The 70,614-nt window shown below is 49.4% G+C and overlaps 1 protein-coding gene across 1 annotated transcript; it reads left to right on the plus strand.

Annotated features, from left to right (window-relative positions):
* Positions 1-13,954: 13,954 nt before the first annotated feature.
* TBX5 (T-box transcription factor 5) lies at positions 13,955-50,123 on the plus strand. Its single transcript, XM_035556849.2, has 9 exons — positions 13,955-13,973; positions 16,481-16,656; positions 17,661-17,755; positions 20,316-20,435; positions 21,034-21,181; positions 23,327-23,479; positions 30,995-31,086; positions 41,350-41,576; positions 49,540-50,123. The coding sequence occupies exons 1-9, from the start codon at positions 13,955-13,957 to the stop codon at positions 50,121-50,123; spliced, it is 1,614 nt and encodes a 537-aa protein (XP_035412742.2).
* Positions 50,124-70,614: the final 20,491 nt, after the last annotated feature.

A 70,614-nucleotide genomic window follows, 5' to 3' on the forward strand; every position in this document is an offset into this window, starting at 1 on the left:
TAATTGCAGCAAGAGCTATCTAGGCCGCAGTTTAACCACGTCTGTAGAAGCATACAGATTTTAGAGCATTTCCTAGGAAGGCTTACCCAAATTAAAGGGCTACTGAGTATCCAGTATTACTAATATAGCCAGCTATATGCTCTAGATAGAGTTCCCGGTGCTGGGAAGGCACAGGCAGATGCTCCCTTAATCTCTTAGCTCCTAAGCCACCATTTTATGAATGGGACCACCATTCTTCAAAGCATGGCCCAAAATTGGACAGAGCCATTGGCCTTGGACTTTCCGAGCTCCTGACTGGTGTCTTAGGCACAACTGCCCTTACCAGATGTGGGGATCAGTGCTGACATGACCAGCCTGTGCCCAGAGCTCACCAGGGAACCGCTCTGGGACCACCTGCGAGCATGGGACGTGTGCTGGCCCCGGGTGTAATAAGGACACTTATGCACTAGGGACTGCACAGACACCACCAAAACCAACTCAGGAGCTACACAACGGGACAAGCCACAGCTCTTATGCTCGGGGTTATGGAAAGCCATCAGGGCTGTAGGTATTTGCAACCCACTGGTGTTGAAGTGGACACCTAACTATTGATTGTATTGTGATGTTGGCAATGTGTGCAGGGGGCTGATATTTCCAGTGCCTCTGGTGCTGTGAGCACTCCCTGGCGCAGCCATGGGTCAAGAAGCTGGGGCAGGGGGACCCCAGCTGGGGACTCCCATAGGGTGAGGATGCAACCCCAGTGAACATCTTCCTTGCTTCGTCCTTCTGTTTCGGCTTTGCCCTCAGGATGGTGGCTCGCAGGCAGCCTGGGCAGGGCTGTGGTTTGTGGTCCAGCAGCATGCGTCTCTTCCAAAATCTGCTGGCAGAGGCAGTGCTGTGAGCAGCGGTAGTGTTTTCAATGTGCCTGGCTGCCTGGTGGTGATTCTCTGAGACAGGAGATGAGTTCAAGAGGAGACACAACTTCACGGCTCCTCCTTGGCCCCAAGTCTGCTCTCGGTTGGCATCCGGGGCCAGTTTCCCTCTGAATTCACTGTCAGGATGCTCAGGCTGGCTGCTGAGCAGGCTGAGCTTCCTGGCAGCTTGGCTTAGATGGGAGCCTTGCTACAGGCTCCCTTTTCATGCCTGCTGAGAACCAGGAGCAGCACCATTCTGCTTGGAGCTGCAGCAGGAGAAGGTGTGCCAGCCCTCCCAGTCCACATTGTCCTGCCCAGATCCCACCAGCTCTTCCCTTGCCCAGCCAGTTTTCATGGCAAAGCCAAAAATGACAAGATTTAATGACAGCTAAGCCATTACAGTCAAAGAGACAAGTGTTGCTGAGTGTTGACATCAATATTTTTAATAGGAGGATTATATATATATATATGTTGTGTGCGTGTGTATTTGGAAAGAAGAGGCTAAAAGCAAAAGTCAGTGTTAAGTACAAGCAAGCATGAAAGAAATAAAAATAGCCCGGGTTGGACTGGGTGAGGAGAAGAGGAGGTCGCACTATTTCCATTAAACGTGACATTTACATGGAGGGTGAACTTGAAACTTTGACAGGATTGTGCACATCCCCTCCAGAGCCTGCTCCTGCAGAGCAGCGGCCACACAGTTTCCCTGCTGGTGACCTCTTGTTAATTAGTGTGCTCCTCTTGGGTGTGGGGAAAATTGAGGGATCACGGGCTATTTTCTGAAATTGTCACATCAGAATCAAACTGCTCTGCTGCTGGGGACTTGATTTTGGAAGTGATGCACTCTTCATTCCTCTCTGTGAAAAAAAGTGTTAAAGGACATGCTCAAATGCCACCCATTTTTATGAAGACCAATGAAAGCTGGTTTGGCTTAGGGGTATTTGTCTGGACTTTAGAAGGGTTCAGTTCCTCCATGTTCAGCACCTGCTGAGCCTCAAGGCTGGATCTGGATCTCGTTGTGGGTCCCCAGTCCCTGGGGCCAGACCTTTACCTGTTTCCATGGGGTTTGTATTGCCAAAGAGTGGCCAAGGGGAACCTGAGCATCATCATCTTCTTCCAAACCACTGCAGGGAAAGCACACATGGGAAATGGAGTGACAAAAAGAGTGAACGTACAGTTCTCTGTACTTCCTGATGAAAAAAAATAGAAACCAAGAAACCCCCAAACCCACCCAATTTCCACTTCTCTGTGATTCCAAGAGGACAATTTGATGCGGTGAGATGTGTTCGGGCTCCGCCGAGTGGGGTCATCCTGCTGGTGTTGCTGGAGTTGGTCTATCCAGGGCAGCCCCCGGTGCTTCCCCACACCCTGTGTGGCTGTAACCCCAACCCAGCCGGCCGGGCAGAGACCTTGGCAGGCATTAATAACCCAGGGAAGGTTCCTGCTGCTGCGGCCAGAGCAGGCCTCGCTGTGCTCTGAGTCCCGCGCCAGTCATAGGGGTCAAGCTAATGTTGACACTGGGCCCTTTGATTGTGCTTGATTCATGTGCGTACACCACTGGTAGGTCAGATGGGCCGTTAATTCCCCATCCCTTCCCCCTTCCCCAGAAAAAAAAAAAAAAAAAAAAAAGGAAGGAAAATGAGAAATAAGTTTAGTGGGTGACTTCCTGGCTCGCTTTGAGGCTTGTGATGTGAGTTGGCTGCAAGGTCTGGGTGTTTAGGATTGAGGGTGTTTTCTCTGCACTTTGGGTTTTTTGCTAGCCTGGTGATTCAAAAGCATGGGAGGAGAAAAGGGGAGCTGATGTGAGCAGGGGAGCCGGGTCTGGCAATGCCTCTCAGGGCTGGGTAGTGGCTGCCAAGCCGTATGGCGGGCCTGGGGATGCCCTGGCATATGCAAATGGAGATTCAATTCATATTTACATTTATATTTCTATTTAAATTCATGTTTTTTTTTTTAAATTTCTATTTAAATTCTGCACCCGGTGGGCCAGAGGCAGCAGAGTCGTGCAAAACAGCACATCCCCACCCATTGCCTGTACACAAGAGAGCTTTAGCCCATTCATTTCCTTTCTTCGTGATTTTTTAATTAATTTATTTAGTGTTACAGCTGATGAAACAAATCAGGTGTCACGGGGAGCCCCTGTAGGCAGTTTACAGGCTCCCTCTGCCAGGACACAGGGGGCTGGGGCAGCCCCGAGGTGGGATTTCTGCGGGGGTCGTCGGGCTGGGAAACTCCGAGATGGGGCTGGAAATGGGGGGGCTGGGGCCCTGAGACCCCCTTCGAGGGCTGAAAATAGCCGAGCCCCGGGCTGGGGAAGCTGGTGTGGGCAAATGCCTAATTAGGGAATCTTTGTCAGATTCGGGCAAGCCGAGATAAGTCTCTTTTATCAGCCTATAAAAATACCACTTTCACTTATCTGGAGCTACCTACGCCGCGCAGCTGCGGGAGGGTGGGGAGAGGAGCGGTTACGGATGGGCTTGGGGGGGTTGCAAAACCATTTTGTGCTCCACAGCGAGCCTTCTTCCCCTCCTCTTCCTCCCCTCGTAGAGGTGCCCGGGCACGCGTGGGCTCGGGTCCTGGCACGGAGGGCATCCCCCATCCTTTTCTCTTTTATTTTTCCATTCCCCCTCAAGCATCACGCTCCGGCTGAGCCCGCGCGTGCTTAGGGCAAGGCTCCGGGGATCCCGTGGGGCACCCATGGGTGGGCGTGAGCCCACTGGGAGGGGGGCACCCATGAATGCGGGTCCGTACCAAGAACCCCTCTTCAGGTGTGTAGCTGTTGGCTGGGTGCCCAACCATGAAAGCATTTTTTTTTTTTCTTTCCCTTTTTTCTGTTTCCATACAAATTCTCAGCTCCCTGCAGCTGGCACCCCGAGGCCAAGGGGCTCTCAGCCGTCCGTCTGTCCGACCGCTGGCTGGCTGGAGGCACGGGGAGGGGGGGGGAGGTTTAAAAAAAAAAAAAAAAGGCATCGTGCATCTGGGCGAGATCCGCCCTGCACGCATCTCCCCAGGAATACCCACACGCAAACAGAGGATCAAGACGTGGAGAGAGTGCTAACATGCATTCCTACTGCGGGAAAACATGCTGCACTTTGATTATTTTCTCTGTGGTTTCCAGTCTATTTGGGCTGGAGGAAAACGATCAGATACAGCGTGGAGGGGGGAAAAAAAGGTCAGGCGTCTAAAGCCAAATGACTGCTTTCGAGGCTTTTTAGGGGAGAGTGTCGGTGGAGGGAAAAGATGATGGAAAAGGCGGGCAAAAGTTCGGTTTTGGGTTAAAATCCCCCAGTCGGGTCTGCCCAGGTGGGGCGTCTTCCTCACCCCTTATCCCCTCGAGGTCGGGGTGGGGGGGGACGAAAATAGCCTCCTGCTATTTTTTTTTAAGGCAGAACAAGCAAAGCCGGCTGGCATAGGCAAGCTCAGAGCCGCCCCACGGAGGTCCCCACTGTCGCGGGGGGAGGGGGGGGGGTGTTTTGCTAAATTTTGGCCATCGGGGCTGGAGGGTTACACCGGGGAGAAGCGCTTCTTTTCGGATTTGGGCAGGCAAAATTTTGCACGGGATTTTTTCCTACCTTCTTTCGAGGAATAAACGCCGTCCCCGCCGCGGGTGGGACGCGGAGGCTGGCAGCGGGGGGACACGGGGAAGGGGCAGCCCCCGGGGCAGCCTGTCCCATCGGGCCCGTACCTTTCGCACAGATTTGCTGGAAGGGCTTGGAAATACTTTTCCAAATATAGCCCCGAAGCGCCCGTCCCCCCCGCCCCGGCCTCCCCCCATTGCCCTTCACCAGCGCAGCCCCCCCGGGCCGTGCCCGGTAGCCGGGGGGGAAAGCCGCGTAGCCGCAGGGGTCGAGCCTCCCACGCAAAACACGCGTGGAAAGTCGCCGAGCCCAGCTGCTCTTCGCTTTCCCTGGGAAGTGGGTTATTTTATTTATTTATTTATTTATTTTGGAGGAGGAGAAGGGGATGCTGCGGTCCCCACGTTTGACTTTTCGGGTCCTCTCCCCCCCCCCCCGCTGTCACCTCCTGTCCCTTCCTTCCCAAAGCAGGGCTCCTTCCCCGCCTGCCGTGATACCCACTCAGCGGAGGGCCAAGAATTTCCTCTCGTAACCACGCGGCCTAACCAAAACCTGGGAAATTCCACCCAAAATTCCTTGGAGAAAAAAGGGGTGCAGTGCTGGTGTGGGGGGAACGCCCGAAGGAAGCGCTCAGCTCCGGGGCTGGGGGGAGGACAGAATTTTGGGGAGAGAGCCCCCCCCAGCACTGTTCCTGTCCCCGAGGGGGATTTTGACGGATTCCTCCGATTTTTGGACCACTGATGCCCGTGTGGTGCGGGACAGCGAGGGGACAAGGAGGGGACTGCGCTTCTCACCTCTGCCAGGGGAACCGTGGGGGCTGAACCCCCTGCTAGCACCTGGGGCGGGGGCACCCCTCCCGGGGAGCCTTCAAAGATCATTTTAGCAGTGTGTTTCGTTGTTATATTTATATATATATATTTTTTCCATTATGAAAGGCTCTGCCTGGGTTGTTTCTCCCCCATCACGCTTTTATAGCGAGATCAAGGACAAGCTTGTTGCGTTGTGGTGGCGGGTCGTTAGGTTCCACCCCCCCCCCCCCTTTTTTTTCTTTTCCTAAACTGTCTTCGGGGTAAAGCTCTAAGAAGTTTGCGGTTCGCCCGGTGCAATTAAGAGGGAGAGGGAGCGAGATCTTGATTGCTTCTGCTCGTTCGGATCGCTTCGGAGGCGGGGGGGGGGTGGAGGGGTGGAGAGGCAGGCGGGAATTGATTTTAGATTTCTCTTTTATGTCGGGTCTGGTTTCTGGTGATTAAATTTCTCTCTTATGTGGACTGAACCTACGGATAACTGATTAATAACATGCCACTTGGCGCCAACACGGGGTCTCGAGGCCTTTAATCGGCAAGATGCACAAGAGAACAGAGAGAAACACAGAGCAGGACAAACTCCACCAACTATTTTAGCCTGCTGTTCTCTGCCTCGGCGGATTTTTTTTTTCATCTATTCAGTATTTCCTGCTAAACTCGTAAACTTTATTTGATTTACAGCTATTTCATGAACCTGCTTAAACTAACATGTGTTCCGTCTTGTCCAACTGAATCATAAAAAACAATCTTGGATCCAAACGAGATTTTTTTTTTTTAAAGAAACGAGTTATTAATGACAGAAAATAGGCATTGTCTCGAACGGCGGCTGCTCCGGCCTCCGGGGGCCGGCAGCCGAGGGGGGAACCGCGCTCGGAGCTGCAGGTAGCGCCCGGGCTCTCGGCTCCAGCGAGGGAGGGCTTTGCGCGGAGATTTGAGCTCTTCTCTTTATTTTTTAAAAATTATTATTATTCCGAAGCATAAAATATTTATTCTTTGGAGATGAACGGTTTTCAAGCGCATGGTACCCAAAAAGTGCCCTCAAGGGCTGCGCTAGCAGCCTGCAGATGCACGGGCGAGCAAGCAAAGGCACCCGGCTGCCTCCAAAAATTAGCTGCCGGGCACAAAAGGAGCTGCTGATATTGTCTCAAATACGGGAAAACGTCCTTTTTTTGGGTGTGTACATCCACCGCTACACCTAGACCAAAACAGACAAGCACGTACCCAGCTTGAACGCTTAATATAGGTAAAACAGGTATAAATATATGGCGATGTACATTCTATATATATAGTATGCACATATAAGTGAGCGCGCACGTGTGTGCATGAAATCGGCTTCACCCAGCCGAGTGCCACCCCGAGCAGCTCTTTGTACCCAATCGCTCAGCCCCGTTCCTCAACTCTGAAGGGAGAAAAACCCCTTGGGGACAGCGACCTGCAGCCACCAGCCCCCAAACCCATTTCGGTGCCGCAGTGCAGGGCCCCGAGATTTACAGATCGCGGCCTCATCCAGCCTTTGCACAAGGGGCAAGGCTATGGATGGGGGAGGATAGGTTCGTTTTGTCCTGCTCTCTTCATTCTGTGAATATTTCACATTATTATTATTATTATTATGCTACTAACGTTAGCTGGAGAGCACCACCACCACCAAACCGTCCCATTTAGGAGCCGTTTGGGTAACACATAGGAGCTGTATTTTCACCGCGAGGACAACGCGGATTTGGGGGATGCCCTCTCCACCCGTCCGAAGCCGGTTCCCAGGCGCTGTCGCCGGGATGGGAGTGGGGTTGGGGACCGCAGCCGCCTTTCTGAGTGCTGGGGAGGGGGTTCGGACCCTAAAACGCGTGGGGGTCCCGTTATTATCAAGGATGCCTTCAGCCAGGCTTGGCTGCACTTTCGCTCTGCGTTATGTAGGGCAGGGGAAAGAAATGGGACGGGGACGGGGAAAATGAGGGGAAACGGGGAAAGGGAGAAAGAAGGCGAGAGGGAATGGAAAGGGGGAGAGGGGGAAAGAAGAAAAAAGTGTTGGGAAGCAAGGGAGGGAGAACTCGTGGTGGGGCGAGGGCGCTGCGCCGTGCCCCGGGTGCTGTCCCCGCTCCCGTCCCTTGTCCCCCCCGGGGGTCGGGGCCGCGCTGGGGCACAGGAGGGGACGGATGAAGCCGGCAGGTGGCCCTGGGGTGGCCTCGGGCCCCTTCTCCCCAGCCCATCCTGGGCCACCCCGCCCCCGGCTCCCCCGCCAAGGTCATTGCAAGATCACTTTCAGCGAAAGGCACGGAGCGCAGAAGACTTTCCCCCTCTTGCCCCCTTTAGCTTTCTTCCCAGGGCGAGAGTGGGGCCTTATCTTCTTTTATTTTTTCCTTCGGCCCGAGATAAAGCCCTGATTGACACCCTGTTTGGCGATGGCAGATTAGCGTTTCTATTCTGGCATCAATAACGCGCCTTGCTCCATCGGGACGCATTGATTGGGGCGGGGAGGGGGATGCTGAGCACCCCGTGCCAAAAGTCACCCCCGGGCTGGCTCCCTGAAAAGGGGGGAAATGAGAAAAAAAAGCCCATTCCCCCTTCCCTGGGCTGCACTGAGCGAGCAGGAAAATCTGGGGAGAGGGCCGAGCCCCGGGCACCCCCCGGGCTGCAGTTAAAATGCCTTTTTGGAGGCAGAGAGGGCTGGGAGAACGGGTGCCTCTTGCTCCGGGGATGCTCCTAGCCTGATTTTGGGACCCCTTCACCCGCTCCCCGGTTGCCAGCTGGAACCTGCAGGTGGGAAAAAGGGGAAAAAAGAGAAGGGATTTCCATCCCACGGGCACGCGTGGGAGGCAGCGCTGGTGCCTGCACAGCGCCGCGTTTTGCAGCCCTGCCTCTGCCCCGCTGGTTATTTTTCATTTTCGTCAGTGTTTTAAAGCCTGGACTTTTCCTGGGAAATTAATGGGCTGGGGGGAGGGGGTGTTTTTTAATTGCAAACTTTTTTTTTTTTTTTAAAGCAGTAAGAAGGGCGGGAAGAAAGACCCGAAACCACAAACTTTTAAAGAAAAATGCTGTTCACCTGTAATAACGAAAAATCAAACAAAAAGCTCGACCCAGGTATCTACGCCGAAGGGTCTTCTAAACGCAGAAATTGTCGACCACCGAATATATGGCTTTGCAGTGGAAATAGTGACACGACGAGAACCGCGTTTGCGTTACTTTGAGACAAACATCTTTCTGACGAACCCTCAAATCAATAGAGCGAGCCACTGCCCAAAAAAAAAAAAAAAAAGGCGGGGGGGGGGAAGTGAATGGACCAAAGTACTTAAGTACTTCCAGAGAAGATGATTATTTTAAATACTTGTTTTCTCCCAGGTGCGTATTTCGCCAAAGAGGGTATGAGGCCAAAAAAAAAAAAAAAGGAGAAATAAAAAGGGGAGAATTGGTCGGAGAGAAGTAAATTACCTAAAAATGGAAAAAATATATTCTTGCTATGGGGGAGCTGGAAAAAAAAAAAAAAAAAAGGAGTTAGAGAGCCAAAAATGCCGCAGTATATAGGTTTTATAAGCTCCGAGGCGGTCAGCGGCGCGCTGCCCCGGCCCTGGCCAGGGGCGCTCCTGGGGAGCTGCGGGCAAAAGGCTCCGGGCTGTGGTGCGGCCCCAAAAAGTGGCCTTAAAGGCAGCGAACAGGGCTGGGGGGGCGAGTCCACGCTCGGCACTATTTCTTACTGCTGACGCCTCGACCCTACTGCAAGCCGGCACCCCGGCCGTGCCCCCCTGCCTCCTCTTCTCCAGGGTAAAACCCGCCAGGAGAAACCTCGAAGGCCCCCCCGCCACCCTCTGAAGGCGGCGAGGAGACAGGGGGGCTCCTCCAGGCTCCAGCCATGCTACCCACAAAAGCGGGGTCTCCCCGCGGTCTGCGACCCTCGGGAGCGGGAAGGCCGGGCCCGGGTTGAGGGGGCCTGATCCTGCGCTGGTGGAGAGGAGCTGAGCGAGCTGGGTGGGGCTGAGAGGGCTCCCCCACTCGGCCACGCACCCCCAGCCCACGCAGGTAAGTGCCCCCGTGAGGGGATGCTCGGGGGTTTCAGCGAGTGCGGGAACCTATAGCGCCTATAGATGAGCATATAGGCGGTGCACGCACATCTGTCCTCTCCCCTGCTTTTTTTTTTGGGTGTGCACGGCTTTGCACGCACTCTGGAGAACGAGCAGCGGGATCCAAGAGGGGGGAGGCGGATTTCTGCTTGTGCTCACCCAAAATGCGTGCGGGAAATATAGGTGGGAATAGAAGGAGTCCCGCGTGGGTAGCGGCTCGGGCAAGGGGGGCTTGCATACGCGTAAATGCTGCTGTGTGCGTGTGCACGGTGGCCTCGTTATTTGCACGTGTGTCTTGGCGATGCGCGTGTCCGAACATCCATACAGCACTTATATTCCCTCTCACCGATGTATTTCTGCACGTGTGTGCGTCCCACGTGCAGCCTCCATGTATAAAATTTGCATCAATTCTTTATCGAGGACACGGCCCCGTGCCAACGTGGTTTATTTTTTTGGCAAACCGCGCATATATATGTATATATATATATGTATATATATATATATATATATGGGCTCCTATATGCTGCTGTTCCGCTCCGACTGCTTGGGTTTGGCCCGTATAGGGCCGCGTTTGCCGGCCCCGAAGCAGCGGGGCAGGCTTTGCAAAGGGCACGATCGTCCCTAGGCTGCCGGGGGGAGGGGGGGTTCGCCCTCCCCACCCCGCTCATTTGTTCGGGTGTCCCCAGCTGAGGGCCGTGCAGGGCAAATCGGGGCCGGGTGGGGGGCTTCTCCTCCCAGACCCCTTTTTTTTTTTTGCCATCCTCTCTGCTGCTTTTTGCCAGGGCCTGCTTCCCGAGGAGCCCCGGGTGTCGGCAGAGCTGGGGGGGCCCTTTTTGGGAACACTTACCCGGCGTCCAGATCCTGCAGCAACTTCTCGCTCTTCCTTAGGTGATGCTCTTTATTTTCTCTCTCCCTATTTCTCCTCCTCCTCCTCTTCCTCCTCCTCTCTCTTTTCTTTTTTTTTTTTTTTTCTGTTGGAGGAAAGAACGTTTTAAGCATCTTTGGCGAAATGTTTGCTGCAAGCTGCCGCGAGTGCATCGCAAAAATCCCCGCAGGTTAATAGGAAAGGCGCTGGGACGCGGGGAGAGCCGCGGCTCCTCTGCAGCCACTGGCTGAGCTGGAGGGATTTGGGGGTTTGGGGCTTTTTTTTTTTTTTTTTTTTCCCCTTCGCTTGTCAATCTCATTTGGCAAATAATCGCCTCGATTTACTACTTTTTTTTTTTTTTTTAATCACAGCAAATAATTGGTTCCCGAAGCACGCTTGAATCTGTGCAAATAACCAGGTTATCATTTACTATATATAGCCCAGAGTGTTTGCTTCCAGAGGCGCCTGAGCATTCACTTGACAAGTTTCCTGCTCACTCTAATAGCTTTTTTTTTTTTTCCTTTAAAAATTAGGCTGAATAATGCTAATACCGTTGGATTAACCGGGCTGCTCCTGATGAAGCGGGAGCTTTGCTACTGGTTTCCCCTTTTTCCGCCCCAAGAAGGAGTGGGTTTTCCTGGAGTTTCCAGAGACTCGATGCCTGCTTGGGTGATACACACACATATATAACACGCACTCCGTCACACCCACATGTATACATGTGCGTGCATTGTGTGTCTTATATATTCATGTCTATACGTGCACTCGCATCTATGTGGGGAGGGTGCACACGCAGAGGAGCACGGCCAGCCTCGGCGTTCTGTGCGTTGCGCCGAATGGTTTCTTGGAAAAAAAAAAAAAAGAAAAAAAAAAAAAGAAAGGAAAAAAAAAAAAAGGAATCTCACTGATAGGGCTTTAAAAGAGGAGAATAATACAAATTAACCTTCCATTACTGCTGCAGTCAACCATGACAGAATAGGCCAGTTGCGTGGTTGGTGACGTCTCCGTGTCCTATAGGAGCAAAGCTCGTGAGATAGCAGCTATCGCCTTGAACTCTCTTTATTTTATTGGAGTATGGCTGGTAATAAACAGTAATATTTAATTTGTCTGAGACCACAAATCGGCTTCTAGCTGGAAGGCTCCTTCGCCTTGACATTACAGTCCTAGAGAGCCTGGACTTGCGGTCCTTTTCCCAGCTTTTTTTTTTTTCCTCCTTCTTCACCCCCCCCCAACCTGCAGACGGAAATAAATTCGATTTATTTGCATCGTTTTCAACTTGTCTTCAAGGTGTTTGAGAGCTAGTGTGGCATTGGAGAGGTGAGTGCTTGCTTTGCGCTAGCAGTGCTTTCAGGCAGCGGGCAGCAGCCGTGCTCCTGCAAACTTCGAGATTTTCACTTTTCCCTTTCTTTCTGGCGAGGGGAGGGAAGGTGGTGTTCTCTCTCGCTCCCAGCTGCGGGCAACCTTTTTCCCTTGCTGCTCGGATTTATTTTTTAAGGAGAAAAAAAAAATAAATCTCGGGCTCGCTGGCTATCTGGGGAACCTTCCCCCAGCAGCCGTTGCTTCCCCCTCGGCCCGGCTTTCCCCCAGCCTGGACGGGAGCTGCTACTTTTCTTGTTTTTCCCCCAATTTGCACCTTTCCGAGGGGCGGCCAGGCAACGGAAGGGCTCCTCCAGCCCTCGCCGTGCCCGCACCCAGGCCGGGGCTTGGGGCTACGGCACCCGCGGAGGAAGACCCGCCCGGTTTGCTCCCTCGTTTGTTTGTGTTTGGAAGGGCTCCACGACTCGTTTCCCTCTAAAAATAATGAAATATGGGACTAGCTTTGTTCTGTTTGTTTAAGTAGCGTTCGCTGGCTAATTCTCTGCGGCTACAAGTGCAGTTATTTTATTATTCTGATTTGCAACCGTTTAGCGTGCGCTGGATCTCCTCGAGTCGCTGTGAAACTGGCGTGCGCCCGGGGAGGGTTTGGGAGATGCCAAATTTACACCTACACACGACACCCCCCCCCCCCCCCCCCCGGAGCCTCTGACCACCGCGGACTTCTCGCCTGGTGCCTTTTTATTTATTTTTTTGCTCACCTCCAACTTTTCGGGGGGCTGCGGCGTTATCGCGCCCTGCGAGGGCTCGGAAAAAGGCTCGGTTTGCTGAAACTTCGGCGAAATGCACGAGAAATGTCCGAGAGGGAGAAAAGAGCGAAGGTTTGGGGGGGGGGGGGGGGGGGGGGGGGGGGCGAGGAGAGGGTGGGGGAAGGAGGAGGAGGGTGGGCAGAGCAGATCTAAACCATGCCATTTATTCCAAGTCTTATCAAAATCCGACTCGCCAATCTGGTTCTCTTCAGGCTGCAGAATGCGACAGGGAGGCTGTTTACCCTGCGCTGACCTATTCAACTTTACCCTCAAAATAATACATTAAAAAAAAAAAAAAAAAAAAAAAAAGAGAGCGAGGAGGGAGAGAAGGAAGATGCAGATAAAGCCACATCCCCGCTCCTCGCTGACGGCTTGATTATTTGAGCACAGCGGAGGCTCCGGGGGCTGCGGCCCTCGGCCGGGCAGCGGGGCGAGGAAGAGGATGGAGAGGGGCTCGAGGGGGTGGAAAGCTCAAGGGGTCCCCCATCGGCTGTGTTTTAGCCCCACTTCTCCGTGTTTCATCCCTTTGGCCAGGTTAGGAGAGTCCACTCGGGGGACATCTCCCCCCCCCCTCCTCCCCCCCAAAATATAATAATAATTAAAAAAAAAAAAAAAGGCCTCTGAGAGCAAAGTTGGAGATGGGCGCAAATCCACACCTCCAGGCTGCCTTTGAGGGCAGGGGGGGCCGGGGGTGGTGTGAGGTTAGCGGAGCCAGCGATTTATTTAAAGGGGTGAGGGAGGAGAAGGGGGGGTGGATGGTTGGGGGGGGGGGGGGTTGAATATTCCCAGGCGCTGAATTTTCTCTTTGGTTGGGAGAGATGGATGGAGGAGGGAGGGAGGGAGAGGAGGTAAGGCAGAGGGGGAGGGCTGCTGGGGAGTTTGGCGATTGTCTTTGTGCCTTGTTCTTGTTTGCCGGCCAGAAAAATAGGCTGGAAAAAAGGAGCTTTGGGGGGGGGAGGGGGGCGGGAGGGAGGGCTTGGGGGGTGGGGGGGGGGAAGAAGAGCGAGTCTCTTCGGAGCAGGATCCCAGCTGGTTGGCCAACGGGGCCCGGCACTTGGCGAGCGGAGCTGGACGAGCCCGCGGCACCTCCGCGCTCCGCGCAGCGCCCTTTAGCCCAGCGCGCCCCGCTCCGCGCAGCCCCTGCCCGCCCACCCGGAACTTTCTGCAAATTGCTTTTTTTTTTAAATTATTATTTATTTTTAAAGGAGGGTGCTCTTTTTCCTCTCTTTCGTCCCCTCCCTCTTTTTTTTTTTTTTCCTTAAATTATTAGTTTTTTTTTTTTAATTATTATTGCTATTTTGAGGAGGGGGAGTAGGAAGAGTGGGGTGGGGAAAACTGTCTTCCAGAGCAGGCTGAGAAAAAGGGTGGGGGTGGGGGCTTTATCTTGGTCTCAGGATCCTTTCTAGTGCGTCTGACAACCTGGAAGTGTTTGGAGAGAGCAGGAGAGAGAGAGAGAGAGAGAGAGAAAGAAGCAGGCAAGCAGCTTGCGTTGGATAGATCTTTTTCTTCCAGGCTGGGTTTTCACATGCTGATCCGCAAATAAATAAATAAAAGGAAATATGCACACGAGAAGCCTGATCCCATTGTAATTTCCATTGCCAAAGGGGAAAATATACACATACATATATATATGGAGATGCATTGATTGCATGGAATTCAACAAGCAAGGTAACAGCTCTTCCATTGCCATGTATGTCCGTCGGTGTCTGTAATAAGTGTGTGTGCGTGCGTGCGTGTGTGACCGGGAGAGAGCGAAAGTGCCTGGCTGGGGTCATTGTTGTACACAAATTGTCTGTGCCGAGCCTGCAAGGCCCCGGGAGCCGCGGGGTGCGGGGGGGGGCCGTTCTCTGCAGCGCTCCCGGGGCTGGCTGGGGGGCCTGGGGGGGCCGCGGCGTACGGGGCGAAGCGAGCACAGGCTGGAACAAAAGGCTTAGGGTGTTTTTTTTTTTCCTTCTTTTTTTTTTTTTTTTTCTTTATTGCAAACCCACTTGGTGCTACTTTAGCAAAGCGAGATGCATTTTTCATACAGCCGCCGCGGCCTGGTTCTGTCAAGCTCCATTTCTTCTCAGAAGCTCTTTAAAGGGGAAAAAATTAGAAGCCGCGGCTCGCCAATTGCTCCGAGTTGGTGGGTTATTTTTTTGACCCCCCCCCTCCCCGATTGTTATTATTATTTTAAAAATCTGTTTAATTATGCCTGGACCCACCGACGTGCGGAGCGCTGCGCAGAGGCTCGCTGGAGCCGGGCTCCCCATAGCTGGGTCCCTCTTTGTTTTAATAAAACATGCTTTTTTTCCATCGCCCTCCCCTGAACTTTGCCGGCTTGGGGGGAGGGAATAAGGGATCAGAGCTGGAGGGAAATCGATTAAAAATGAGTAGCTGGGATTTCCGAAGCTGCACCAGGGGAAAAAAATAAAAAAGGAAAAGAAAAAAGGGGGGGAGGGAAATTGAAAGAAAAAAGAAAAAAAAAACAGCTCGGGAAAAGAGGAGGAGGGGAAGAGAAAAGCCTTACATGGTCTCTGTCTCGGGAGCTTCGGGGCTGCCCCGGAGCCCGTGCGATCTGCCCAGCCCGGGGCCCTGCTCCCGCTGCCGGCCGCGCACTTTCCGCGCACTTTGCGCGGTTTTGCTTTGCCCTGCAGCCCCCGAGCGCAGGCCGCCTGCTTGGGGCGTTGTGGGAAAGGAGCATTGGGAAGGGCGGGAGGGGGGCACGGCCGGTGCTGGGAATGATCTTTAGCTCCAGAGGTGCGGACCCGGAGTCCCTTCGCTTTTTGTCCTTTTAAATTATATATGGTGTATGTATAAATTGCCCACCACTAGCAGGGAAGATCATTTTCTCTCCCGCCCCCCCCCTTCCCACTCCCAATTTTCCTCTACATTTAAAGGAGAATTGCCTTTTTATTTTATTTTTGTTTTAAAGGGTTTTACATATTGTTGCAGGGAGAAGGAGAACTCATTTCAGACCATTCTCGTGTACTTAAAAACAATATTGTCTCCATATGGTTGGCCTTTCAAAATTGAATCCTCTTCTTTGAAACATGCGAGAGATATTTTTTTTTAAGCTGCTAAAACTCTAAACTCCTTAAGAACAAAAAACCTAACAGATAATTCAAACGCTTTTATCTTTTTTTTTCTCCTGCTTTGAAACTTTTGCCATTCCTGATGGAGCCTTTAAAGCTCCATCAAAATACTGCCTTTAAAACCCGCCGTTGTTACTCGCATCGGACGTAAGCCGTATTTTTTAAGCTCGGTTTTCTCTGCTGGTGCAGTTTTACTCACGTTAGGGCTTTGCTCGCTTCAGCCCCGAGCGCAACCCGCGTCCCCAAGCCTGTACGCAGGTTACCTTGTACATTATCTGGGCCGATGAATTTACTCACACTTTTATTTTCCAGTCGTCTCGTCCAGCCGACGCTGCTTGTCTTGCAACTGTTCGGGCCGGGGGTGTTGGGTTTGGGGACGAATAAACGGCTTTTTTTTTTTTTTTTTTTTCCCCAGAAAGGTCGCGCTTCGCAGGGGTGCAGGGAGTTGGGTTTTCTTAGAAAATGGGGTCACACAAACGGCATCACGTTTCGGGGGCATTTGCCTGGTGGCAACCAAGCTTCTTCTCCAGGGGCTTCCACCTCCCTGGGAGGACCGGGGAGGCTTGGAGCCTCCTCGGCCTCAGCGAACCCGGCCTCGGCCCGGGGGCTGGGAGGCTCTCAGGGCCGGGGGGAGGCTCTGCCACCCTCCCCAGGGGGGGGACACCCCATCTCCTCGGCCTCTCGTGCCATGAGTCCCTCGGTCCCCGGCCAGGTGCCCCCACGCAGCCCCCCAGTGCGCTCTGCCATCGGGCTGCGGGAGAGAGGCTGTTTACCTTTTTCCAAAAGATGCATTTAATAATACCGCCTCCCCTCTCTCCCTCCCCCCCCCCCCCCCCCCCCCCCCCCCCCCCCCCCAAATCCTATCATCCCTTGCGGGCTGCGATAATAAATAAAAGTCTTTATTTCTCCCTCTCCCAAAGTTAAAGGGCCTCGTTCCCTTCCCCGAGCGGCTGGAAGTGAGTTGCGGGTTCGCCCACCAGCCCCGCAAGCGCCGGGCTCCGTGCATGTGAATTTCTATATTTATATATATCTATTTTATTAAACGTCAGCCTTGACTTCTGCGCCTCTTATCTCTGCTCTCTCCCCGATGTGTGCCTGCAGTGGGGGATTCGGCGAAGGAAGCTTGTAACATGGCGGATAGCGAGGAAGGCTTTGGGCTCCCCACCACGCCGGCTGACTCGGAGGCCAAGGAGCTGCAGGCTGACGCCAAGCAGGACACGCAGCTGGGGGCCCCCAGCAAGCCCCCCACCTCTCCCCAGGCAGCCTTCACCCAGCAGGTAAGGACCCGGCCTCAGCCAGCCTCCCCTTTGCTTTTTATTTTTCCCTTTGCTTCGCATTTTTCCCCCCAGCTCTGGGCAGCAAGGAGTCCTTTTAGGCCCCACGGGAGAGAAAACTCCCACCTGGTTGTCAGAATTTTTTTTTTTTTCTCTGGTTTGCCATTATCCGGGGCCGTGGCCAGGCGCTGAATGAATGGTGAACGTGTTCGTGGGGTGCGTGGGGGGGGGGGGGGCACGGGAGGAAAACCCACCAGAAACATGCACCCCCTCCTGCACTGACACTCACGGTCCCACGCGTCCACACCTGGGTGTGCAAATGTCCCCTGAGGCCATGTGCACGGATTTCTACGTGCCCACGGACTCCCGTGCCTCTCAGCGTGACATTTACACGCAGACGAGCTCCCACCCCACGGCCGGGCGCGCACTTACACCGCTCTGCCCGCACCCACGCACCCGAATGGGGGGTCATGCGTGGGCACCCCCGCAGCCACGAGGGGCTAGGCACCCCCGGCAGTCCCCCTCGCACCCCCCCCACAAGCCCTCGCCCCCCCCCCCCCCCGCCCGGGGCTCTGCGTGGTGCTGGGACACGCGTGGACTCCCCCGGGGGCACACCAGCCGCTGCTCCCCTCATTGCCGAGGAGGGGGCTGGGGGCATCGGTGGGGGGGGGTGAAGAGGGGTTTCAGCACCGAGCTCGCTCGCGTGTTCCTCGTGGGTAAATCCTCACCGGGAGACCTCACGCTCAGTGCCTGCTCGGCCTTCGGCCTTCCTTTTTATTTAGGAGGAGGAGATGTGATTGGTTTAGGGTGTGGGGGGGAACAGCTGGGTATTGCTCCCCACTCCCAGCGCACCGAGGATCCTGCCCCGGGGCTCCCCTTGCTCAGCACCACTGGGGTTCCCCTCGGCCTCCCCCCGGCTCTGCAAACCAAACTCCCGCTTCCCCCGGGGTTTGGGGGCTCCGAGGCTCCCCGGCCGGGTAACCCGGCTCTGCCTCCCTCCCTTGCAGGGCATGGAAGGAATCAAAGTGTTTTTGCACGAGCGGGAGCTGTGGCTGAAATTTCACGAAGTGGGGACGGAGATGATCATAACAAAGGCTGGAAGGTAAGCAACGAGCATCCAGCAAGCCCTTCGCCCCCCTTTTTGGGGCCATGGGGCTGGATTCTCCTTGGTTCACGCGTGTTTGCAGGGATGGCTTTGAACCGGGCTGCCCCTCCGGGCCTCCCCACGCGTGTTCGCGTGTTCTGTGGGTGCCTAGCCGCTGCTTCCCCGAGCCCCGGGGATGTTCGTGTCTCCCGTGGGAGAGGCCACGGGTGCGTGTCGCGGTCCCGGGACAGCCCGCACAGCATTGCCCGGGCTGCTCGGCTCTGCCCCGGCACTGCCGGGCCCTCCCTGCGAGGATATATTGAGGAGAAATTGTTTCTTCTGGCTCTTTTCTTAACCAGAACAGTTGGATCGTTAATCCCAATTTCAGGCCTTTGGAAGCTTTCCAGGCAAGCGCGAGTTGCAACCACTTGGCCAAAAGCTAACCTTGTTTAGAGCAGCTCGCGGAGCGATTTCGTTATTATTATTAATTATTATTTTATATATATTTTTTTAATTAAAGGAGCAGCCCCGTCCTTCTGCGATTTTGTAATGCCTTCCGCTGTTTCCCGAGGCTTCTTATTTATTACGTGCTCATTGGGGAGAATATAACCAGAACACCCACGCCACCCCATTTAAAAGTCGATGTGGTCTGAAGCTCCTGTTTATGTACTGATATCGTGGCTGTTTAGATGCAGAGATAGATGTGCCCGCAAATAAATAGCATGCGTATCTAGCTGTGGCCAGATACACATTTCTATACGTGTGTGTTTGTCTGCGTGGGTGTGTAGAAAAATATACAGCCTCGCAAACCCAACTTTATTGGGACTGGGCGTAATCGCTTCCATGAGCGGCTGAGTAAACGTGATCCGCAGATATATTTATATGTGTACGCGAATATATTTGAGGCGATTTAACATTATCCCTAATATTGACGTCCTGGAGGGCTGTTAAACGGATTGCCTAAGGCAGAAACCCAGGAGCAGTTTCTCCGGTCCCATCAGCAAACTCCTGTCGCGGGGCTCTTCTTGTCGCGATGTTAAATTCAGCGACTTACCTGCCACTGCCTCGGCACAGAAATAGATTTAAAAACAGCTTTAGACTGCGAGGGCACAACAAACCACGCGGAGCCAAACTTTCATTTTGCTCTGTCATCTGGTAGTTGTTGTGGTCTTCCAAAATTTGCCTGAAGAGGGAGGAAAAAAAAAAAAAAAAACAGAGCCGGCTGCATAAAGTTTTACAAATAGATTTGTCTCACGGCTCTCCTAGCTTTTGAAGCTCCCTGCAAGCTGAAAATGGCGATTTCTAAAGGAAAAACGGCGGTGCGGGAGCTGGGGACAGCCGGTGGCTCGGCGCCGGCTCTGCTCGGGGGTGCAGGGACTTCGCGAAAAAGCGGTTTATTTTTCCCAAAAAGCAGCTCACGAAGGGAGACAGACACGAACCACCTTGCAGAAATTTCAAACAAATATCTCCACGGCTAGGAACCTCGTCTGGAGAGCAATAAAATAGACATTTACAGCGCGGGGTCTTTAGGGGAGAGCGCACGCTTTACCGGGGTAGATATGGGATAGTTTTACTTATTTATACAATTCCTTCTGTTTATTGTTGGAGAAGCCCGGGATCTTGTTGGTCAGGTGTTTCCGATGAAGTTACAGATCGTCGTTCAGGTGGAGTTTGGTTTCTTCGCCCTCAAAACGTTAAGGCTAAGCCCCAACTTTTTCTGTTACGGCCCTTTTTTCTCCCCCTTCGGCTTTTTACTGTGAATTTAAAAACCAGCCCAGATGCCCTATCGCAGAGATAAGAGCCCAAGGCTTGGAGAGGAGTGCAGTATTTTTAGAGGTGTGGGGTTTTTTGTTTATGCGTGGTTTAAGTCAAGGGATACGTTTTCATCTGCTTTATTTTTAAATATTTGGAAAGCTCAAACTAAAATAACATCGGTGTTTTAAGTCTCTGCCTCGCAGTAATGGAAAATATTTCGAAAAACCCCTGTCCTCAGCGTGTATCTGAATGTTTCCAAGTATTTGTCAGGTGTGTTTGCTGATGTCTTTGTATGCGCACGGATTCGGTGTTACACCTGAGCGCCTGTATTTTTTCCATATCTGAACATAGAACCGTTGATACACACGGAGGCTTGTTGAAATATACGTATTTTAAATACGTACATTTACAGAAATATATATATTTTTACTTTCTTTTTTTGGCAAATCTCCCCTGCTGTTCCAACACTTTAAACAAACAGGAAAGTAACTTGCTTCCAAAAGATCTCACGACCGGATTTGTTTATTTTATTTTAATTTTTTTAAAGGAGTATCGAAGTATTGGCAAAATAGGTGATAATAAAGACAGGAATACACGAGCAGGTAAACAAATAAAGCTGCCAAGCTCGGAACTACGACTCAGCCGGGAGCCCGCCCGGCTCCCACGCCCCAGCCCGGCTGCAGGGGCCACCCCAGAGCACGGCATCGCCCCTTTCTTAAATGCCCCCTCCCCGGGCTCGTCCTCGCAAACACACTCACAAAATCACCTTGAGAAACTTTCCCTTCTCTCCTTTTTATACTGATGTACTTATTTCTTTTTACAGGCGCATGTTCCCCAGTTACAAAGTGAAGGTCACTGGACTTAATCCAAAAACTAAGTACATACTATTGATGGATATTGTACCAGCGGATGACCACAGATATAAATTTGCAGATAATAAATGGTACGCAACCCCGGGGGGAAGGGGACGGAGGGTTGCTTCGTGTCGGGAAACCTGGGCAACACGGGCTGGGAGATGCTCGCGAACCGAAGGCGAGCACCTCTTGTCGGTGCTGGGGCTTCGGGTTGCTGCTCGGGAGAGGAAAGTAAAAATAAATAAATAAATAAATAAATACAAATAAACAAGGAAAAAAAAAAGAAAAAGGAAAAGGAAAAAAAAAGTTGCAATTAGCTAACAATACCTGCAATCCCATTTAACGATGGGGACTATTGGCTATTGTGGAGCGGATGGTTTAATTGTAATTAAATATCTGCGGGCAGGGAAACGGTGAAGGATGGGTACGCCGCGGTTGCTCTGGTCCTGGCTGGGGTGTAGGTAATTAGGAAGGGGGAAGGATGGGGTTAAACGGGGAAACAGCGATCTGGGACGGGAAAAGTGCCAAAGCTCTCAATTAATTCTCCGCGCCGTGCGTGTGTCTGTAAATGTCTTTTCTCCCGAAGACCGCCCGGCTGCCTCTGAAACCCGGGGCCACCTGCGCGGTGCTGGGACACCCAAGGGTGTGGGTGCCTCCGCCGGAGCTCAGTGTCCCTGTCCCACGCAGGTCCGTGACGGGGAAGGCAGAGCCGGCCATGCCCGGCCGCCTCTACGTGCACCCCGACTCCCCCGCCACCGGAGCGCACTGGATGCGGCAGCTGGTGTCCTTCCAGAAGCTCAAACTCACCAACAACCACCTCGATCCCTTCGGACATGTGAGTCCACCCACGGTGGTTTGGGGTCGGGAGATGCGGGTTCCCACGGGGGAGGGCGGCCGGCAACCCACGCGTGCTCCCGTGGGTGTCCCCACGCGCGGCATCCCCCCAGAGCCACGAAGGGCACGGTCCGAACCCTTTGTCTTGGTGGGGTGTTATTTTCTGCCTTTTTAGGGTGGGATGAACCCCAGTGATGGGCACCCCCAGAAATTCCATAAATTATTAAAAAAAAAAAAAAAAGGAGAAAAAAAAAAAGTATTTCGCAGCGCTGCGTGGGAATTGATTACAGACCCCAGGGCCCGGCTTAATTGACTATTTAGCTACCTGGTTTTAACCTCATGGGGAGTCTCCGAGCGGTAAAATCTGCTCGCTGCCTCCGCGAATTTGGCTAACAGGTAAAATCTATCAGGCGTAATTATTCGAGGAAATAGGACCTAAAGCCATGCGGATCCCTCGATCCAAAGGAAAAAAAAAAAAGGCAACAATAATTAAAGACAATAAAAAAGGAGAAAAAAACATCCCACAAGAGCTTCTTGGACATAAAAAGGGCTTTGCTAGACCCAAGGGACCGTGAAAGCTTGTGTGAATTCTGCAGCCAGAAACAGCTCGCCTTCGAAAGTCTCCAAAGATACGTGTTTCTCTGAGCGAATGTATATGTGCATGTATGAGTAATATATATATATATATAATTATATATATAATTACTTAAGCGGGTATCCGAATGCAGATCCCACCACCCCCTTCCAAGAGCGTATTTTTCTCCAGTCTCATTTCAACACTTCAGTTTCATTTTTTTTCCCCAAGCTTTTTTTTTTTTTTTTCCTCTTTTTTCATGTTAAATCTTGTGTTCTTAAACACGCCCACGTGGGGGCTGAGAAGCGGCCGGCGGAGCCCTCAGCCCACCCCAATGCCGAGCATCCTTTGCCTAGCCCCCGTTCCGTCTCCAGGCGGGGGGTGTTTTAATTTATTTTATTTCATTTTATTGTGTTTTATTGCCTTTACCGTGGGACCTGGGGAGAGGCGCTTTGCGAGCGCTGCTTTCCAGGGCCCAGGACGTGCCAGGAAATGGGTGGGGAGCTCGGGGGGCACCTCTCCCACCCCAGGGGCGGTTTTTTCTTTTCGGGGGGGGGGGGGGGGGGGCTTTTTATTTTTTGGGGGTGAATGTGGAGAGGGGGAAGGCATCCCCCCGCTGCGAGCAGGCGGCTCTGGGGAAAAGTCTCTGCAAGCAACGCCAAAGCTCTTGGGGCGGGGGGGGGACACGACAAAAGGGACTTCAGAGGCGGAGCTGCACCGGGAGCCTCTCAATTAGCGTCGCGGTAATGAAATTAAAACCCATTAGATCGTTCACCGTTGATGTCTGCGGCTTTCCCGGATGTCAAAGCAATTTGCTTAAACCCCCGGGACGGGGGAGGCGGCGAGGCCCGGCGTCGGGGCGCGCTGCGTCTCGCTGTCGCCAGTGTCCCCCCCCCTCCCCAACCCCCCCCGCCACCGTCCCCAGAGATTAACCCGGTACCGAGGAGGGGCCGCTTTTTATCTCTGAAACAGCGCTTCCCTCCCCACCACCCTCCTGTCCTCGTCCTGCGGGGGTGGCAGGGTTTGGGGGGGGGGGGGGGGGGCACTAAATCGCCCCCCTGCTTCTCTCCCCATATCTTGTAGGGTTGCTGGGGAGGGGGGCTGAGATACCCGTGCTGTCGTGGTGGGGGCTGTGGGGGTAGGAACAGCCCCCACTGGCTGTGGCAACACATATTAGGGTTCCTGGGGTGGTGGGGGGGGAACACAGCAGCACAACCCAGGGCTTCAGGGCGGGCAGCAGGTAAGGACTCAACTTGCCCTGCAGGCACAAAGGGATGCTGCTTGGGGGGGTGGGGGGTGTGCAAAAAAAAAAAAAAAAAAAAAAAAGCTCCTGATGGGCTCTTTTGGCTGTGGCGAGGCTGCTTTTCTGGGGAGAGATGCCCCCAGCACAAGTAATATCCATGCTTGGGGGGGGGGGGGCTGAAGAGGAGAAGCTTTTGGAGAGGAAAAAAGCTTTCTTGAGAGGGCCTGCTGGTCCCTCTCTTCTCCTCTCCCTGTCTGCGGGCTGGGAGCTGCATGGCGTTGTGCCCCCTCCATTCCCACGGGATGTCCTCTCTTTCTCCCCATGCCCAGATCATCCTCAACTCCATGCACAAGTACCAGCCCCGGCTGCACATTGTGAAGGCCGACGAGAACAATGGCTTCGGCTCCAAGAACACTGCCTTCTGCACCCACGTCTTCCCCGAGACAGCCTTCATCGCCGTCACCTCCTACCAAAACCACAAGGTGAGGGGCTGGGCTGGCCTTCGTGCCGGGCAAACTGTGTCTCCTCTTCTTCTCTGCCTCCTGCCACAACTGCTTTTGAAGTCCTCTGCTCCCCTTCTTCTTTGCTCCCTTCCTTCTCCCTGCACGCCCTCCCCATCCCTCGGGTTTTGTCCCGTCCCCTGTTATTCCTGGCGACGCGCACAAAGCATCCAAAGACTTTAGGGCGAGCCGAGGGGGAATGAGCTCAACAGGATGGTTTGCTCAGAGAGGAGACGACCAACCGAGGAAGTTGGCTTTATCTCCTTTCCCCCCATCGGTCAAAGGCTCTCGTAATCTGGTGCTGGAGAAGGGAGCCGGGCGCTCCCCTCGGCGGCCAGGGGGCCCTGATAACCCGGGCTGGCTGCGCTTCGTCCCTTTGTTCGGGGCCGGCTCCTTCCCTGCCGGCCGAGGGCTGCGGGGTTGGCAGCAAGACCCTGGCAGGAAGGGAGGCTCTGTGCCTGCAGTCGCTTGCTCCTGCCCCAGCAAAACAAAGCAAAATATATGAAGATGTGGCCATTTGGGCTGTCCCAGGGTGCCTCCGCATGGTTTCCCCTAATGGTGTAGAAAGCAGGGCTTTTACTTGTCCTTACAGGCAGGTAGGATAGCTCCCTTATGCTTGACATAGTGAATTATGTGATTATTATTATTATTTTTTTAATGGAGAAAGGTCATTTAACACCCTGGATGCTTTCCTGGAGATGTAACAGGGAAGCTCCTAAACGTGCATGAAATGGTCGCGTTTCCTCCGTCCGCTGGTTGGCCGTGGGGCCGTGGGGAGCAGAGGTAGGCTGGAGAAGAAAGAGTGTTTCACCGTAGCTAGGGAGAAAAGAAAATACTTCCCTGCCCTTTAAAATAGGAGCTGTTGGCACGACCAGGAGAGGCAAACTGAATCCAAGTTGAGCCCTCGCCAAATTATGCCTTAAATTATAACTCCGCTGTGGATGCTATAAAATCAAGTTTAACTTCTGCTTGATGGATTCGGAGAAAGAATATAATATTAATAGAACTGGGAGTTAATAAAACAGGACACACTGCTTGCTTTAAATACATTTCCCTAGGAGAAAACAGACCTGAAGTTAACTGCTTTCCTTTGAAGAAAAATAGGACTCTTTTGTAGAGAAAAAAAAAAAAAAAGAGCATGCAAATAAAACAAAGCGAAGCAAAAACATGTAAGCACAGTAGTTTGGGAAAACTGCCATATTAGGAGGAGCAGGAATATTTGATTGTAAATCAACAACATCTGGTTGATAAGAAATGACATCTGCATATCCGTCTCTGTCAAAACACACACACTGACGAGCGCATGAATCCCTACAGACACACATGCGCTCGCATCCCAGCAGACACATGCACACGCACACACGCAGACACCACTACATATTTTACACACCCCCTACACATTTTACACACACTCGCATCCCTCCATCCCCGACATGTGCATTCCTCCTCTTGCTGCACTGACTTGCTTGGGGGAGCGAGTAAAAGCGAGGCCGTAGCCCCAAGATAAAGCCCCAATTGAGAAAGATAGGGCCATAAAAATAAACCAGGGAATGATCTACCCTAAATGGCATCTCCCTCCAGGGAAAGGAATAAAATTTGCAGCTTGCCCCAGTGTGGGTGAAGCTCAGCACTGGTGCGCAGCTGATGCTGTTGCCGGCACAGTGGCACAGGAGGGGTGATGGCCGTGGGGGGTTGTCCACAGGCAGAAACCCCAGCACAGCTTTCACAGTCGAGATGGGATTTTTTTTGTGCAAAGCACATTTTCAGGTTGCAGTGGGGACTGTGCTTCCCATTGCCATCAGTGGTCGCAGGCTGTCTGTCTGTACAGAGCTCCCCAGGGAGAGTCTGTCCGTCCGTCCATTCCCACATCTCGTCTGTGCACTACCTATTTATTCCCATTTACAGCTCCCACTTCTACCCATCACCTGGAGAACACCCTTCACACACATCCTCCTATCCACACAGTTTTTATACACTGAAGCATTTTATACACGCAGCTTTTATTCACTGACATGTTTTACTCGCATATATACACAATAATCTATACATACCCATGTTTTAGGTTTCAAGAGCTATGCTATATGTGAATTATATCACAGTATTAATTGTATGACTCGCCCATAAGTGTGTTTGAGTCTATGCTAACACAGCTTACAGAAATACCTGCCTGATTTCAGATCAGTCAATTTATTTCAATAGCACAGCTGCAATCCCCATACAGGGCTTGTACTTATTTCCCCTGATATTTTAGGCAGCCTGCAAAGATATTTAAGCCCACTGGGCTCTCCCCCTCCCCAGCCCTGCTCCCCAAAAGGAGGGTTAAGCTGCGAAGAAAGTTTTTGTAAAGTTTTCAGTGTGCTTGTCAGCAGCTCGGTCGGCCACCTTCCCCCTCTCTTCAGCTCTGAGAAAAGACCCCAGAAATATTGAGGTGTTAAAACAGGTCACATGCGCATTTCATTTCCTTGCCGTTTACACAATGGGTGCTTGCAATCAGGTTGATTCCCAAATATTAACTTCCCCCCCCAGTTAAGTACCGTTTCGCTGTAGCTTAAATCATTGTGTTACTAGCTCATATTTATTAGGTACTAGCTCTCTACTTAGGACCAGGAAATGAACCCTAATAGACAGAAATAATTAAGGTTCTGCCCTCTTGAGGTTTCTTTCAAAAGCAAGAATTCACAACAATTATTCTCATTAATTTTTACAACCTACTTTTCCCTGTTAGCTGGACTTGGGCTTTATATTGTTTTTCCCCCCTTAGGATATCCGGTTTTATGCTGATTTTTTTTTTTTAACCCCCTAAGTTATTTAACATTCTTGGTAGCCCAAATTCTTTTCAGGAAACATCACCCCTAGCTGGGATGCTCTGGACACCATAGTGATGCTTAGAGCCTGAAGACAGGTCGGGTGCATTCCCAGGTAGCTGGTGGGCAATGATGACTTTTAGCCTTTCTGCTCCAAGTGCGTGGCCTTTTGTTGCTCCGTTGACAGGACATTGTAGATGTAGGTGCTGCTGGGCACAGGCAGGTCTTCGGGCTCAGGATTTGTTGCTTTGGGAGATGGCTTCTCCTTGGCTTTGGTCGCAGGTGGCCACATCCATCGCTTTGGTCTGTCAGAGGCCATGAACATGGGGGCCTGGCTTGCATCCTGTGGGGTGATGAGCACGTCTCCTCTTTGTCACCAGCATTTTGGGTAGCCCTTGGTGGCTTGGGGACCTTCCTGATGACCTGAGCTCTTCCCCTCTCACTGAGCTCTGTGGGGGCTCTTTGCATCCCTGCTCTCAAAGGTTTGGTGGGAAAATGCTTCCATCAGGAGACCTTGTTGCTTTCACAGCCCCTCTCTGAGCTGCTGCTCTGCCTCTTGGTCCCAGTCTTGTCCCTGTCTGTCCAGCAGCTCCAGGACAGGGTGTTGAGCCCACTCCTGGCCCCTTTGGGTCCCTGAATCCAGGCCCCCTCCCCAGGCTGAACACAGGCACCTTGCCTCTCTCCACTCTGGCCCTTCCCCACCTCCTCCCCGCCAGGCACTGTGCAGGGTCTGTCTCTGCTCGCCCTCCCAGTTCAGCCAACAGCCTCCTCAATGGGCCCCTCTGTCTCACACCAGTAACTCCGACCAGCCACTGGCTCCCAGTCCCTCCCATTTCCTTCGCTGGTTTCTGGGTTCGGCATCCTCCCCCCTGCCAGTAGCCTCCCCCTTCCCCTGGCCTTTCCCTTGGGCTCCGAGCTCCCGTTCCCCGTCCAGCTCCTCCACATGGCCCAGCCAGATGTCCGTAGGCTCAGCAGCCACCTTGTCTTCATCCAGTTCTTTTCCTTCCCGCTGCCCTGGCTTGGCTTCCTCCTCCTCCACGCTGACTTGGTTTCCACCTGGGGTATGTGAGAACGCAGAAGAAAAAGCCTCTGTGCTTTCAAGCTGGAGGCCCGGCCTCCCAGTTGCTCCCAACACAGTGGCTGCAGGGCCATGGTCACCTGCAGGTATTTTCCAAAATGCCCAGCTTTTAGGATAGCTTCGAGATAGCCTCCAGGAGAGCCCCGGGGGGCAGAGCTGTGTGTTTTCCCTTGGCTGTGGTGCTCAGAAAGCAAAGATCAGGTTTGGCTGATAGGAAAATAAGTCCATAAAAAGGAGCCCAGAGCAGACACCTGCTGTGGAACATTTCACTCCTAACAAAGTTTTGCAGAGTTATAAGCAATTGAAAAAAAACTTATCAATATTGATAGTTTTAACCATGGCCATAGCAATATTTATGAGTCTGTAGAGACACATACCTGTATAAATACTTGGATGTGCAAAGAAAAAAAAGTAAAGAAAGCATGTTTCTTCCATCTAACTAGATGCAAGGCTAAATTTTATCATGCTGGAGCAAAAGATGCCGTTGGAAATGTCTCAGCAGACGTGTTTTGTGGTCAGTTAGCCCAGAGAAAGGCGCATGGAGGAGCGGCACTGAGATTTCATTGGGAACTGTCGCTTCCCGTTAAAGTGAAGATGAACCCATGGGTCAGACAAGCACTGAGAAGTGTAAATCAGGAAGGCTTCGCTGGGGAAAGCTCTCTTCTCAGGAGGATCTGCAGCAGCATTAGCAGTCAGTGGTCAGAAACTAACTTTGCCATCACTTTCTTGAAGTAACAAATTAATAAACAAAGCCCTACAGTTTTATTGAATCTATGCTATATAATTTACCCCCGGGTGTTCTGTCTTAATGACCTTGCAGGACGTGGTATTTTTTTTATTTTTAATGATGTAATTGTCATTTGACTTTCTGGCAGCTTTTTGTCCCCAACCCCAGTGAGTTACAGTCAATTAAACAGAGTTTTGCTGTGGCAAAGTTGATCCAGAAGAAGGTAATTTCCACCCATTCGTTTGCTTTTCCACCTCTTGAATAGTTTGTAAGTCAGACAAAAAGAAGCCAAACAAAATACCTTCTGCAGGGCTGTTTTCTAAAGCAGAGATTCACCAGGTTGCTCGTTATTTTCTCTTTGTTGCGTGCATTTTTTTAGAACTGGCTTGGACTTGGTGCTAGAGTTGGTACCCCGAGGTATCACCTAGAGAAGCTGCTCTGAAAGCTCCTGCTGAAATCGATCTGAAGCACACCGAAGAGCTCAGGCCTAATTTAAAGCCTTCTTAGAACCACGGTTTCTGATACCTTCAAGGTAGCAGATCCTGAATTTTAGGCTATTTGAAGTTTGCTGTGCTTCACTTGGGGCTTTCTGCTACCAACACATGTTAATCCCATTGTTTCTAAGAGTGTTCCCAATGAGAGTTAGGGGACTTGTCCTAAAGCAACATGTTCACAAGATCAAGGTCACTTACGATATTTTGTCTGATGTTTGTGGGTGAATAAAGGCTTGATTCGTCAAACAGGCTATTTAACCAAGGTGCTTACATAAAGGGCCAACGTGTTGATGTCTCCTCCTTCAGTTAGCGGAGAGTTTGGGACCCGTGAAGGCGATGCTGCCCACCCCAGGGCCCGCGTGCCCTCTGGCAGTGCCCATCTCCCTCCATCCCTTCCAGCAGGAATGCCGGGAAATGAGGTCCCTAGTGCAGGCGCCTTGATTAAAATGCTTACGGTCAGGTTGGGATGAATCTGGCCCTTTGTACGGTGGTGTGCCCGTGCCAATACTGTAAATCCTCACTCCGTGAAGGACTTCACTTATGCAAGCAAATATTGCCATTGGGTTCAGCAAGTGAGGACAACTTGTACATTTTGTGCGCTTCAGAATGCAGATTAAATAGCACAAGCATTCAACGTTTGAATAATACGTATTATTCATTATAAAAGCCACCACCTTGATGGTGGAAACCGGTAGGCAGTTTCTTTGCAAAATACAAAGCTGGTTGTCTAATTATTCAGGGATTTTAATTATAAAATTTGTCCCGGTTTTACTGCTAGAGAACGTCTCAAATGACGTATTGGTCCGAAAATATTGTTTGTTCACCCTTCTCTTTGAAATCTGGAATACGTGACCAAAAAAAAGCAATGTCTGTTTGTGTACTCAGATTCTGATTTAATGGGAACACCCATGGGGACAAGCACATGTGGGTGACGGGGGCCGTGTGTGCGATTTGGGGCTGAATTAGGCAAAAAGGGCAAGTAAACGAACGGCCTTCGGAAAAAAATATGCTAAAAGATGAGAAAGCAGCAAAATAATCTGGTTGTGCAGACACCTGGCAAGGTCTGCTGTTGACACAAGGCGAGCCAGATTTTTCTCTTTGAATTTTGGTGAAGGGATGGGTCCAGCTGGTGAACACGAGCCTCTCTCTGTTCTCCAGCCATCCACCTCGGGCTCTTTCCTTCCCGTTGGCACCGCCGTCGGTGGGACGGCAGGACCATGATCCCACCAGAGGCGGTGAGAGCATGAAGTCCCTCCAGGGGCAAACACGGGGCTGTCTCCCCTCCCGAGCGCTTGCTGAGGGCTCAGACTGCCGGGCTGTGATGGAGAAAGGGAAGAAGGGGAACTGCTGCCTAAATATTAAAAGTAAGCTGTATGAGATTTTGCACAGAGACCGCTCCTCTCCTCTCATCCTAAGGCTGGGGTCCCTGATTTCTGCCCCCAACTGTGTGTTGTGGACAGATTTGTTTCTTATAGCAGCAAATTTATGGCTGTGTTTCTGCTGGATGAGCCAGAGCTTGAGCTGCCCTTGCTTTGCCATGCCAGCCCTGGCATGAGGCTGGCACTTGGGGCAGTGCAGCTAGGTCACACCTGGTCCGGCCTCATGGGTAAGGTACCTTATCCTGGGTGAGGGTACCTTCTCCTTAGCAGCTGCTTTAAATGTTTAATTTAGATATTGTGAGAGGACCAAAGTTGGGTGCTTGAGGAGGATTCAAGCTAGCAATCTTTAGACACTGAAGGTAGCAAAGTAGTCCCCCTTAAATCCTTCTAAACTGGGAGAGAAATATTCCCCCAAGGGAGATGGTCAGAAATGGAGTTGCCATCCAAGTGCCTCAGGTAGTTAGTCCCTGCAGTGCCTCCAGGTGTGGGAGCTGGGTGGGGAAGAAAATCAGCTGTAGAGCATCTGCAATCCAGGTAACTGCTCTGAAATACAGCAAGGGTGAGCCTGGCAGCCTGAGGGAGGCTCCAAGATCTAAGATACGAGGCTTGGATTGTGCATTGATGAGCCAATACTTGTTGGTGTCCATGAGGTTTGGGCAGTGCTGCCCTCATTGCTGGTCTTCTGGTCAGCACAGCCCTTTCTGTCCCAGCAGCAAAAAGTAAGTAATTTTCCAGCTTTCCTCCAGTGAGAAATATTTGTCTGTGCAGCCCCATGTTAGGTATGGGCCAAGCCTGAAAGAAGTGAGAGGTTGTTGACAGGTGATATTTTTCCAGCAGACAGATCTAGAGGAAAGCCCATCTGGAGTGGTCAGTGCCTGAGCTGAAGGATGATTTGAGTTCCTGAAAGCTGTTTTCTCCCGCATCTCTACCGGCTTGGGTTTAATAAACAATATCCCCCCTCTCTCGGGCCGTGCCTTGGACTTGAGATGAACCCGTTGCATTTCCTCCCTTTCAGATCACCCAGTTAAAGATCGAGAACAACCCCTTTGCCAAAGGTTTCCGTGGCAGCGACGACATGGAACTCCACAGGATGTCCAGGATGCAGAGGTAACGCGCGCTTTCATCGCGGGGACCCCTCGGGTCTGGGACGACTGTTCAGGCTTCGCTTTGCATGTCTCTTGTGGCTTGAGCTAAGCAAGGACTTAGCAGCAGGCCCTTCTCTGGCATCTGCTTGTGCATTTTAGGACATGCTGGTGAAATAGCAGCAGGATGAGAGGCCAAAATCCAGGACTTCCTGCTCCGAGGTTAATGTCTTAACCATGGAGTTGCAGAAGCATGATCTTATGTTGGTTGTCCTTTTGGCCACAGGGACCTTGTATTTCCTTGTCACTTGTCTCCATCTGGAACAATCTCTAGCCTCTCTGTCTGCTGCTGCACATGGGTTTAAACTTGTCTAAAGCAACAGGAGGCTTGGACTAGCTCTGAGAAGCTCTGCTCATCCAGCTATTGCAGGGGAGCTGGTGGATGTTTTTTCCCCAGGTGGCAGTGCTTTGAAGTCAAACCTCCGAGAGCAGGTTTGCTAAGGGTTCTCCTGATGCCTCTGGAGACCTCGGTGCATTGTGCTGGTTGCTGGCTTTCAGAGGGTCTTTGGCAGGAGGGGAAACTTTGCCTGGTTGCTTCTGGATGTGTGGAGCAGGAGCATAGGCACAGTGGTTTCAGGTTGAAAAAGGAAGGTGTTAAAAAATGTTGGATCTCCAGGGCCAGGTGACTAAAGAGGTCTTTTTGGATCTCAGTTTTGGATGTAAGTACTTAAGCTGAGACCTATACCTAAAGCCTGTTTAAAAATCCTGTTTCAGGTCCTTTTCTAAATGTCAGGTCCTGCTGGTAATTAACTTCACATCTTTCACTGAACTTGGAACTCCGTCCATGTGTCAAGTTACTTCCTGGTGCAAATGTTTTGCAGGAACATTGCCATACCCATGATTATACCTAAGACAGATGTAGAGGCTCAATATAGCATTTTCCATCCAGGAGGGCAGGAGTGACTCAGATTCCTTATTCTCTGGGACCAGCAGAGCTGGCTCTCGGTGCGAGGCTGCAGGGACATGCGCTGTCACCTTGTGCTGGCACATGTCCTTCTGTGGCCAGCCCAGGAAGCTGGAGTAGATCTCTCCAGGCTGCAGGTGGTCACTGCTGCCTGGAGTGCTGATATCAGTACAGATGAAGAAATTTCTTCCCTTTGCTGTATTTAGTGACCTGATCGTGGATCTCAGAGCCTCACAAATCCTGCTGGTGGGCAACAAATAATGCCTGTTATCATGCAAATGCTTATACCCCCATCCTCACTCAAATCATCGAATCATTAAGGTTGGAAAAGACCTTCAAGTTCGTCTGGTCCAACCAAATGGGCAAATATATGCCTACATACAAATGTTTTAAGGCTTGGATCCAAAAAAGCCAATAAACAAGCAAATATATATATACACACATATATATAAATAACACTCTTCTCAATCTAAATCATCTCTGTGGTCTTCTGAATGTGCCTGGTGTTCCCTGCTTGCCTGCCCTTTCCAACAACTGCACAGATGCTGGCATTGCAAGTCAATATTTATTTCTTTATTTTCCTGCGCACTGCCACTTGAAATAGCTTCACCCACCCACCCCCCAGTGCCAGCCCCCCCTCTGCTGGAACTCGAGTAACGATGTTCCCAGCACATTTTTGCTGCTAAACTACCCTTTCATTATGGTCGATGGAAAGATTTGAAGGTTTACATTCATCGTGGGGTTTTTGGAGGGAGGAGGAAGAACAGCGAGGACTATTAGAAGGGCTTCATGCCATCTGAAGAGCATGGCACCCAGCCATGCGGAGCTTGTGCTAAAAATTGCTTGGCATTTTTGTGTGTGGCCTGCGGTCAGAGTCAATGATACAGTGAACAGAAGCACTTGGAATATATAAATGCATGTGCTCAGACCTGATGCGGTTGAAAGGGTTAAAATCCCCAGCGTTGACTTTGCAGGGTAATTTTTGATGCTCACTTCCTTAATAACTTATCCTCTGTGCACATAGCAGGGAAATGACTCTGTACCTTTACAAAGATTATTTTTTTTTTTAAGGGAGAGCAGGGTAAGTTGTTGTGTTAAAATAAAGACCCATTCAAGGCTGAAAGCATAGACAAATATAAGCTCACCTTCATGGACTTTTATATATCAGAATTAATACAAAATCTATTAATATATTAAAACAAAAAATATATAAGGAAGAAACATTCAGCATTTGGTATATTGGAAAAGTATGACCTACCTTTGGGCCTTTATGTTTAATATAGAAATATATATATTAAAACATGATTAAATACACTTTAATATATGTGTGTGCACATAGGTAGTGAAGTTGTTTTCTCCATGAACCTGCTCCCTGGCTGGCAGATCCTGCTCCGTTGGCTTTGGGGTAGCGATGGCTGTATACGTCCTTGGAGAACGTGGTGGGACACACTTTTAGAGCAGTTCCTTCATTAAAGAAAAAAGGTAGTTGGAAAAAAACATGCTTTTACAAAACAGTGCACAGCCTTTAGTGCCGGAAACCGGTGACCTGACATTCATCAGGTCACTGGTCTCATTAGGGGGTACAGCCACGGAGGGAATGAATTTTTCATGCTGGGGAAAGCACCTTTGTTTTCTTTACTTGAATCTTAACTGTGCCTTAAGTCCCTGCATAGGACCATCACAGAGGGACATTTCCAAGCTGACAGCAGACCCAGAAGAAGCCAACCCCAGCAGAGAAGTCTGGGAGGCAGTGCTGCCCTGCAGGATGTGCAGGCTGGCTTACAGCATCCTGATTTTGGGGAAAACCCATTTCACTAAAGGCTGTGGTCAAGGCACATCCCCTCCTCAGCACTTGCACACCTCAAAGCAGCTTAGGAGGCACGTGCCCCATGAAGACATGCTCCTAGCACTAATCCTTCAGGTCCTAATGTGCTGCTTGGGGCATGGACCTGGTGGGATCAGGTGTGCACTGACTGAAGGTGCCACCTAGAAGCAATGTCCCCAGGCTGGGCTGTGTTTCTGGGCTCCCTCTGTGCAAAGGGTGCTTTCAGAGAGCAGGACTGCTTATCTGTGAGAAATCAGCTTATCAGATGGGTGCAGGGTGGGCTGAGGAACCTTCTCTCTGCCTGCAGAGTCTGAATGATTTCCTTAGAGCAGACAAGCAGCCCTAGGTGAGGGCGATTCGGCTGTTTAGCACCCAGCCTTGGCAAGTGGCAGGGGCTGCGGGGAAGGAGGACAACGCAGGGAAGAAAGGTGAATTTTGACACCAGGACAGAGGTCTCAGGTACCTTGCTGAGGACTCTCCCCTCTCTCTCTCTGCAAATCTTTGTGTGCTGTGGCCAAGGAAGGGCCACGTGTTGGTGGATGTGTGTGCGAGCACAGCCCTCTCCGTGATCTCCTTTGCAAGGCCTCCGTGTTGGTTTTTCCCCTCTGGTTTCCCAGAAGAGAAGTTAATAAGTCTGTCCAGGTAGAAGACTTCACTGAGGAGCATTATTAAGCCTTTCAGCAGCAGATGATTTCATTCAGAACGAAGAGCCATGAGCTCCAGAGAGACCCAAATTCCAGTGAAGGCAGACTTCTGGTACATGTTCACTTCCCCCTGCCTCCCCTCTCTTTCCTGAGGCATGCAGGACCCCTTCAGCAGTTTCATTGACAGGATGAGTGCTCTGGGACAGCATGCTTTTTAAGTTTCCAAGCATGAGATCAAGTTTGTTGCTTTCTTGATTTTTTTTTTTTCTTAAAAAAAAAAGGGGGGGAAAAAAATAAGGAAGACATGTTAGAGGAGAATGGAGAGAGATGTGAGTTATACTGCATCTGTATCCTGTGGTCATGCTGCAAGTGAAAGGCATAAATGAGGTAAAATTTTTGTAGTTGTGATGCTGGAAATATAAGAGCAAAACGGGCAGCAGAAATTCACAGAGGGTGAAGTTCGCAGAGGGAAGATGAGACCTGTATTGCAGATGCCAGTGTAGGACTTTGCCCAAAAAATTCCCCGTGCATGAGAGTCAATGGAGCTGTATTAATAAAGCATAGCTATTAGCTATTGAGTGATTCGGGTGGGGTTGCATGCAAGTTATATATATGTATTTTTAATCTGTAATTGCCAAAAGACAGCAGGGGAGAAATGTTTGTGCATCTGGGGCTAGAGCAATGTGAAAGAGCAATTCTGTTAAACCCTTTAACTAATTTTGCTGTTCATTTGCAACTCCCATTGTCTTCAGCGGTTATTATGGGTGCTGAAGAGCTTCTGGAAGTCTCAGACCCTAGTTACTGTTTGTTCAAATTACTGCAATTAGTCATTGAAGCTCCTCATTGGGAAAGCTTTTGAGTAGAAAGACGATTACGTGAAAGGGTGGCTCTTGGCTCCCTGGATGGCTATCCTGGGCCTTTCCAAAATGAGCCAGATACAGAGCGATGTGCTAAGTGAAGGAAAGTGGCAGTGTAGTTCAACGCTATGTATGTGTTTTCTCCGTCAAAGATCACGAGCTGTAGCTTGCTTCCTTTGGCACCAATCCACAGTAATCTTCCTGGCTCCAAGGGAATTATTCCAAGTATTTCCCGGTGTAACTGAGAACAGAAACTGGGCCAGACCCAAAGGATATAAAATCAGTACCGTGATTCAGAACTGGCACAGCGGAGAAGCTGGTGCATTTTTGGCTGCCAGTAGAATAAATGGATGACTTGCTGGGCTCTAAAAGTGTCATCTACCCTGTCATGCTGCCATCATGTTGGACTGACGGGTCCTGTTCTGCCTAATGCAAGTGGGTCTCAGTCTCAGCAAAATGACCCTGCTCTCATTGCATCTTCTCATTGCATCTTTACATCCACTTTCATTTCCCATGTTTTGTCACTGAAATCTCCCAAGAGCCAAATGCTGTCCGAAATGTTTTCAGTGTGAGACTTAGAGTTGTAACATCTGTTGGAGAGATGAGGTTTTCCTCCGGCAAATGGCCCTGAGGAAAGTTTCCTGGTCAAAGCCCCAGTGGAAACTGTAGACTTGAACACCATTCTGTAGAATCTGATGTAAATCAGATGAAATCCAAAATAAGGCTCTATGGATTTCACTGGAGGGTATCCACAACTCTTTTAAAGTGAGAGAGTCAGCTCAAGAAATGCAGGGTAGCTGCAATATCCTCCATTGCTGGCTCTGTCCAGCAGGACCCAATCTGCAGCAGCTCAGCCCAGCATCAATGCTTGGTTTCATCTCTGGCCAACATCCACCCTCCATCTACTCTCATGTTCTTCTTACGTGGTCAGCAGAATTTGTCTGCGGGACCCTAGCTTTTCACTTGCCTTATGATGGTAGCTCTAGGTCTGTAGCATTTTCTCTTTGGGTTCATTGCAGTGGTCTCTTTGGGCTGCGGTGCTCATTCGAGAAATGGGAACACTGGTTCGTAATGTGCACCCAGACCAGTTGAACCCTCTCTATGTGTTCAGCTCAGGACATTTGATATGCTGCTGGAGCATGCTGCTGTGCACAACCTTCCATGTTTCTCTGTGGATGTTTTGCATTGTTTTCCTAGACACCCAGCCTAGGGCATTATTTTTTTGGGGAGGCTGGCCTGCGGTCCCAATGCACAGAGAGCTCATATTTGATTTGAGGTAAGAGTGAAGGAAGTACTCAGGAGTCCCTCTCTCACCAGGTCCTCTCACACTGTAGATTATCCACCTTAAGCTCTCCAGACAGTCTCCTGAGAATGGTTCGATTTTATTACAAGATGTGGGAAATAAGCTGAAATGAATGCACGGTGACAATTGTTTGCTGGTTTATTTTTTTCCTGGGAGGTGTTATATTTATTCCAGTCACATTTTTTTTTCTCTTCCTCTCTATATCTTTTGTGGCTGACTTCCATTTCTTTCCCACTCTCAAGTCTCAGCAGGAAGGACAAAAATTGGTGGCCTGGGAAATACAAAATCAAATGCCTTTGAGTCATGTTTGAACATCTGGAGTAAGGGTGTGATTCCACGGATGTGCAGCCGTGGGTGCTGAGCAGATGGAGAGTGCAGGGCTAGTAGGACAGCAGGCGTTTGTCCTTCCATAGCAAGCACCTGTAGGAGTTAAAAATCTCATGACACTTTGGAAAGAGTGGAGGGGAATGGCTGGTTTTGGTTTTTGATATACCGTAAACCAGCCTTTAGATTAGGAATTGTCATCATGAACAAGATCTAGACAAGCACCCGGATTAGGGTCTCCAAAGGATGCTGTGAGAACAGGGCAGCACAACCATGGGGAAATCCCCTTCCATTTCATGTCCCTCGTGGAGGTATTGGCATAGTCCTTGAGGGCTGATATTTAATAGCTCTTTTGAAGTCTTGTTTCCATGAGCTACAACAGCTCTGGAGAGCCTTGGTATATTTGCTTTGTTAGGGAAAAATCAGAAGCACCTTCTGAAACCATTTGCTTAGGGCCACTAGGGACTGGGTGTTGCAACATGGAAGCTTCCAAGTTATAAACTGTGGATTTTTGAAGAGCTTTTAAACTTTTTTCTTTTGTCTGCCAGCTGCATTTACTATGCACTAGCTAGTACATTAGGAAACTTCAAGTCTGCACATGAAAATATGCTGAAAATTATTAGTCTCTTACAACATAGTGATAAGCAAGAAAATGGGCTGGATGCCGCTCTCTGAAGATTTCTCATTTTTTCACAGTTTTTATTGGTTTGCAGAGGACACTGAGGTTTCCAGCGGTGAGATTACAAAACCTCCTTGAACTTCCTCCTCTGAATCCTTTGCTAGATGTGAATGTGTGGCATACGTGACCTCATCCAGCTCCCGAGTCTGTCCTGGTGAAGGCGTCATTTGGCTGGGGAAGATGTCACAAGATGTGAAAATGGGACAGATTTCCACCTTGCCCAGTACAACTCTCCCTTCCTCCCAATGCCCCTCTGCTATCATAGTACGCGATCTACAGTACCCAAATATTCATCATTAGCCTCTCACAGACTTTAAATAGACCAGCAACAGCTTCCTTCCTTGTAAATTCTTTCCCCAACCAACTTTTCTTCCAATTTTGTAATTTTCAATGAGAGAAAAAAAAATAATTTATTAACACATAAATATGAAACCATAACTTGCATTCTGGCCCAGGAACAGCAGTCTGTCCTGTGCTGTGAGGACAACTGCCTATATTGCCAGTGTTAAGTCAGGCTTTTTTTTCCTCTCCTCCCAGCCTCTCTGCAATTTTTTTTTTTTTTTGGACAGCAACTGTTCTGGACACAACAATCATTTTGTGCCAGCAGTGAACAAAACATTTCATTCCATTAAACTGTGGCCCAGGATTACAACCAGCTATTTTGGGAATAGTGACTTTTAGGCACTGAAAAAAAAAATCTGATACATTTTTAAAGACCAAAGGATAATATAAACTGGTAGTTGTGCACACTCCATATCGTGTGCTCAGGAAACAGTATAAATGTTTCAAGATGACTGTTGTGTTATAAGGTACCAAAGCAATCTTTTTATTAGAGCACAGCTCCTGTAAGGAAGAAAAATGTAGAAATGTGGAGATAACTGCCTTTGTGCACGGAAAAACAAAGCAAAAGGAAGAAAATACTTTTGATATTTAGTTAGAAAATACTTTTCTTCCTCTCCCTTTCAAATAGTTCATTTTTTGGCAAAAATAGCACCCAACATGTTTTGACTGAAATGGAAATATTTCGGTCCGAGAGAAGTCCTAGAGGTGCCTCCTGGGAACTGCTGCTTGGAAACTTGGTGTTTCCAACCTGTGCTGGCTCCAGCGGGGGTCTGGCTGCTCCACGCTCCTTCTGACAGCCACGGGGGCTGTGGTTTCCCTGGGGAAATGCAGTCGGGGAAAAATTTGGCTCCCATTGTGCAGCAGGAGTGTGGGACCCTGACACAACCTGTGCTGGCACTCCAGGGTAAAAACATTGCAGTTTAAGGCATACAGCTCTATTATAGAAAAGAAATACTTTTCATTCGTGAGAAACAACTGTGTTATTTTATTTCTTCCCCTGCTTCCCCCAGCTCTCCATTGGGTCAGAAAGCGTTGATTTAGGTGAGCAGTGTCCAGATGGGGGCTGTTCTCAGTGTTTGGATGTCTCTTTGCAGAGCGAGGGGCTGACGTTGGTGGAGGTCCCTGTGAGCTACCAGGAGAGTTTACTGTAAGAAATGCCCATGCAGATCTAACCCCACTTGCAAAAGGGGAGAGGATGGCTCTGTCCAAAGGGGACATCCAATTCTCCCAGCACTGAAGCAGTGAGAAACTATGACTGCAGTTACCTTGGCATCCTCCAAAAGAGCCACAGAAAACGTGGTGTGACATCAGGCCATAGTGTGTCCCCATCCTCCTCCATGGCAGCTTGTAGGCAACACACTGGGGTTTAAAAAAAAAAAAAAAAGTAAATAAACAAGGCTATGCCATTTTTGGGAGGGGTGTGTGTCACCTTTTGGCATCTTGTCTCCTCGTAAGAGAAATGTGCTGAGGATGCAGCTTTGGAGTATCATCTCCATGAATATCCTTGCATGAAAGTGGAGCATGGGTGGAGCAGACAGCTGAAAACCATGATCTGGTAGGGCTGGGAGACCTCCTAGCACCTAGCAGATTTGGAGATCACTTGGAGATAGGGAGGTTTGAAGGCCATAGTTCTCAACTTTCCTGCACTTTCCAGCAGGAGCTTCTGGGATGGAAACACTAGTGCTGGCTGTCCGCTGATGGAGAGGTCTCCTGAAGCCCACTGCGTCCTCTGGCATCTATTGCTGGCTTGTGTATGAGAAGGACAAGTCTCTGCTTCCTCCCAGATTCCTCCCAGTCCATCTCTTTTATTCATTGTGCACAGCCTGAACTTCTGGACAAAAAAGCTTTCTGGTCAGCCAGCCTAAGTGGATGGAAAGCCCTGCTCCTGCAGGGAGGAGCTGCTGGGCTTCCAGGGGAAGAGACCCCCCCATTTTGAGTAGGCTCTGCTTGGCAAGCCACCAGTGCCCAGAGTTTGGAAAGCTTTTGTGGCACAATGAGAGACGCATTCATTTGGTTTTGAGCTCCTGGGTGAGTTTCCCCTCCATAACAGCTCGGTTGCTAATATTTCTGGCAGTCGCTGCAGCAGTGGTTTGGATGAAAGCTGCCTGCTGTGAGTAGGTTTATATAATTGGTATTGTTAAATTTTGTAAATAAATTTTGAGTTTCTACAGTGATAGGTCCTCTCTAAGGGGCCTAAAAAGAGAATTGGGGCTTCTCCTCTACATGTAAGTGGCCAAGTGAGCCTGCTCAAGGTGGATTTAAGGATCTGTCCTCGCTCCAGCAGAGCAGCCTTGGGCAGGTGAGTAGGGTACCCCAAAGCCTCTTTGGTCCAAAGGCTGCAGCTTCAAAGAGGAGAGCTTGTGTTGTAACCTGGGCTCTAGTTCTGGCTGCTCTGAGCCTGGTGGCAATTCACAGGGTGCTGCTGTGCAACCTGCTCTTTAGGCATTTCAGCAGTCCTTGGGTTTGATGAGTGCCTGGCTGTCTTGCAAGAAGACCAGAGGGAGGTTAGTACCTCCCCTGAGGTCTCTGAGACCCCCTGTTCACTTCTGTCCTATAAAGCAGGAATAACCTTGTCCAGCCACTGACGTGTTTGGGGAAATGTCTCCAGAACTCTAGGGTCTTGTAGGAGAGGGATTTGTAGCCAGGGCTGGCAAAGCATCCCTGCTCCAAACCAAATTTCAAAACAAGGGAACAAACCAGACTTTCTATCAGTGCTTGTCCTTCCAGCTCGGCTCCATTCATGCACGTGGTTCTGGCGTGCATTAGGTCTCGATGACTTATTTATTTCTCCTCCCTGAGTGCTCTGGAAGGGAGCTTGTTCTCTGGCCCAGAGATCCCCTGTTCAGGAGAATCAGGCTGGAGGAGCCTGGGGAAAAGGAATGGGGATGATAACCAAAGGGGGAAAAGTAGATCAAATATTTAATCCATCTCCAAGTCAGCTTGGTTCCCTGTAAGCAACTTGGCAGAGATGAGGTTTTTATTTACACGCTTGCTCCCATACACGATATAAATAGCATGTAATTTATAAATGCTATTATAATATTCATGTATTAATCTTGTGTATTTTGCTAAGAGTACGTGTATCTATTTTATGTGTGTGTGTCAAACAGCAGCAGTGGTGGAAGAGGCAAGAACATAACGGGAAAGATACAAAACGGAAAGCGAAAGGGGAGAGTGCTGCAGCGATAAAGCATGACGGGGCTGCAGTCTCCTGGGAGGGACGTCTCTATTTCCCTGAAAGACTCTTCAAACACCATGACACTAATGTACTGCCTTCATTTATTAATTCACTGATCTATTTATTAATTGATTACTTTTCTGCTTTGTATTTTTTGTTTGTTTGCTTTCAGTAAGGAGTACCCGGTTGTTCCCAGGAGCACGGTGAGACAGAAAGTGTCCTCGAATCACAGCCCCTTCAGTGGCGAGACCAGGGTCCTTTCCGCCTCCTCCAACCTGGGCTCCCAGTACCAGTGCGAGAACGGGGTGTCGAGCACCTCCCAGGACCTGCTGCCACCTGCCAACCCCTACCCGATCTCCCAGGAGCACAGCCAGATCTACCACTGCACCAAGAGAAAAGGTCAGAGCTCAGATGCTCTTGCTTTGCAACTTCCCCCCCTTCCTAGCATGACCATCAGCATTATTCTGTGGTGTTCCCCTTGCTGTTAGACTTCAAGATGTACAAGGGGTGAAGGCAGTCCACCGAGCTGGGCTGGGGAACTCATCTCACCAGTGTGAGCCTAAATCCCCTTCCCTGCTGCTGGGCTGGGAGTGAGCTGTTTGGAGGGGTGGCTGTACCTTCCACCCCCGTTGAATCCACATTCAGCTAGATAGCTGGGGCAGCAGATAAAGCTGGCTTATCTGGCTCCATAGTCCCTCAGACGGGGTTAATCTCTGAGTGTAGATACCTTGACAGCTTGGATTTTGCACAGTTTTGGACTGAGAGTCTCACGGTTGGGAGATATTTGCTCATATGCAGAAAGCATTTCCACTTAAATGCCCGGTCTAATGAGTGGGGCATGGGATTGAAAACCATGATATCCATGTTCATTCCCCTCTGGCGTGACTGACCTGCTTTGACAGAGCTTGAGGGATCCAACTGTGAGTGCTTTACGCTGACTGCTGAGCTCGTCCTGGCGTGAAGGACCCGGGGTAGTGAGGGGGTAATTGTTCTCGGGCAGGAGAAGCACTTGGCAGGTTCTCCCTTCCTCTCCCAAAGCAATGGGAGTGCCCCGCTGCAGGGCTGAGGTAGCAAAACCCTCAGGTCAAGCCCAGACCCTCAGAAGAATAGGGAATATCCAGGGCAGAGTGCTATAGGGTGGGCAGGAGATCATTGCCGCCTGCCCCTTTTCCCTTTCCTCCACTATTTAGCACAGGAAAAGCCAACAGGAGACAGCGTGCACCGTGGCAAATGCACCAAGAACTGCTCCAGCCCAGTAGCCCCTTCCTACAGCAGATCCCTTCCTGCTTCCCTGCATGGTCCTATCAGCCACATGTCATTATTTTTAGCAGCATAACCCCGGGGGCACTGGGACGTGCAGAGCAGGCTCAGGGCGAAGGTAGCGGATGCTGGGAAGTGCTGGCAGATGGGGCAGGAGGGCAGTGGAAATTGGGGTCTCTCACATCCGTGGGGAATCCTCTGGGTGTTGTAGCATCAGTTGTGGGTGTGTGTGTACGTGTATAAATGCAAAACGTTGAGGAATTGTAATATTTTCCTGGTGTAAAAAGCAAATGGTGGAAAATGGAGGTGTAATTTTCTGAGCACTGCATCCTTATGCTCATAAAACCTGCGTCAAAGCTGCGGTGGGAAATGGCGATGCTAGGCTTGGGCTAGCTGTCAGGTGGGGAATAAGGAGTAGCAGTGGCCTCCCAGGGTGTCCCCTAAGGTCAGAGGTGAGCCGTGTCACCCTTGCTTCCCCCATACTGGTGCAGAGCTATGGATGCAAGATGCTGGGACACAAAACCCCGTCTGTGGTGGTGATGGGGCAGGAGGTCACATTTACCCTTTGTGTCCCTTAGCCTGAGCTCCAGCCTCAGTGCTCCTTTGCCCCAGGAACTGAGCTTTCATGGTTCCTCTTCCCCTTGACAAAAACTAACCCAAACGAGCTGCCCAAATGGCAGCAGCCCCTTCGGACAACCTCCGACTGCTGCGTGTCCCCACACCGCGGGGCAATCCATCATTCGCCTCCACGTTGTAAAGCGATAAGGACTCAGCAGAGGTTTCCTTCCAGTTTTGGGATTCCCGCTAAGTGGTGTCTCCATGGGTGGTTTCCCTCAATCCCCCAATTATCTCACTTCCTCTTATTGTCACAAAAGAGACGACTATCTGCCCCGTAATAAGCTCCCTGGCCCTTTTCTGGCCTGCATGGCCCTTGCCAAAGTGCAGGAGACCGACGGAGCATGTCCTTGTCTGTAGGGCTGATGGCCCCTCATTATCTCACCGATGGCTTGAGTGGCACAAGCAGTTAAGGGCCTTTTATCAAAGCCGCCAAATGCTTTAATCAAAGAGAAGCAGCGTCCTGTCTGATACCACCGGCTTCTTCCGCGAGGCTGCTGTCTCAGGAGCCCAAGCCCCGGCTCTCCTCGCTGTGCTTTTTCCCCTCCCCACGCATCCAAGCAAATCGAAAACAGCCACCAGGGCTTAAAGGAAAGAAACACAAAGTTAATGGGAAACAGAGAGCCAATGTAAGCTGCCAAGCAGCTCTTTGCGAAGTGAAATTAATTAAAAAAAAAAAAAAAAAAGTAACTAGAGATGAGCAATTCTGTTCAGATAAATCAGAACGTGATCCAAGGTTTCGTCTCGGACTCAGGCTGTGCGTGGCACTTTCTTCTAGTGCTGAGCAAGAGTCTTTACTAAATGAGGGAAAATAATCCTACCTATAATATTTCTCTTTATCTTCCTCTTCCAGCCTCCCCTTTTCCAGTGAAATATTAAGCTCTTCCTCACACCTCTCCCCCTTTCCTGCTTTAATCTTTCTGCACAATTTCTAACAAGCCTTACGATCTCAGAAAAAAATGTAGCAGCATGTTGAGTTCTAACGTACCTCTGTCTATTTTCTGGACTGGGAATTTTATTGATTTCATTGGATCATCGATTTCCCAAACATTGGCTCCTCTTCAGTCAGTTTAGGATTTGTCTCCAGCAGATTATTTCCCCTCCACAAGGCTGTGGTTATGGGTAAGTGCTTGCAGGGGCAGAGGGCAGTTCGCCTGGGTTCGAGACCAGCTGGTGTCTGTATCTTCTGAAACAAATACCACCCCTGTTTTCCAAGATAGTCTCTCGGATACTGCTCCTTCCAGCTTTGACATCTCGTGATGTTTCTCTAGAGCCCTTTTAATCAGGAGGGCAAGTCTTCGTTTAGGCTTGGTTAAGAATAGATCTGTGTTCGAGCAGCTAAAAAGAACCTCGTTTGACTTCTACTTTCTTGGTGACTGAGGACCAAGATTTAGTTCCGTGTTTGACAGTGTTGTTCTTAGCTGTCAAGTCAAGATGGATTCGCTCTGGGGATCTGATACGGAGCTACATTAGGGGAGAGCAGCAGGGCTGCGAGGGGATGTTATCTCCGAAGGCTCCTCTGTCTCAGGGAGCCGATCCTCCTCTAGGCGAGGAAGGAAGGACACATCCCAGAGCCACAGCTCTGGCAATTCCTGGTGCCTGGCTGGGAACCTGGGGTCACAGCATTGGGAATGACCCCAGCATGGCATGACGAGGCTGCTGCTCCAGGCACTTTCTGGACATGCTAAATGCAGTCCTTGAGGCAGGAATTGTCCTGCCTTGTGTCCTAGCTCCACACTGAGATCGCTTATGGCATTTCACTCGGGCTGGACTTGGGTGGATGTATAAACTCCAAAACTCTGTCCTACTAAGGAGTGGCCTCAACTCTTAATGTGGATTTTTAGGCTGCAACAAAGATCTGTTAAAGCTTCACTCCTTCTCTAGTTCTCCACTTCTCCCTCTCTCACTGCTGTGCTTGGAGGAGCCCAAAAGGACTTTCCAGCAGGCAGCTGGCTTTCTGTCTTTGATTTTAGCCCCACATCCCAATTAGGGCATCGGGGCTTGTTTTCCCTTCTGTTATCCTCTCTCCTCAGACTTCCTGTGAACTGAAAAGTCATCCCTTTAAACCCCTGCTCCCTCCCGGCCTTACACAATCTCAACCACTTGGCAGATTTCTGGGATGCTTGCGATGCTGAACAGGAGGCAACTGGAACAGCCTCTCCCCGGGGAGGTTATACAAGTTGTCATGTTGGCACTCTGAGGGAGAAGAAGGATGTGGCAGAATCCACCGGCTCCAGCCAGTGAGGACTGTATCCTTCAGCCTCTTAGCTTGGACATGACCCTGCCCATGGGGAAGAATATATCTTTCATCCTCTTCCTGCTCTGCTGAGGTGGGTGGAGATGCAGCAATGCCTTTCCCCCTTCTCCAAAACAGGCGCTGTCAGAGAGGACTGACCTCTTCATTTACCAAGCTGATTTCTTCCTGCCCAGCTTTTCTGTCACTTGAGGAAGCTCCAGGACCAGGGCTGAACACGAGTCAGGTGTGGGAGGCCTACTTGGAGGACACGCTGCTCATCCTGCCAACGGTTTAGGAGATGCAATGAGTTTGCCAAGCCTTGAGCTACACTGTGGCCAGAGGTGTCTGCAGCTTGGGTAGATGCAGCTGGGAGCAAGGGGGCTGCTGGGGCACTGAGGATGAGGAGTAACGTGCCTGCATGGTGGCGAGATATTCAGGGGGTTGGTGGGTGCCCAGCCCTGCTGGTGGGGCTGTTGTTTCAGTAGCTTCATGTAGACACCCCACTGTCTCATCAGGAGATGCTTTCTGTGCCTTTGCAGGCAGTGCAGCCATTTGCTGCCCCTGGAAGTGGCTCCAGCTTTTGGTGTTGGGTTTTTCTGCCCCTCTGCTCCCCTGCAATGCATCACAGCCATTGCAAACCTTGTGACTGCTATAACAACTAGCATAGCCACAACCTGTCATAGGTTTCATGTCCTAGGACATGTCCTGCTTGCCCTTTAAAGATGCACATTTTGGTTAAATCCATCTTTTTCTTTTCTTCTTTGACAACCCTTGTCAGCTTTGCACATTGTGATTTGCTATTCATGCTCATGCTAGATTCATATGAGAAACCAGACTGGGCAAAACAACAGCGTTAATGACAATCATCCATTGTGTCTCCCTGACAAAGTTGGGATGAACCTACTGTAATGTCCTGGAAGTGTGGGTGAGCGTTAAAAGCTCAAACAATTGGGTCCCGTTCTGCATTGTCTTCCATCCCAGGGAGCTGATTGTCATGAATTGGAAAGGAGCTCCCCTGATTTACACCAAGGGAAGAGGTGGGCCCTGGACACCCTGAAGTCCAGAGATTTTGCATGTTTGCATTTCATCCTGGATGGCCCTAATCTTGGTATTGGGAAAATTCCATTTAAAAAGCCATTTGTGTGGTATTTACAACCCAGCTGGAAGTAGTAAATACCGGAAACCTTGGAACTGCTTACGCTCTCGCTCAAGCTCCTTCATTAGATAGATCATCAAATTCCTTTGGTTGGAAGCCAGTTTCCACCCCGTTCTGCAGGCTCCATTTTCCTTGGACCCACTTTGGAGCAGCTTCTCCCAGGCGCTGGCAGATTCCCTCTGCTTGGCAGAGCCCTTTGCTTTTTGAGGTTTGTGCAGTATCAAGGGGCTAGTCGCAGGAGCTGATTGCCACTCTCGGCTTCCAAGAATAGCAGTGAGGATGGGCAGCATCTTGCAGGACCTCCAGCGTCTCCCAGAGGTGCACAGCTCCCCGTGGGGCTTTGCTACCAGGGGAAGGACAATGGAAGGCTGTTAAGGAGCCAGGATCAAGAAAGAAACCAGGGCAAAGTGGATGCTATGTCCTGTTGATGCTGAGGAGGTGAGAGGACCTTCGGGAAGAGGACATAGCCTTGGGATACAGTGCCCAGGCTCCAGAGCAGGTGGGGATGACTCTAAATAAGAATGGAATGGGAATGCCTCCTTCCAGCATTGCAGGAGAGCTTTCTTTGGCTTGTTCCACTTTTTGCCATGCTCTTACTTGAAGAAGTCTCCTACCTGTCCCCAGATCTGTGGGGATGACCTTCACCTGCTTGGTGCTGGCTCTGATTTCCTCTGTGAGGGGTGGTGGGGTAATGGCAGGTCAGAGTAGAGACCACGTACCGGTGCAGAGCCATCAGCTGAGGATCTCTGCTCTGCATCATTCCATCTTCAAGATGGACCATTCTATTCTCTTGAGCACTTTGAGGTTACACAGGTGGGAAAAGCACCAGGAGGAGGGGCCAGAGGGTGGGCAAGAAGTGTTAGGGTTAGGATAGGCTGTGATCCTTTGTTAGCATCCCCTTTGGAGACGTGCATGCTGCCCTTAAACACCTTAAGACCTGGAGTGACAGTGCCCTTTCCACGCTCAACATCAGAGAGAATGGGTCTAGAAAGGCCAGCAGAGTAATTGGTAGAGCTTAGGGAAGAAGAGGGGGCACCCATAGGGTTTCCACCAACGTGCTGGTTGTTTTTATTTTTCTCTCTTCACCTGCGGTGTGCTCTGGAAGCAGATCTGTGGCTCTGTGGCTCTGCCTGGCTGTGCTGTGGCAGGGAGAAAAATGTCTGGGCTAAATGGAAAAATCAGCAACCTCAGGTTGTAAGTCAGGCACACTTTTGCACAATGGAAAAACAGGGTTCGACTGTTTTGTGTTGTATATATTAAAAAATAAAATAAACAGTCAAACCCCAAGCCAGTGACTTCCAATGCCAGCAGAGTAATGCGGTTTAATGCTGAAAACTTTATTAGCAGAACAATGCTTCATTTTACAAGATATTGTTTTTCCACCCTAGTGCTCTTATTACTCAGTGTTGGGTTAGGGATCCAAAACTTTTAGGCTGTCTGTAAAAGCTAGAGCTACTCCAGCCATATGTACCTCCTGCGATAGACCCGTGCTCAGCAGGGAGCTGAAGGCAGTGCTTCCAGCTTTCATCCTTCAGGGAACTTCATCATTTTCCCTATAAAAAAATAAAAACAAACCTGATCAGCAGTAAGGGCAATGATATGCTTTTGCTCTGCTCACCATTTCAGCTGTGTTAAAGATGCTATTGCAATGTTTGGTCCTGTCCTGCTGGTGCCCAGCCGTAGTGGCTGCCCTTGGTAGGCACCTGAGTGGGAGTAATGGGTTATTTTACAAGCAGAGAGGGTGCAGCTTGGAGAAACACATGGCTGTTTACAGCAATGAGGGTACGTGCAAGTTTGCCAGAAACAAACAGTGCCAGTCTGCACCTCCCGAAGCTGAGACGTAGAGCAAAACCACGGGAGTTTGTGCAAATGCCTTCTGGTGGGGGCAGATGCTTTTGTCCTCCTTTTTATGGAGCTGTTTGTTTCTTTTGTATTTTGGGGGTTAAAAAAAAAAAGAAAAAGAAAAAGAAGAAAAGAAAAAGAAAAAGGCAGCTGAAATCATGCTCAAAACCATGCTAGTTGAGGAAATTTGAAGAGGGCTATTTCTTGCAGTATTCTTTCCCATTTTACGCTTGCTGAAAGTGTTCAGGGCTTTCTGTCCCGAGAGGCTGTAGTCGAAGTGGGATGTTTTCTGCCTGCACCAGGAATCTTGCTCTTGAAGCAGCAGCAGCAAAGTTAATCTGGGTCAGAACAAGCTCCCCTTCGCCTGCCTCGTTGTCCTTAAAATCTCTTGGTGAACTGCTCATCCCCGGGCACTTTGCCATCCATCCCAGCAGAGCTGGATTTCATTTGATGACCCTGAAAATGAATAAATAAGCACACATTCATTTATTCATTTTGCTGCCCCCAAGAGATTTCACCTAAATTGTTTATCTCCTTCCCTCGGTTGGCACGGGGTTGTTGCGGGAAACAAAGGGCTCTGCAAGCTGCGCCTTGTTGTTTTGAGACGGGAAATTCACTTTTCTTTTTCTTTCTGCCTGGCCACAGCACGTAGCTCTGCATGGATTTATGTGCCCCTTGGCACAGCTGAGGGCTGTAAAACTCCAAATCTTGATTGCCTCAACTCTGCCGTAGCTGGTGCCCTCCCGGTGGGATTTTTATTGTGATCTCTATTTTTCTGTCACTTATCACAAAAAAAAATAATGTATCATTGTTAAAGCTTTTTAATTAACAGCATCGGCTCTGAGGCTCTGGGTGTGGGGACATCTGCTAGGGTATTGTGTCTGCAGGCAGGAGGTGCTGCTCTGGCCAAAGTGCTGGCAGCAAAAGAAGATGATAAATTTGGTGATGTGGTGGCTTGAGTGGGGGGTATCACCAAAAAAGCTAAGTCTCAAGGTCCCTTTGGCATCTTACAGCGTTGCTTTTGCTCACAGAGCTCCTAGCTAACCCCCTCCTTCCACAGACCAGGGACAAAAACAGCAGTCAGCTTTAGTGGGATCCGTTCAGACCGATCCCAAGGAAGGGCTGTGACACAGCCGGGGGATGTCTCCAGACCTGCTGCGTGCAGGCTGTGCCCCTGGCAGGAGGAGGATAATCCTGCTGGGCTGCAGGGCACGGTGTTGGTGTTGGCTACCAGGAGTTTTCTCTCCCAACAGATGAGGAATGTTCCACCACCGAGCATCCCTACAAGAAGCCCTACATGGAGACTTCTCCGGCGGAAGAGGACCCCTTCTACAGGTCCAGTTACCCCCAGCAGCAGGGACTGAACACTTCATACAGGACTGAATCAGCCCAGCGCCAAGCATGCATGTACGCCAGCTCCGCTCCCCCCACGGACCCCGTGCCCAGCCTGGAAGACATCAGCTGTAACACGTGGCCCAGCGTGCCCTCCTACAGCAGTTGCACAGTGTCTGCCATGCAGCCGATGGACAGGTTACCCTACCAGCATTTCTCTGCCCACTTCACCTCGGGGCCGCTGATGCCCCGGCTCAGCAGCGTGGCCAACCATACCTCCCCCCAGATAGGAGACACCCACAGCATGTTCCAGCACCAGACCTCGGTTTCTCACCAACCCATCGTCCGGCAGTGTGGACCCCAAACAGGCATCCAGTCCCCCCCCAGCAGCCTCCAGCCCGCAGAGTTCCTCTATTCCCATGGCGTGCCTCGAACCCTCTCGCCCCACCAGTACCACTCGGTGCACGGCGTGGGCATGGTGCCAGAATGGAGCGAGAACAGCTAACCAGGCAGCCGAGGCCACAGCATCAGCCACGGCAAAAAATGGAGGAGAAATAAATAAAAAAGGAAAAAAAACACCCCGTCGGTAATACAAACAAGAGTGTTTTGCAAGACTCGAAGTGAATGTTCACCGTTAGCACTCGAGAGGGACGGATGCAGATTGAAACCATGGACGAAGCAGTCATTGGCCTTGGTGTGACTTGCCCCCTTTTTTTCTTTTGGTTCGAAAGTGAAAAACCAACAGATCGGCACACTGCTCCCCGCCATGCCCCCCACCTGACTTGTGTTGCTGCCACAGCAAGCCCCCTCCCCATTGCCCCTCCCTGGCCCCTGCTCTTTTTGTTCTCAAAGGGACACGAGACTCCTGCTGCCTTTCTCAACACGGCCAGAGTGCTTGAATGAAAACAACTAGGATGTTACTTTTTTTTTTTTGTGGTGTTGATGTTGACAATGTTATATAATAAATAATAATATATATATATTTTTCTTTCAATTTTCTCAAAAAAAAAAAAAAAAGACATGGGCCCTTTTTACCAAGGGTAGAGCTTGGAGTGGTGTTTTTATTGTTTTTCGTTAGTGTTATCGTTGTTGCTTTTCAACAGAAAAGAGGTATTCTGAACCCACAAATAAGAAAAATCAGGTACCTATCTCACCCAGGTGTTGTACCACGAGTGAAATTGCTCACTGCTATTTCCTTAAAATTGCCACGTCCCCCAAAACGCATCTCTGCGGGAACCAGTCTAGGAACCTCACCCCCTCACCCACTCCCAATTCTCTCCTTCCTCGTTCCTTCCCACCTCCTGGTCTTTTTTGCCATCAGCTATCTCTGTCAGAAATGTGGAGTATCTTTCTAACTTGAAAACCTCCAAAGCTCGTCTGCTGCCGAATTTTTTGCCGGCACATGGAAAGTGAGGCTGTGAGCCAGCTGCAAGGGGGAGGAGAGAGGGAGAGGATGCAGGGAGCAAAAGGAAAATCTGTAAGAATGATGGTGGCAATTGCTTGCAATCCTCAACTTTCAGTTTGTTGGACATTCTTTTTCTTCCCCTCTACAAATAAAAATAAATAAAGAGAAAGGGATACCTGTCTGGGTATGCTGAGACATTTAGTAAATGTGTTTGAATGGAGCAGAAAATGATCATGGGAGGCTGGGAGTGGGGGAAGCAAGAAGAAAGGAAAAAGTGAATGCTTGTAAGTAAAAATGCCTACTGCAAGGACTCTTCAGGTGTAAAATTTACCGGTACTATTTATTTATACATGGGAGTTTGAGTAAGTCCTTATGTGTCACGAAGCCAACAAAGCAGCTGATTTAGAGGGGCTAATGGTTTACTGAAACTGAACTTTGCTTTCTTCATTCTTTTTTCTCTCCAAGCTGTGCCCACACTCTTTATATAATTTACATATATTTTTAATTAAAAGCGATTCTAATGAACAAAAGAGGTATACCTGTGTGTCAGCAGAGGAGAATGTGGGTGTGAATGAGTGGGAATGCCGGTATGTGTGCGGGAGGGACCACAGACAGATACCCAGACCATGTAGCTCAGAAAAAAATCCCTACCTAGCTATGCTTTCCTATTCTTGTGTGCCAATTTATATCTAATAAATACCACATGCTACAAAGTGCAAGGGACCTGCCCGCCATTTTTTTTCCCCTTTTTTTCTCTTCTTTCTGCTTGATGCCTGGAAGTTTGTTTTTTATTTATTTATGGTGAAATAAACACCATTCTGGTGGGGAAGGCTTTTAGGCAGTGATGGGCTGAGCTTGCTGCGTCCTGAGCTGCATGTTTCTTCTCTACAGCTCTGCCTAGGCCCTTCCCACACAAACCACCTCCCCTTGCCAGCTCTAAGGTTTATCACAGAGTTGCCTGGGTTGGAAGTGACCTTATAAACCACCCACTTCTAACCCCCTGCCATCGGTAGGGATGCATCCCACTAGACCAGGGTGCTCAAAGCTTGGTCTTGAGCACCTCCAGGGATGGGGCATCCACAACTTCTCTGGGCAAAAGAAGTTCTCAGGGTCTCTTTCCCACCAAGGCAGATTTAGAAGCAACCCTGAGAACCCAGGTGGGTGCAGGGATGGCACCAGGAGGAGCTGGTGGAAGTGGAGCTGCCCCCACTTCCCACCTGGATGGAGTTTGTGGGGACGTCTGGCCCAGGGGGGCTGTGGGACCGTGCCCCAGCTTCAGCGAGGGAGGGCAGGATGCTGCATGCTTCGTGAATGGGAAGAAGATAGAAAAACAGTGCCAGAGAAAGAGATTGGACTGAAATAGGCTGCATCCAGGAGGTCCAGCGGGAAGGTGTCCTCCACATGGCCCTGGCTGCCCCAGCGAGCAGCAAGGTCAGGTGCTGGGGATGTTCATGTCCTAACATGAAAGTGAACAGGTTTTGAAGCTCCCCTTACCTGATGATGCTCCCACCTGGGACCTGGGGATGGTATCCTGTTACTGACCTCAGTGCACCCACGGGAGTCCCATGGGGGTACCGGTTGTGCCTGCTGGCAGGAGACCCGAGTATCGTGTATGTCCTCTGTGGGCACGGCTGGGATGTGGAGTTGCACACAAAGCTGCCTGTCTTCATGGGGCCACCCCTGGGGAAGGACTTGGATGTCACATTGCTCAGTAAATCACATGCTGTTTCCCCGGAATATGCAGTTACCCAAGATTAATGATGGGGTAAATTGCGTTTCAAGTTAAGGAATAAAAAATTACACTGTATTTAGCTGTCAATTACATTGTACTTTCCAGGCTTCATTATCCCACTGCTAATCATGTAATCATCTTATCACTATATGGTAATTTACATGTAATTAAATGGCCAGTGGTTACTCCATAAGTAAAGAGGTCTTACCAGAAATGTGTGCCATGCATCTCAAAGAGCATTAGGGAAACTAAGTCCACATGGTAAACTATTTCTCAAGCTTCAGAAGTAAAAGCCTCAAGCCTTCAACTTGACTAATTTCCTCTGAGCTCCTTGCATTATTATTTTAGCTCTGCGGGGAAATGCCAGGGCTCTTCGGTGGGTTCTGCAGTGTCGCAATGGGATCTGATGGCTGGCTTTTGGCTGCCAAATATTGGGGTAGGTCCTGAGCAGCCTTGGGGTGCACCATGGTTTGGGGAGCAAGGAGGGGATCAGTGGGAGCAGGGTGGGCCCGCCACACCGGGGACAAAGACAGGATGGGTAGGAGGACACGGTGTAGCCCGCTGTGACTCTCCCAGAGGCCCATGGTGAGTCCCAGCCTGGTTGTGACCATGCCTTGCCTGTGTGGAGCCTGGAGAAATAGCTTGTGCATCTTCCCAGCTCACCAGCTGAATGCAGGGACCTAACAATATGGGGAACTGGCAAGGAGAGGGGTGTTTGTTCCCTTTGATTGTGATTTTATATATAAAGAGCCTGAAGTGAGTTCCCTCATTTGTTTTCTTAGGGACTTATTCCTCAACAGAGGATGATAACGATAATAATAGTAAAGAAAAATGGGGAAAATCATGTGCAAGTTAATGTCATTGAAAGAAACAGTCGGAAGAGGTTGCAGATTTTACCCTTTTCAGAGCTAAGCTGGTAATTCAGCCATTAAAGGCCACAAAATTGGGGCAGGACCATCCCCACCTGGTACAAGGGACTATGTATGGCCACCAGGTGCCCTTCCCTTCTTGCCTGCAAGCCCCAGGTGTAATAAAAAGGTCCTTTTTAATAAATGTAATGAAAAGTTGTCTGGTGGTTTCCCACCACCACAAGCACCACTGAGGGTCCTTCTGCCCGGGGTCTGGGGACAGAGGTGGTGGAAGGAAGACTCCTGGAGAGCTGGACTTGATGGTCCCACATCCTGAAAGGGACCTGGAGGGCTAACGGTGTCCCCAGGTGAGCTGGGTGGAGGAGGTGGCCGTGGCCCACCCTCTCCACAAACCTCTCAGTGATGACCTTGGAGCTGCTCTGGCAGCATGGAAAGCAGCCATGAACCATCGCCAGGCAGAAAAGCAGGGCTTTCTATACGAACCATAATAAATAAATGCAGGCTGTGCAATTCCTTCAACCTGAGGAGGAGAGAGAGAGAGAAACCCAAGCTCTGCTAAAAAATATCTTTCAGAGAGTGAGCACCAATTCGCAGGCTGTGGTCGCAGAAGCTGTTTTTTCAGCTGCCTTCCTGGGCTAAAACCCTCCTGCAGTTGCCATCCTTTGTACCCGGGAAGGCTGCAGATGCCCCAGGCGGGCAAACAGAGACCACTTTGTTAGTCCCTATCAGCTTGTTTTCGAGTTTCAGCAGCCAGGATGCGGGGTGTTTTTTGGGAGCTGGCATTTCAGGAGCTGGGACCAGAGAGGTTCCTCCTCGGGACGAGGCCACCTGAGCGGGGCAGCCTCCACTGAGGCTGCTGTCCTCCCTCCCCGCCACCCTTTGAGCCTCCAGGGCTGAGGGAAGAAAACAACCCAAAGCCTCAGGATTCTTGCCCATAAATCCAGCCCACAATACCATAGATTTTTAGAGAGCTGCCAACTCTGACAATTTTATGATGGGTCTCGTGTGATTTGCAAAGTGTTTTTTTTTTTTTTTTTTTTTCCCCTCTCTTTTAAAGTTCCTGGAGTCCTGTGATTATATGAGACTCTCAAAGGATGCTGAGGGTTTTTTCTTTTTCTTTTTTTTTTTTCAGTTTTTTATTTTCTTTTTCATCTTCTTTGTTGAGTTTTAGGCTATAAAATAAGGCTGGAAATTTTACTGGAGAGGAAAGTGAGGCAGAGAAAAGAAATGGCTTGTCTGGAGGTGGGACTAGAGCTCATCACCAGACAAAAATATTTTGCTTTCTTTTTTTCTTTTTTTTTGAGTTCTCTCTGGAAAAGTGGAATCCTTTGCTTCATTTTTTTTTTTAAGTAATAAAGTTTTCAAAGTTTTAAGTGAATGGAAAACGTTCAGAAAATGGACTGAATACATTCCTGACCCCTTGAAAAAAATGGAGAAATATTTTGCTTATGTTTAGAGCATTTTACCGTTTTGAAATTTCAAAGGAAATTTTTCCGCCCCAAGTCACTTCAGGTTGAAACCCTGATGTGTTTCACTTGGAAGCCCTCGCGCCCGGCAGCTCCCAGGCCTTCTACTTCCTTTGTTTGGCTGAAACAAATCCTTCGGCCCCGGCGGCTGCTTCAGTCTCTGCTTTGCAGTCACTTTTGCAGGCTTTACCCTGCACCCGGGAGGACTCAGCTATGATAATGGATAGCGAGAAGCCCACAAACTGTGTGTATCACATCTCCCTGAACAGATAAATATATGTATTTAGTTGTGATGGCTCCTACACTGGGGCAGAAGGGCTGTTGGTGGGACAATTGCTTGGCAGGGGTGTCCTGGCCATGTGTCCTCTTGGCATTTTCCCCCTCCTGGGAACACCTGTGTGATGCCTGTGCTTTCCCATCAGCATGCGGAGAGGTCAGTGGGACCTGCAGCTGCCCTGAATTAGGCAGCAGCAGCTGGAGACAGTGCCCAAGGCTTGCACCAGCATCATCCGTGGTGAGAGCCATCACCTGGATGAGCCCTTCCACCACAGGGATTAAAGGCAGAGTTTTGGTAGCCAGAGTTCCTGGGGATGTGTGAGCTCAGCAGAGAGCCTGGCTGCTCATGTCAGTGCTGTGCTAGAGCACATTTTAAGCCTAAGTAAGTAAAAAATAGGGGTGTGATGTGGGGATGGGAGTTGGTCTCTATGATTGGGTCTCTATGCAGTCTGGGCAGCACTCTCACTCAGGGCTGGGTAATTGTGTGTGTGCAGAGGGGTTGCTCTCCACTTCAGCCCTAACAAATGTTTTTTAACCTGTCTCAAGGAAAAAAAAAAAGTTACCTGAATTCTGGATGCAGATTTCCACCCTAAATCGGTGTTGCAACACATAAAGAGCTCTTTAATAGCATGGGACCAATAGCTCAGGTTGTACTTATATTGATAAATGCTGGTGTTTGAGATGCTTTTGTTGTGTAAGGCCAAATACGCATATTATTTTTATTATCATGACAATAATAATGTACTGTTGCTCATACTCTATATTGTGTGGTCTGGCATGTGGAGGATGCAATTACCAGTGTGTGTCTGCAGCACTGTGAGGCTTTGTGCTGACCCCATTGCTAGCTCTAGGGTACCGCAAGTCATCAGTATCTCACTTCAGCTTTTGTTTGGACCTGGGCTGTGGTGAATTAGAAATGTGTTTGTTGTCTTTGGGGTTTTCAGTGGAACACTCTCATTGAGAGGTGTAATGAGATGGTCACAGTGGAGTATTATTTCCTCTTTTCCTCCTGTTGGTGTCTGGACTTCTAGTATATCCTTTATGATCAGTAAGACAGTACTCCAGGTAGTTCCACTGTCTGTCCTGTTGCATGGGGTTGCTCATCCCAGAGGCATGACTTCACTTTTGCCTTTGTTGTGCTTTGTGAGGCTCCTGCCATCCTACTTCTTTGGTGGGATCCTCCTGAGCAGCAGCTCTGCTTCCCAGCATACTGACTACTCCCTGCTTTGGTATCATCTGTGAACTGGATGAGTGTGCTCTGCCCTCTTTCCTTTGGGCATAATAAAGATGCCAAGGAACATTGGTTCCAGTTCTGGCCCTTGAGAGATACCACTGATCATCACCGTTTGCACCTGATGGTCCAGCCAGCTTTCCACCAACTTAATTGTCTGCTTATCCAGTCCATAGCTTGCTGATTTGGCTGTGAAAATACTATGCGAGACTGCCAAAGGCTTAGAAAAGTCAAGATTTGTGTGCTCTCATCTAATGTTTCCTTGCCTACTTGAGGGCAGGTGCCTCTCTGTCTCCCTGTTAGCAGTTGCAGGTCCTGACATTCATCAGAAAGCTGGGCTGGGATCACCCAGTGTTTTCCATCTCAAGATCACTGCAAACTTTAAGGAGTCTGCATGCACCTTCTTTATCAGAGCTTTTAATTAGAAACACAGTGCCCTGCTAAAACACAGGATGGCTTTTGTGGGGTGCAAGTCAAGCTGGTTGGAGAGCTGGACTAGCATGATGTATTTGCTGCTGTTCGAGTAGTGTTGGCTACCCTGCCTGAGTCTGGCTCTCTTTGTGCCCAGGCAGGGGTTGAGAGGTGATTCCAGACTGGGAGAGCTTGTAATTTAAGGCAGTGGGGCAATGGACCACGGATGGTCCATGATGCTGTAATCAGTCTGGAGCTGGTCAGTGAGTTATGATTGCACACACGTACACAGACACTTTAACAGCCTCACTAAGTGACAGGCACCAATATTACTGTTGGGTCGATGCCAGTCAAGGTGGTGATGACAAATCTAGCTTGGCAGTGACTGCAGCATTTGCCCATGTGGGGAGCAAACCATAAAACCCTGTTCTGGTTTGTTTCCAAGCGTCTCCCGTGGAGATTGTGTAGCCAGGGAAGGAGGCAGTGTCACACAGCCAGGGGCATTGGCTGCAGGTCGGTCTGGCAACTTTGCATTGCTGGGTGACCTTCAAAGCCTCCAAAAACACTTCAGAAAGGAAATTAAATACCCCTACTGGACTAATATGGGCAACTTTTTTTTGGGGGGGGACGTATTTAACCAGCATCCAAACACTGCTTGGGCTTGAGTGACCTCATTTACTTTAATTCCAGAGAAATAACTGTACTTTCCCCTCCATTTTTAAACATACCACCTGAAACAATAAAGTATGTTCCTAAGTAAAGCATCACCTTGAATAGGAAACATCCAAGCTCCTTAAGCACGGACTTAAAACTTTGCTGCTGGGATGGGAGTTGAGGGTAGCTCTTATAAGAGTTGCTGAATCCTTTTGTTAAGAGAACTTGATCTAATATGCTGCTTCTTGTGTGTGTGGGAAGACATCCAAAATGTTGCTCAGCTTCAATTGGTATTTCAAAAGAAAAACAGCGAAGTCAGCATCAGTAACCAAAAGGGTCACATCATTCCTAGCTGTGCTGCAGCATTAAAAACAAAATCTAAAACAAGTCTTAAATATTTTCCTAATGTTTGTCTTCCAGACAAGGTGCTTCAGTTCATGCCAACCCTTGAAGGCTTTTGCTAGTAAGGAAGTCTGAGCAGGCTTATCACCCACACAGGGCATTGCTGATCCTTCCATGGGATTATTTTTAATGTCGGTTTGCTTGAATTTTACTCATATTTACACAGCTGCTAATAAAGCAGGGGAAAGCTGTGTATAATATCTCATTCCCTATCTGATTGGGGTAGATTTTAGGACAGCTTTAACAACTTCATTGGTTATTGATGGATGGGGCAAGAGCCCCCTGGGCTCAGCCTTCATTAGCTGGGTCCAGCCTGTTGGCACACGGCTGCTGCTCTCTTCAGGAGGATAAACTTCCAGGAGGATGAACTTCCAAGCGCAGGAGAGGTGGCCCTGGGTCTGAGAGGTGCTGGTAGTGATACATAACCTAAATCTGAAGGGTTTGTGAGCCAAGACAAGTTCAACATATACTCTCGAGAGAGCAAAATAGCTCGTAAAACTCTTCAAGCTCAGCATCTTCTTGCTGAGGATGCTCAGCCTGAAGTTTTCAGTTTCATGTTGAAGGTGGTTCAGTTTGGCTCCAGAAGTTGGAGAGCTCCCAAGAGACAGCTGCTGTGATTTGATTAGGCTCACTTCTTTGGGAAATGCAGCTACAACAGGATGTCTGGACCAATTGGCCCCTAACCAAAAGGCTTTATCCACCAGCCTTGTCTGCAGCAGGGCTGCTTTGGGATTCCAGTGTGAATATTTCTGTAGATGAGTTCTGTATGAGTCTACACAGGGTTAGGCTGGAAGTAAATCTTGCACATTTTTTTGAGCTTGAGCTATCCTGGTGAAGTTTGGTATTGTTGGACTGTACTCCTGGGGTCCTGTGCTACTGGGAGTCTGTCCTCCAGGAGGACACCTAAGGGGGATAACTGGGTGATAAGCTCTTTGTATGTTAATAATAACAATGCCCCATGCTTGGCTTGTGCCACTCATTGCCCACACTGCTTGGGGTCCAGTCAAAGACGCAATGCTTGTCTGGAGAGGAGGAGTATGCAGAGCTAATCAATAGGATAATATTGTAATGTGGCAAAAATGGAGGAGACAACCTGCCTGTCCTGGACTCTATTAGAAGAAAAACAAAATGTTTTATTCCCTTTGCAGTGAACCCAGCACCTGGCAGTACGGGTGGGGAGGTGTTTCTTGGTATCTCAGCCCCTCCAAAGTGCCTCGTTCTGCTGTTTGTGGCGAGCAAGTGGCTTTTTGTTGACATGATGCTGAGCTGTTCTCTGCTCCAATTGCTTGTGCTAGCACCAAAGCACCTCTTTATTATCATCAATGATGATCATGGCCTTTCTGTGCAGTCTGTGCTGGAGTTCATGGTGCTACCCTGTGCCAGGAGAGATGGGGTTGGAAGACCTGGCAGTACTTCCTCTCCATCCTCCTCCTCCCCTTTAGTGGGATGGAAAAATCTGAAGGCTACCTGCCTCCATTTCTTGAAGCAGGGAAGGTGAGGGGGAAATGGAGGAAAGCCCCTTATATTGCTGTAACTTTTTGAGACATAAAAGCTTTTCTTTGAGAGCAAATCCTTTCTTTCTCCCCCCTTCCTCATGGCATTAGAGCTAGAGAAATTCCTTGGAAAATAATTTGTCAAGGCCCTGACTGATCAAAGACACATATAAAAGGACCCTTTTTTTAAAGGGGAAAAAATCCCCCTCCAAGCTCAGAATGAATTGGCAATTCATTTACCAACTGTCAGATAAAGTAGCTCAATCCCTATCACGTCTTTAGCTGGAGCTGTGGCCAGAAGGAAGCAATTCTCGGCCCACTGTGCGTACATGTTTGGGGTATGTTAGTGATTAGGGTATTCCTGCCTGGGGGATGCAGAAAGATATGACTCAGATTCGCAAAAGAGCCATAAATCTCCCTCCTTTTATTCAAAATGTGTGTTTTATAGCCATTTCCTGGCCAATTTCTGCCTCGAATAAATATGTAACATATCTCTGTGTATAGTTTTTAGGTCCAAGCGTTGGGATCCCTCTCAAGAGTGAACTGTCTGCTCAGGGAAAGTTTGAACACTGTTTTCTGCTGTTCCTTTCCTCCCAGAAAACTCCCCCATTGAGTATTAATTGGCTGAGGGTTGTCCCCATGGCACCTGCTCCTGCCTGTCTGTGGTGGGGTCCCCTGGGATGGGACTGGGTGGGAGATGTGACCCAAAGGACCCCAAAAGGTCAGCCAGGCTCCAAGGCTGGATCAACTAGACTGAAAACTGGGATTTTAGTCCAAAGGCTCTGGTAGGGTTTCAGTAATCCCAGGCATGAGCTAGCCCTCACACAGCACTGGATTTGGAAGTCAGCAGCTCAGTAGGTGCCGTGCTCGCATCCCAGGACTGTGCTGATGCTCAGCCAGGAGCTGGGCTTGCTACTCTGTTGGATCCTGCTTGTCCCTGCAGCTGAAATCATGCCTAGTTGCTGATCTTTAGGGACAATATTGCCCCAGTTCATGGTACCTGAGGGACTGCCCTTCCCCATCTCAAGAACAGCATCATCTTCCCCCTCCTTATTCTCCCACTCCACGTCCTTTCCAAACACCCTGGTGCCACCCAGTTTACTGCCCCCCCCATTCTGTTTTCCATCCCTGTTCTCCAGTGTCATGTTTGTGATATTGAAAGGACAGCATAGATCTGAGGGAAAAGGCAGGAGCTGATGGACAGCAATGCAGGAGGAAGTAGGGGCAGGGATATTTCCCTGCTCTCAGTTTCCCGTCATGGGCTGAACAAGTAGAAATATTCAAGTTCTTTTCATAATTGCAGTTCTTTTTAATGATTGTAATTCATTTCACTGAAATGAGCCGAAGCAGCTGAGAAATGGCTACAGGAAGAGGCTGGATCATTTGTTCTCAGTGTTTAGCCAGGGGATGAGTCCCAGGAAGAAGGAAGGACAACAGGAACAGCTTTGCTTTTGGAGAGAAATATCAAAGCTTTCCGTCAGTGTCCTGCTCCTCCAAGTCACACAGGAGGCAGATTCCCCTCAGTAAAACAACAGGAAAACCCATCCCTTTGCAAGGAAGGCAGTAAAAGTTTGGGGTCTGGCATTACTGGTACTTTATTTTTAGCTCTTCCTTCTAATCCTTTAAGCCTGTAGTTCCTTTCTGCTTCCTCTTTCCCCTAAACCAGGAGCTGCAATCATTTGGCCCCGATTCAAAGTCTCAAAGCCAACGGCAGAGCTCCCAGATCCCATGCCAGAGAAGTCTTGTAGGGTCCTGAAGTTTATCTCATAAACGGCTCCATCTGAGAGCTGCTGTACTTGGTGGGAATCTTACCACTAACCCAGAGGAGCGTGGTTTTTTTTTCTTGACCATGCCCTTAAACATACCCTGCCTATCTGGCCAGCTGTGTATCCTGAGTATACATGTCATTTAAAAATAATTTGTGGTTACAAGAAGCAATCTCGAAGTCTCCTAAACTTTGGTCCAAGGTTAGGATTGCTCTCACAAAGGCGAAAACAATGTGATACCCTGAGTAAAGGATAAAGCAAGAAAGATGTAGCAGAATGATGGCTGGTGTATCTTGGGAATTTCTCCTGAAGGTAGATGGCAGGGGGCAAAATCCTTCACTGGAGTGAAATGTGTGTGTATATGTGTGCTTTGGATGCTCTTGAGGGGAAAGACACTGCCCTTTGCTGTTTTTCAGTAATCTCTTTTGGGTTGACATGGGTTTTTCATGGCAGGTTTAGCCCTGAGCTGTTCCCAGCCTGTGACTCCCAGTGCCAGGTGACATTTATTCCCTTGAACTTTCTTCACTATTGCTGTTACCTTAGTACCAGGCAGTATTGTTACTGGTGTCATTTATTAACAAAGGAAAGATGGCTAGGGATCTCCCAGGTGTTGGGGATAATAGTAATTCGACACCTGGGTGGGGAGGTTGCCTTCAAAGCAAGCACCAGCAGATCTGAAACCCTCCAGACAAGTGTCTTTTACTCAACTCTGACCGCAGCTTTTAGCTTCATTTCTTTTTTCCCCCTGCTGTTGTATCTCCATTTAGGGCCCACTCGTGTAAATATTTATAAGCACATGATGGGTTTAACAATGATTCATCCTATTAAAGTCAAAGTGGCTACTCACTGGATAGTTTCCAGGACTAGGCAATAGATATAAAAAGGGCAGGGACCATGACTTTTCTGTGCTATCTAAAGTGGCTAACACTTCAGGCACAACAGGCTCAATTTTAGAGGAGCTGGCCTCCCTCTGACTATATATTAAAGCTGCCTAGAAACATGTTTTTTCCCCCCCCCACCCCCTCGGGGAAGTCTTCTGTTTTAAAGCATCCCAAAATGGTTGAGAGCAGCACTGTCATGTAAATGGTTCTGGAAGAAGGAGGAGGGAGGTAATTTCCTATGCACAGTGAGCTTTTATTTTTAACCAGAAAAAAAAGTTGAGAATTGCCAAATGCTCATTTTTGACCCAAGCAAAGGGATTCGGAGGAGTAACACAGAGATAACACTTTGAAAGGACTTTATTCCCTTCCTTGTGGGAGTAATTGTATTTCTTAAGCCCCCAAAACTTTGCCGTGGCCAGGGAGGGCAGTGCCTGGTCCCTAGCTCGGTGCAGGCCTTGCGATGCTGCTTGTGCAAATCCGAAGCGGTGGCCAACAGTAGCAGCAGCTACTGCATGGGGACCACGTGCTGTCCTGGAGAAGGCACTTAGCTCCCCGCGGCTGTGTTCAAGCACTTCAAATACCTCTTTGAAGTGGTCTGTGTACTGCAAGCAGCTCTCAGCTCGCTGGTCCGGGAATCCCCGTGCTCGCTGGGGGAGGCAGGTCAAGCCAGCAATGTGCTGCTGCAAGGATGCTGCCAGTAATGCTCCTGCTTTTAGCATGTTTCCTCCATGCACCCTCCTCCCTCTTCAGTAAGTGGTGGTGTCTGGGCAGGGTTGGCCCTGTTTCCTTAATGAAAATGGTGTTTGGGGAGCGGGGAGGACTGCAGAAGAGCAGAAAGCCTGGTTCAGGCTGGGAGATGGGACAAAGCCAGGGGCAGCCCTGGCGTATTTCTGAGCACCTGGTTGTAAAAGGCCATAAGGGCCATCTCAGGCTTTTTTGGACACCCCTCGTGCATTTAGGCAAAGGACCTCAGAGGAATTTCAAGGGATGTCGATGTGGTCTCCTGGAAGCAGACGTGACCTTCCCTGCCTGCCCCCTTGGCTGGCTGGATGTCAGCCAGCTCCGCACTAGCAGGCATGTGGCTCTGTGAGCATGGTGCTAAGCCAGAGCTATTACCAAAAATAGGAATTAAAAATGTCTGATGCTTTGTTTTTAAATGAATAGTAGAGGTTTAATTAGCAAACTGTATGGTTTTCCTGTGAGACTTACATGAAAGCAAAAAAAAAAAAAAGTTTTCCATAAATGAAGCTATGGCAAAACTCATCTTTCTCATTGTGAGATGATTCAATGCTGAGAAATGTTTGACTTTTTTTTGAATGATTTATCAACTGTCTTCAAATATATCAGACAATTTAAGTTAAAAATAATCATTCAGTTGAAAAACTACATTTTCCCTCGAAGCAAAGTTTCAAAAGAAAAAGCTTCCCCTGCGTACCAGTGAAGAGTTCATGGAGATATGTAGCTGCCTGCCATGATGATAGGGAAAAGAAATGAAGTGGGATGATAAATATTTTATAGACACCTTACAAGTACCTTACATCTCTAATCTATTTGACTGGTGGGCAACTAAACACTGAGGTAAAGATGCCAACTTGATATCTTTGTGGGAACTGCAACTTCATCGGGTATTTGAAGAAGGTATCTATGGACAAGTGAGACTTCTGCAGAGGGAGATGTGGTAAAGCAGGATGCTTTACCTAGTAAGAAAGCAAAAAAAAATAAAAAAAATCCAAGGACCCTGAACATGGCCAGGCAGTTTCTTTAGAGAAAAAATAATTAAAAAATCAGGGTTGCCAGAAAAAGCCTCAAGAAGATCATGGTAAGGCTGACTGAGGGAACACCTGGGGAAGATTGATTAAGAGACAGCCGAAGTGTGTGTGTGATTTATGAGGAGTGGTCCTGGTTTTAGTAGGAGTTCTTTGGAGATATTGCTGCTATGGTGCAGGACAAAGAAACTCCTGGATGCAATATAGTTAGTGGATTGTCAAACAGCACTTGATAAGGTTCCCCGAGTGAGATTATTAGCCTAGCAAGGGAGAAACTGAATATGAGGTTGAATGGGCTGTGGGACAGAAACTTCCTTCAAGACACTGCAATTCTCTCTCTACATCCAACCTAGTGCAGGTATGTCTGTCTGTCTGTCCATCTAGATATTTACTCAACCAACATTGGTGATTCTTGCTCCTCCCTGCTGGGAGCAATTCAGTGGGGTGGAGGGAAGGCTGCTTCACCTGGGAGATTATTTTGGGGATGCCCAGGATGCCCTGCGGGACTTGAGCTCTCTTATGTGAGGAGAGGGAAGGTTTTCCAGGGGCTTGGCTGACGGAGCTGGAATCTGGGAGCCAGCACTTTGAGATAGAGCAGCTGGTGAGCAGCCCTTTGAGTAGTTGGCATGTTGGCTGGGAATCATGCAACAAGCAGTGAAGTTGGGTTATGGCCTGGGGACCTGGACCTGGCCCCCAGGAAGGTTTTTGAAGGGAGTGTGAGTTCAGAGAGAGCTGAGGATCTTGCCTCATCTGCTGTGGTTTTGTAGGCCTGCTCTGCAGGTCTCCCGGCTGTCCATACAGGCTGGCACCCTTGGAGGGAAAGCAGAAACTTCACTGGAAATGAAAGATACAGCTGGGCTGTACTCTGATCCCATCTCAGCTCCTGTCTGTATCTCCTGAGAGGCTTCTACCCCCTCCTTTTTCTCTTCCATTACCTCTGTTTTGATCACCTTTCTCTCCAGGGTCTCTGAAAAGCTTCATGCAGGGGTGAGCTGCAGGCCCACTGGCACCAGCCCTTTCCTTTGAACGTAAGCCAGGGAGCCCCCAGGGAGCGGTGGCCACGAGTGGAAAACCACAGCTCCGATAAGTCCAACCTTCCTCTTTCAAGTGCTCAGTGCTCTGAGGCACTGGAGCCTCCTCTTTATGATTTGATGAATAACTAGACGATGTCTGAGAGATGGCAAAATGAATACGCAGTGTTTCCCAGCTGGATAAAGACAGGAGAACTGATAAGAGAAGTTGGATAGCTTTGGCTTTTGGTGCGAGCAATGACCTCGAGCTATGTTTTATTAATGTTGGCAAAATGGGGGAGTTTAAGCATCCCTGGAGCTTGCAATGCCCAAGGGTCTGGAACATGCAGCCTCGTATATGCTGTCTTTCAAATACATCAGAGTTTTCTGTAATCCTTGAGTTTCTTTGTTTTTATGTCATTCTGAGTTCTCTGGGGAAAGACAATGACTGGGCTGTGTTCCCTCTCCTTTGATAAGGTTGTAGCTCTTGGAATTTCACTCTGAGGAGCAGCTTTCAAAGATGCCTCTGAAAGGGAGGGAGGCAGACAAGCAGCTTTATAGGCTCTGCTGTCGCTGTACTCAAGACACAAGGTACCAACCTGCTTCTGGCTGTTGGACTAGATGATTTTTCCAACTGAAATATTGTGCCATTCTTTCTGTTCTGCTCTCCAGGGCCTAAAATACAAGACTTTGTTCATTCCTGGTCAATGGTCACTCTCGTTGGCGTAAAAATGTGTACATCTGGAAACATATGATGAGACATCAGAATGTTTGCAAGGCCATATCAAGAAGCCAGGCTATTAGAGCAAAAGGCAAAGGAGGAAAGCACAAAGTCTTTGCGTAAACCACAAATCTTTGGATGCCTTCAGCTCTAAGGCTGGGAAAGCCTGAAAAAGCATGTGGGACTTCAGGGTTCCCTTTACTAAGGCATCAGCTGGGGACTAAAAGACAGGCTATGGATATTGCACCACCTTGGGAAAGTGTTTGAGGTGAGCACACCTCAAATAATGATTATATTTCTTGTGGCTGTGGGGAAGGATGCTACAGACCTATGGTCTGGGGCAATCAGGATGAGTCCAGGGCCAAAGGATTCCCTTGTACGGGACCTAAACAGTTTTTTCCCTATATAAGAGGGGAATGGCTTACACCGGTATTGGGGTGGAGGTTCAAAGCCACTGGGGCCATGGTCTGGCCAATTTTCCAGGAAGGAACTTCAGACAAATTTATTCCCTGGTAGGGTGGTAAAATGATGGAGGCAGTTAAAACAAGGCCACGAAGGTCTTATGTGCTTTTAAGACCATTTTTATAGAAAAAGAACTGTGTGGAGTGCTCAGAAGGAAATGAGTGGGAGTATGAGAGGAGTGGGACAGGATATGATAAGGTGCAACAGGGATGTTTTGGCACTCACAGCCCTTCTTGAGAGCTACCTGTACACCTGTCCTGACCACCCTAATGCCACCTGGGATGGGCTTTTCCAGTAAATTCACATTCTTGACTCTTTGTGTATGATGCTGTGTTGAACCAAGACTTAGGTAAAGCAGGTCCACGTGGAGCAGAGTACCTCCTTTTCTGGGGGAGCCAGCTTGTGAGCTGCATCTTGTACTGGCATCTAGCTGATATATATTCTTACAAGCACCACAATCATCAATGATTTGCACTTTCACATTGCATAGTCATGTAAATCCATCCCCAAATATGCTTTCCTCATGGGTGAAAGCTCTGTGTCCAGGAGAGCTTGTCCTCGCATCTAACTTTAGCAATCTAAAATGTAGGTGTGGAATCTATGCTACCCATGCTACCTATCCATGCTTTTCTTTAAGCAAAGCACATAACTTTTGGATCCTAGGGACAGTGCAGGTTTTATTCTGCAGCAGAAGTACAGATGAAGGGCACACTTGTGGGGATGCCCCAGCAGTGCAAGACAGTGAGCTGACTTTGGGTGAACACATGGCCTTGGCACAGAGTCAGGTTTCTGTTCTGAGTCTCTCATACCTAGACAGAAAGATAAATAGGAGTGAGAAATGGTGGTTGAATCAACAGAAAGTCAGCTTCTATTCTGATATTTGCTCTCGGTGGTGTTTACATTGTTTTAAAGCAGAGACAGACAGACAAACTCTAATAATCACAGCAGCAACAACAAAAATCCTCACTGGGCCTGTTTCCTAACTCATGCTCTGGCGTGGACTGTCTGCTGCTCGCTGCTTGTGCTATAGCGCTGCTCAGGAGTGATAAGGAGCACACAGCCTCCTGTACTTTAAAGTGCACTAGAAATAGAAAGAGATACAGTGCTACAAAAGGAAACTGGCTGGCTTCAGGCTTTCCTGGGGCTGATGGTGGTTCAACACCCAGGAGTCCGATGTACCCCTGCAAACAAAGGACAAATTTTCCATTCTCTGTGACGGGCAGTAGCTCAATCTGCTAGTCAGAACGGAGACAGCCCTTCTTTAACCAAATATACTGGGATCAAGACATCAGTGAGGTAAATGGCATGTATACCCCTGGAAAAAACAAGCTTTGGCTGAACCCCTTTGGTATAGGACTTTCTTTTCCTTTTTGGGTATAAGGCAGCTGTAGACTTGATGGTAGTAGAAAAACAATGGATTCCTTAAGAAAATATCCTGATGAACTTGGTGTCTTGTATCAGAAAAACTCCCACAGTTCACCTATATATGATGACAAAAAAAAAAAAAAACTCCTCCTCTTCCTCCTCGTCCCATTTGGAAGGGATGAGGAACCTTGGGCAGCTTGTGGATTGTCAGATGTGGCCCTGCTTGGGCTCCTATAGTTCCTCAGAGTCTGCTTTCGGTTCATCCCATAGATGGCAAATCCCTTCCAAACCAACATCTACAGAGACTGGCAAGCGTGCTAGGTGATGGAGTGGAGAACTTTTCCAGCAGACGCGGGCTTGGACAGGCAAGACCAACAGAGTGCCAGACTCCCTGGTGTCCCTGTACTTGGCGAGGTGCACAGGGGAGGGAGATGGCCTCTGTACAGCCATGATCTTTGCCCAAAGACCAGCCTTAGGGAGCACTTGTTTCACCAAGTTTTAGGCCAGTAAAATACGCTAGTTATTAATATCAAGCATTTGTTTAAATCCGTTGACCTCAAGGGGACCATCCAGCCTTTGGCCACAAAGTAAGTGAGGTGAGGTCACCGCATATGCTTGCACAAGCTGGCAAGTAGTGCACACAGCCTCTGGCTTCGGGCATGCACAGAGCCTGTGCTAAAGCATATTCACCAGCAATGTTCTCATTCTTGGTCCAGCACACACCTCACCAGGCACCTTCATTTTCCTAAGGAGAGCTCAGTTATGTGCCTGTTTAACTCTTCCAAAGAGGTGGACCCAGGAGACCAACAGCTACATAAGAAGACCCAATCCCCATTTTCCATCCCACTGATGCATGTTCCTCTGCCCTCCAAAGCAAACATTTCAGCATGCATGCAAGAAAAGGGCCACTTTCTGTGGATAGTTTAGCCATCTCCTTAGGCAAGAGACCTAGGAAAATCTTTGGAAACTTTCTTGCTGGCCCAAGTGAGTTGAGAGAGAAAATTTTACTTTGCAGAGTCAAGAACTGCAACGTTTTTGGTCTTGCTTGTCATCAGAGATGAACTTGAAAGGCAATTCATGAGAAGAAAGGGGGTGGCTGTGTGTAGAAACCACAAAAATCTTTCTAGGACCTGGCTCCCAATCTTGCTGCGCTTGGATTAACCATTAGTTTTCAACCTGGACATCAACAAGAGTAATGCATGAACAGCTCCTCTGCAAAGCAGGCAGTACACTGTGGGAAAGGGGAACTAGCAGTAAAAATTTGCTGCTCCATAGGTCAATGAATAGGCAACTGATATTTGAGCAGAACTAGCTCCATCCAGATCTGAAGTTAATCTATGCTAAAATCCCATCGTTGTTCTTCCTCTCATGCCCCTCCCTAACTCAGAGGGGAAAATAAAATATAAAATAATAAAAAAAAAAAAATAAAGTGGTAGAAGCTGCCTTTAAAGAGGAAATTGTCTAATTCTAGGTCATGGCAGGGGCTATGCGTTCTGCATGGGGGGATGACAGAATCTACCGTGACTGGAAAAGACATTGTCCACTTCAAATCCATCAGTAAAGACTTCCTCCCATCTGGCCCTGAAAAGGGAGAACCAAGTGGTGTTTTTGTGCATGGAAAGGGTGGCTCGTTACACAGGAGGAATCACGTCCTGGCTGCCTGGGGAGGCAGGATGTCAAGCTTGGAAGACCAAGCATTTATTTTGGAAAAGCAAGCTCCAACTCTCATCTGCACACGGATGCACTTCACTTGCCTCGCCTTTTCCAGCCCCTCTTCTTTCATGCCTTTCCAGGCAGCATTCCTGGAGGATGAAGAGCTGTGCACCCAGCAGTCCTGCCCTTCTACCCTGGGGTAATGCTGTCACTGCCACTGGCTGGCAAGATGATGTCTGGCAGAGGATGGTGAAATAAATGGCAGTCTTCTTCCTGACTTCCTTGTGGTGCTGCCCTGCTGGGATGCCTTGGCTCCTTCTGTTTCCCACACTTCGGGTCGCTTGGTCCTTCCATGAGTTTCCAAAGAGCTTTGCGAGAAGCCAAAGCACCTGTTCAGTGAACTCAGATCATTCAGGAAGCTGGCAGAAATGTTCTTCCTGGATTGGCGTCTTTATTTTTTTTAATTGCAGGTAAATATGACACTTTCCCTCCTGAAGCACCTGGTGTGATGCCTTATTAGTTATCTCTTCTTCCGCTCTTGCCAACAGCATCTCTCCCCTTAACATATTTTAATTGCTGAAGTTTACCTGGAAGTTTACCTGCGTTGGATGAGTCAACTTCAGCCCTCTGTCCTCACTCCATGAATCTTCTCCCAGTCAGCAGTCACATCTTGCCTGCCAGAGGTGCCTGCTCTGCACCAGCCAATGTCACTTCCAGAGCCCTGCTATTCCTGCTGGATGGATAATGGCATCACTTGGCCATGCCAGCTCTTATTTCTGCCTAATGCAGCCATCTGAAGTCAGTCCAGGAGCCTGATTCTGAATTAGAGAATGACAGCGAGGACTTAATCTCATGTACAATTAGTGGTCAAGACTCAGCTCTAGAGATGCAAGTGAAGAGGCTTCTGCTATTCACTTTTTTTCAGCAACAGTCCGATAATCCTCTAAATCCGAACTTTGGATGGCTGCGTTATTATTTTGGAAGGGGGAGCAAAAATAACAAAACTAAGCCCACTGCAGCCCCTTGAAGTGGACTCAAATGGAAATAAAACTCCTTTGCAGAGTGAGCTTTGGATTGATTTTTTCATTCCATGTCCAAAAATTACTTGGAAAGATCATGTCGGCCAAAGGCCAGGGTCTAGTCTGTGTACCTGTGCTGCTGTCCAGATGGAGGAGAAAAAGAACAGATGCGTTGAGATGAAGAGAAGGATTTCAGAGCGTGTTTTCAAAGCCTCCTGTTCATTGAAAGGGCTGGAAAGCAAATTAGAAAACATATCTAGGGTTTCCTTTGAACATAAGGAAAAAATTGACTTGGATGCTGCTAATGTAGTGCCTTTCCAGGCTTACCATGATGGGGAAATGTCTTTTGCTTTCTGGGGACTCGACCCAAAATTTCCCTTTGGTCAACTGCCTCTCTGCATTGGGCAGGCTGGT

Source organism: Cygnus atratus, chromosome 17, assembly GCF_013377495.2.
Source record: "Cygnus atratus isolate AKBS03 ecotype Queensland, Australia chromosome 17, CAtr_DNAZoo_HiC_assembly, whole genome shotgun sequence".
NCBI classification, from domain to species: Eukaryota; Metazoa; Chordata; class Aves; order Anseriformes; family Anatidae; genus Cygnus; species Cygnus atratus.

Coding starts and splice junctions, on each gene's coding strand:
- TBX5 (XM_035556849.2), top strand. Junction 21,182..23,326: donor ACCTCGATCCCTTCGGACAT/GTGAGTCCACCC, acceptor CCCCATGCCCAG/ATCATCCTCAACTCCATGCA. Junction 41,577..49,539: donor CCACTGCACCAAGAGAAAAG/GTCAGAGCTCAG, acceptor CTCTCCCAACAG/ATGAGGAATGTTCCACCACC.